Source organism: Acinonyx jubatus, chromosome B3, assembly GCF_027475565.1.
Source record: "Acinonyx jubatus isolate Ajub_Pintada_27869175 chromosome B3, VMU_Ajub_asm_v1.0, whole genome shotgun sequence".
In the NCBI taxonomy this organism is placed as follows: Eukaryota; Metazoa; Chordata; class Mammalia; order Carnivora; family Felidae; genus Acinonyx; species Acinonyx jubatus.
Genome location: NC_069386.1, coordinates 117,890,280 through 117,945,715, shown reverse-complemented (window position 1 = coordinate 117,945,715; position 55,436 = coordinate 117,890,280). Strand labels below are relative to the sequence as shown.

The 55,436-nt window shown below is 48.3% G+C and overlaps 1 protein-coding gene and 1 long non-coding RNA gene across 2 annotated transcripts; one reads left to right on the top strand and one right to left on the bottom strand.

Annotated features, from left to right (window-relative positions):
- Positions 1–7,294: 7,294 nt before the first annotated feature.
- Positions 7,295–10,727, bottom strand: FOS (Fos proto-oncogene, AP-1 transcription factor subunit). Its single transcript, XM_027066184.2, has 4 exons — positions 10,416–10,727; positions 9,394–9,648; positions 8,871–8,978; positions 7,295–8,746 (listed from the first exon to the last, which is right to left on the bottom strand). Exons 1-4 carry the CDS (start codon positions 10,554–10,556, stop codon positions 8,105–8,107), a joined length of 1,146 nt encoding a protein of 381 aa, XP_026921985.1. The 5' UTR covers positions 10,557–10,727; the 3' UTR covers positions 7,295–8,104.
- A 409-nt stretch (positions 10,728–11,136) lies between these two features.
- Positions 11,137–36,731, top strand: LOC128316078 (uncharacterized). Its single transcript, XR_008299528.1, has 3 exons — positions 11,137–11,279; positions 13,254–13,423; positions 28,659–36,731. It is a non-coding gene; the product is annotated as an uncharacterized LOC128316078 (long non-coding RNA).
- The last annotated feature ends 18,705 nt before the right edge of the window (positions 36,732–55,436 follow it).

Here is a 55,436-nt window from a genome sequence, read left to right as displayed (position 1 = left end):
CTGGAAAGGGAGCTCCGAGATTTTTGAAATCCGCTCCTGATGGGGTAATCTCAGAGGGGCTAGAGGCTCACCCTAAGTCACATAAGTACATATTATTTTAAGTTTACTTATCTTGAAGTAGAGAGAGAGAGAGCACAAGCAGGAGAGGGGCAGAGGGAGAGGGAGAGAGAGAATCCCACACAGGTTCCGCACAGCCAGCACAGGAGCCCAATGTGGGGCTCGAGCACACAAACTGTGAGATCATGACCTGAGCCTAAATCAAGAGTCAGACGCTTAACCGACTGAGCCACCCAGGAGCCCCATAAGTACCTACTTAGGAGCAGATTTTAACATTCTAGCAAAACAGTTCAGCACGTCAGACTTCATAGTCACAAAGAGCTCATTTCAAATCTCTGATCTGCTACTTCCTAAGAGTGTGACCTTGGGCAATGTGATATTTTTTTAGCTCATTTTCCTCATCTGTAAGATGAAGATCCTAATAATATCTGCATCATCGGGCTGTGGTGCGGACTTAACGAGAGCATCCATTCAACAAAATAATTATTGTATGCCCAGTATGGGCCAGTTACTAGAGGCAAAATGCTTAGCGAAGCAAATACAGTCCCTGATTTAGCATTGCCTGTGAAGTGCATAGCACAGCCTGGCATATAACAAGCACATGTGAAATGTTAGCCATTATCACTATTATATCCTAGGGCTCCAGGTCCAATCCCAACCACGTGCCTCCAGACGAGCTCCATAAGCTCACATCATAGAACATCTATTGTATAAGTGAACTGCCTACATCACCCTCCCCCGCCCCCGCCCCCGGGTATCCCACAGGCTTGGCAAACTCCACACGTCCAACATGGAACTTACTTTCTTATTCCCCAAACCTACTCTTCTTCCTGCGGTCACAGTCACACAGCCTCCATGTATGTCGAGCCCGGTGAACCTGGGAGTGACTGGGATTCCTCTCCCTCCCTCACCTCCCACATCCACTCAGTCACCAGGTCCCAACAGTCCTACCCCCTAATTACCTCTTGTTGCCTCTGCATTCCCACCACCACTGCCCCGGTCCAGCCTACACACAACTGAAGCAAGTAAATACCAGGCTCTTCATGATCTGGCCACAGTTACCTCTTCCTGACCTATCTCCAGCCCCCTCCGCTTTGATGCTGCAATATTAATGTAAACAAAATCAAATGCACTGCGGGGATGCTCTATAATCACATCCCCCTCCTTTCCTTCCTCCCCCCCCCCCACCCATATTTTATAGTCCAGCAAAAGCAAGTGTGTTGTTTCAGGAGTGTGTGCCTTTACGGAGATATCCCTCTGCTTCCTGAAATCCCTCCACCGGCCACTCGCTCATCTGGCAAACTCCATCCATCTTCAAAGCCCAGCTCAGAGATCACTGGCTCGGAGACGCCCCCAGATAGAGTTCATCACTCCCTCTTCTGCATAACTGTTGCATCTGATGTTTTCACCATTACGGTGTATTATGATGCACATGTTTACGTGTCTTTCTCCCTTACTAGACCATGAACTCTTTGAGTACAGGCCTATGCCTTTCTCATATCTGAAACCAGCACCTGATAAATCATAGACATCCAGAAACTTTTTATTGAGTTTAATGAAGCCCATGCTTGCCCGAGAGGGTAAATATTTTCTCCCCTGACCCCCATCTCCCTTAATTATAGAGATGATAAATAATAGCAAACACTTCTATACTGTAACAGGCACCCAATACATACTAACTTTTTTTAAGACTTGCAATAACCCCAAGAGGTAAGGTACAATTATCCCCCTTTTACTTAAACTGAGGTGCAGAAAGGTGAAGTAACTGGCCCAAGGTCAAGGAGCCAGGATTCAAACCTGAGTCGTTGCTCTGAACCACTCTGCTATATTGGATCCAATTCCTCAAATCCAAATTCACTTATATTGTTTTGGTAATTACAGCTGTGATGACAGTCTCGTAGTTGATCAAAAAGCCTGCAAATCAATCATTGCTTCCGTAGATCTGACTGCACACTGTTCCCCCAAAGTAAACATGGCGGCCTTCTGCTCCTCATCCTTTGACAAGACCTCCTTCTGAGGCCCTGCTCCTAATGTAACCATCGATCAAACCCCTCCGGATTCTTATTCTAATCAACTGATTGGACCAAGCAAAGCGCTGCCTTCTCAGTGTGAGCCGAAAGTAAAAAGGGCTTATTAGTCAAGAAGAACCGATGGCCATCAAGCCAGGCAGCCTCCTTGGGACAGTGGCCAAGAACCCTTTCTGCCCTTGGGCAAAGGAAAGGCAACTTAGTGAATGAGTGTGTGGAGTCATTGAAATGAATTGCTTTGAACTAAACCCAGTTTATGCTTCTGTCGCTTTCTCCTGTGTGCAAAGAAAGTAGCCATCTATCCAGCCAGTGTCCTTCAGGGATTTTGAACTCATTCATCAGGATTCAATACACTCTATTACCAACTGCTATTCCTCAGGTCTGGGCATATTCTTGATGATTATGATGATATGATGATAAATGATGATTATGATGATAAGATTGATATCAGTAATGATAGTAATAACAGCTAACCCTTACTCTTCTATTCTTTTTTTTTATTTAATGTTTTTCTTTATTTTTGAGGGAGAGAGAGAGCAAGCAGGGGAGGGGCAGAGAGAGGGGGACAGAGGACCCAAAGCGGGCTCCGCACTGACAGCAGTAAGCCCAACGTGGGGCTTGAACCCACGAACCCCCAGCTCATGACCTGAACCGAAGTCAGAAGTTCAACTGACTGAGCTACCCAGGTGCCCAGTCTTCTATTTTAATGCAAACTAAATTGTAGGTTTTATAATTTAGCATACCAGTTTGTAGGCACTCCAAATGGATTTGTGTGATAGTCTAAAATTTCATGTGGGGGCGCCTGGGTGGCTCAGATGGTTAAGCTTCTGACTCTTGGTATCAGCTCAGGTCATGATCTCACAGCTCCTGGGTTTGAGCCCCACCTTGGGCTCTGTGCTGGCGGTGCAGAGCCTGCTTGGGATTCTCTCTCTCCCTCTCTCTCTCTCTCTTTTTCTCTCTCTGCCTCTCTCCTACTCTCTTTCTCTCTCTGTCTCTCAAAATAAATAAATAAATAAACTTTAAAAAATAAAATAAAATTTCATAAGAATAAGGGTGAAAACCATAATTTTGTTTGTTTCTTTGAAGATGGTTATACCAGGGTGCCTGGGTGGCTCAGTGGGTTGAGCGTCCGACTTTGGCTCCGGTCATGATCTCTAGGTTCGTGAGTTCGAGCCTCACATCAGGGTCTATACTGACAGCTCAGAGCCTGGAGCCTGCTTTGGATTCTGTGTCTCCCTCTGTCTCTGCCCCTTCCTCACTTGTGCTCTGTCTCTCTCTGTCTCTCAAAAATAAATAAAAGCGTTGAAGATGGTTATGCCTATATTTACCATACGTCCATTCTTCATTTGATGTTGAAACATTTCTCAATTTGTAAATTTGTCTCGAAGTGTCACTGACCTGCAGTATGCTTGTATTTTGGGGACCTCTTAAAATTCTTTCCCACTCTAGCTAGTGCCCTACCTTAATACTGTAGAACCCTTGACAGGAATTTTTTTAAACAAAGGAAATGCTTTTCTATCCAGGAAGAAGTCCGTGAGGTACACAGCTTTATCTTCACTTTTAAATTCTACTTATCTCCTTTTAGATTAATTTTGTAAATTTCACCTGCCTTCACTTATTCATCCATCTTCATTCATTTAACAAGCATTCGAATGCCTAATAGATACTGGGGAAACAGAAGTGATCAAGACAGAAGAGATCCCTGCTCACATGGAATTTACAATGCAGTGGTGAAGAAGGGCCAAAACTCATTAAAAAGGAAAAGAAAACATAAATTAGATGTTGCGGACGGTGACATGTGCTATGGAGAAACAAAGCAGGATGATAAGACAGAGTCATGTAGGGGCCCCTGGGTGGCTCAGTCGGTTGAGCGGCCAACTTCGGCTCAGGTCATGATCTCATGGTCCGTGAGTTCGAGCCCCATGTCGGGCTCTGTGCTTATGGCTCAGAGCCTGGAGCCTGTTTCAGATTCTGTGTCTCCCTCTCTCTGACCCTACCCCGTTCATGCTCTGTCTCTCTCTGTCTCAAAAATAAATAAACGTTAAAAAAAAAATTAAAAAAAAAAAGAGTCATGGAGAGGAAATGTGTGCATAAATCACTTCAGATAGAATGATGTGGGAAGGGCTCTTGAAGGAGGTATCCTTTGAGCTGAATCCTGAATGACAGGAAGGAGCGAACCTGGGGAAAGAGGCCCAGACAGAGAGACAGCAAGTGCAAAGGCCCTGCAGCACGATCAAGCCTGCTGTGTGTCTGGAATGGAAGGAAGGCTGGTGAGCAGGGGCTGTAGGGGAAAAGGACAAGATGGGGATGTGGAGGAGAAATGTTCTTCCCCTATAGTCAGCATGGGACTGACAGCTCCTTCATGTGAATAGCAAAACAGCACACCTTAAAGCGATCTGATGTTCAGCATTCAAATGATCCTCAATTCTCATTTGTTTTTTGATTATTTGACTATTCTGTGCTTCGAGGAAGCCTCAGACACAGTTTAAAGGTTGATTTTTTGTTTTGTTTTAGATTTTTTTTTGTTTGAAAAACACTGAAACTTCAGGTGCTCTCCTAAGAGTAATCATCCGAGAATTTTTACTTTGCCTCAGTCTCGCTTCTGTCCTTTAACTAAAGATGGCGTAATTGATTTGCTTTCATTCACACCTAGAAAGTTGCTGTTGATACGAAATTATTGTTCTTAGAACAAATGGCTAAATGCTACCTTTTAATTTTAGTAATTGAGCAAGATGCAGGGATGTGCAAAGATTACAGAATCTATAATCCACCATTATATAGAGATAAATATTTTTTCTTCTATTCTTTTTTTATCTAAAATTAATTTGGAGCTGGAAACCCAATGGCAGGGTGCTCACTTTGAAATTGAATTGGGCAGAGGTCAGAGGAGCCAAGGATAGAAGTGGGGTATGTGTTTGAAGCCAGACATAAAAGATGTGAAATCCCCATTGCTTAATATCATAAAAGGGTCTGGAATAGGAGAATTTAGAGAATATGTGTGGAATGTACTTCTGCTCATGGAAATAGTGCAGAATGTCTGCATTCAGCCACCAGGCCGATATTTATTATCCCTGTACTAAACCCCAGACACTGAGACAGGTCTGGGGATCCATTGATGAGCCAAACCAGACATGTTCCCCCATAAGAAAATGACCCTCCCATCCTCATTCCCATCCCCTTCTATCATATGTGTATCTTTTGTATATTGTGGGATAGTTGTTTTGTTGCGACCAGTGTGAGGTCGTATCTTGTGGGTAAAGATCAGTCTTTCCCAAAAAGAAGTCGACATTCCTAGTATCCATCATCCATGGGAATTGTTGAATCCTGAGTCAGGAAAGGAAGATTTGGAAAGAGCCCTTTGGCTGAAAGAGAGGGAATTCCTTTCTTCTCTTGATCCCATGAGAATAGTCTGCAGGGAGCTGGGTGAGATGTCAACCCTATGGAGGATACTCTGTCCTCCGAGAAGCCTGGTAAGGGATTCCTTGTGTGCAAGTACCTCTCCCTGGACCTGTAATGCGGTCTTGTCGATGAAGCAACCTGTTCTTCGCTGGGTCATGGTGAAATAGAAGAATGGTCTGTGTCTGGGCATAGGATAAGGCTGTCAAAGGGAAAGCAATGTTCTTTCTCTATAGTCAGCGTGGGACTGACAGGGGTCATTAGCCAGGTCCTGGGGGAGCAGTTCAGTGTCCAAAGCTGAGGTCCAGCCACCCTTCTCCACCTGGGAAATCTCCTTCTGTGGGTTGTTATTCCTGTATGCGAAAGCAGGGGAGGGGGGTGGCTAGCTTCTTTACAGGGTATCTCACCTTGTTATTTCAGATCTGGGTGTTAATTACAGTAATTTTGTAATTAGTCTAGGCTGCATTTAAAGGCTACAGAAAATTTACCCTCTGAACAGCAAATAGGGAGTCTAAAGCCTCTTTCATCACTGCAAGACAGGCAAAAGTAATATGCAGTCGTATGCGATCTATCAGTGTTCTTAAGAGCCTAAAGCAAATGGGTTTCGAATGTCAATTATTCTGCAGGCACAGGGAGACCGTAGGTGAGAACATCAACCTCAATGGAACTGTCATTTTCAATTAAAACTTTCAACTTGACTGAGTGTGACACCCCATAACCACTCAGTGATTTTCATTATCACCAAAGCATGGGGAGGCTGGCACCGAAGCTCCCCTTCCACAGAGCAGGTGTGGGGAAACATGGCCTCTGGCTTCCACACATGGTACCGGCCTGGTATCTGAGAACAGGGTGGGGAAGGGCCCTGGCTCTTTTCTTTGTGGTTTGTGCATGTGCGTGTCAGGGCCCCATTACTAGAGGTGTCCCAGACAAAGGTCATGTTCTTCTTAAAGATTCTAAGTTAAAGCTTATTCAGAGTCATGTTGACTTCTCCTTAATGAGCTGTTATGTAACTTTTTATTTACCGACTGATCAACCATTATTTGAACTGTTCAAGATCTCTTGCAAATTCTCAGGGCCAGTTTTCTCTTCCCCCAGTGTAAACAGAATGGCAGGCTTATGATGTTAAAGAAATGTCAGCAATTACAATGCATTTATTACCGAGGGATAGGACAGTAGCCCTCCTTTCCTTGTGAGAATAAAAATAGCCCAACTAAATGTATGCTCGAGTTAAGGCCTGAGTTTTGTTTCTTTTTTTTAGACCAAACATTAAGAGGCAGCTCAGCCTTAGGGATAGGATAAGGTATGAGGAAGTTAAGATTCGATCTCACTGGTGGAACACTGAGAAAGGCATGCATTCTAAACTTTCTTCAATTTGCTCACCTTGAAGGTGAAAGTAACCCCTCACCTAATTTTGAGGGAATAAAAAGTTAAAGTGATTTGTGCAAAGCTCAATTCTGTTTGCTTAAAAGGATTCCTTTAAGATCAAGACCTTTCGGTTTAATATTGGCACAATTAGATTTAAATATTTCCCCCTTGGACTTCCAAAACAGAGAAAGAGGCAGGAAGACGCGTTCCCTCAAAAGCTATATAGTACAGTCGGTTGCTACCCCAGAATCTGCTAGGGAATCTTAGCCGCCCCAGATGAACCCATATTTGTAAAATATTCCCAACATCAGCTTTAGAGTTTCCCTTTCCTTTTCAATAAGGGATCAAACGAAGGGGCGTGTCCCCCTCCAGGAGCTACCCTTCTTGACAAACTGGTCTCTGATACCTTTCAGGATCTTAAACAAAACTTCCAGAATAAAGAGCACAAGTTTGGTCGCATTCAACTTAAATGCTTTTATTGACAATGTCTTTGAACAATAAGCAAACAATGCTTAAATTTTTCATTCAAATTCACTTTCCACATGTCAAAAGACCTCAAGGTAGAAAAAAATAAAATAAAAATATAAATATCTGAGGATCCATCTTAATAAATAAATTAAAAACACAATAAAACGTTTTCATGGAAAACTGTTAATGTCAGAACATTCAGACCACCTCAACAATGCATGATCAGTAACGTTACGATGAACATTGATGTTGAAGAAAAAACTACAGTACATGGATATAGCTATTTATTTCTATCTACCAGAAAATAAAGTCATATCTTTTCTTAGTTTAATATTGGTCATTGCTAATCAGAACACACTATTGCCGGAACACAGTACTTATTGTTAAAATCAGCTGCACTAGATACAATTCGAAAATATCCAGCACCAGGTTAATTCCAATAATGAACCCAATAGATTAGTTAATGCTATGAGAAGACTAAAGAGAAAGAGATAAGAGACACAGACCCAGGCCTGGCTCAACATGCTACTAACTACCAGCTCTCAGATGTGTCACTGGGAACAATACACACTCCATGCGTTTTGCTACATCTCCGGAAGAGGTAAGGACTTGAGTCCACACGTGGATGCTTTCAAGTCCTTGAGGCCCACAGCCTGGTGTGTTTCACGCACAGATAAGGTCCTCCCTAGGTCTACGGGAACCCTCGAGGGAAGACGTGTTTCTCCTCTCTGTAATGCACCGACTCGGGCAGCGGCTCTCGTGGGTGCCTGCTGCCTCCCCTCCCCGCCTGCTCACAGGGCCAGCAGCGTGGGTGAGCTGAGCGAGTCAGAGGAGGGTTCGTTGCTGCTACTGCCCTTGCGGTGAGCAGCCCCACAGCTGGGGAAGGAGTCAGCCTCAGGGTAGGTGAAGACGAAGGAAGACGTGTAAGTAGTGCAGCTAGGAGTACAGGTGACCACCGGGGTGCACAGAGGCTCCAGCTCTGTGGCCATGGGCCCCATCCCCAGGGAGCCACCATGCAGGGGCTCCCAGTCTGCTGCATAGAAGGAACCAGACAGGTCCATGTCTGGCACAGAGCGGGCGGTCTCGGAGCCGCTGGGCCTGGACGATGCTGGGAACAGGAAGTCATCAAAGGGCTCGGCCTTCAGCTCCATGCTGCTGATGCTCTTGACCGGCTCCACGGAGGGCTTGGGCTCAGGATCATTGAGGAGGGGCAAGGTGAAAGCCTCCTCCGACTCGGGGGTGGCAGCTTCCGGCAGGCCCCCGCTCAGATCTAGGGAAGCCACAGACATCTCTTCCGGGAAGCCCAGGTCATCGGGGATCTTGCAGGCGGGTCGGTGAGCTGCCAGGATGAACTCTAGTTTTTCCTTCTCCTTCAGCAGGTTGGCAATCTCAGTCTGCAAAGCAGACTTCTCATCTTCTAGTTGGTCTGTCTCCTGCACACAGAGGGATAAAGCAAAGCATAAGACACAGGCTTACTCAAGCTCCCCTATACCCAGTCGCCAACTTGCTCCCAAAGTTTGAAAAAAGGAGTGACCCGCCCCCCCAGGATCTACCCACCGCTTGCAGCGTATCCGTGAGCTCCCGCCTCCGGTTCCGGCACTTGGCTGCAGCCATCTTATTCCTTTCCCTTCGGATTCTCCTTTTCTCTTCTTCTTCTGGGGACAACTAGAAAAATAATTTTCAGAAAGGCCAACAGTCAGTGACAAGGTCTGCCATCAGCTCTGTTCGGCCACCCCAGGGAAACTGGCCCTTGGGGCTTCTCAGCTTCCTGGCACCTCGGCTGGGAAGCCATTTCCAACCTGCCGTTGTGGGCTAGGTGTGACTGGCATTTAAAATCAGGACAAAGAGCCCGGTTCAAAAGCAGGAGGTAGGAACCTATTAGGGAAGAAACTATTGCAGTACTTCTTGGGGCAGGGCTACCAGAGTCTGGCTTGGGGTGGAGATGGCTTGGAGCCAGGGGTCCCCGTTCAGGATGAGCGGTGAATTGCATCGGTGGCTTCGCCCTATCTACTGTGCTCCCAGTCTCCACCCACGCCAACCCATGCCCCCTGCTGAGAGAAGGCGCAGAAGAACTCCTCACCTGTTCCACTTTGCCCCTCCTGCCAATGCTCTGAGCTCGGCCTCCTGCGGTCACGGTCTTCACGACTCCAGCCCTGGAGTAAGCCCCGGCTGAGGGGGCGGGGACTCCATAGGGGTGGGGGGCTCTGGTCTGAGAAGGAGCCACGGAGGAGACCAGGGTGGGCTGCACCAGCCACTGCAGGTCCGGGCTGGTGGAGATGGCAGTCACCGTTGGGATAAAGTTGGCGCTGGAGACGGCCAGATCCGTGCAGAAGTCCTAGAACGAAGACAGGAGGGGGAGCTGACGTGAGTGAGCAGGTTCCGGACACCGGTGGCGACAGCCGAGTTTCCAGTGCCGCATGCAGCAGGGAGAGAGAGGGAGAAGCGTGCCCTGGACTGCTCTCGTCTTTTTATATGCCCCTCATCTTGGATGGAAGGTCTCCCCGTTTCCTCCCAAGAAATCCGCAACGCAGTGCCCTTCTCCTCCACCCTGCTGCTGCGTCCCCGTTATCCCTTCGGCATCACCCGCTTGAAAGGGGGTTTGTTATAAATATCCCTGACGTCTGCGCTGACGCAGGCGCCGCTCCGGAGTCTCCTGAATGAACTCGCTTTTTATCAATGAAACTGCCTTACACACCCGCCTGCTTCGCCCTCCTCCCCCGCCCCTCCTCCCTGCTCCAGGCAGCTAGGGGAGGGGGAATCGCCGCTTTTTGCCGCCTCCCGGAGGAGCCAGGATCGAGTTCGCGAATCTTTGCTTGGGACCTGTTTGCCCCAGCTCATGTCAGAGACCAGTCAGAGAGCGCGGTCCCAGGGCAACTCAGGATGAGCCTGCCGCGGGAGAGGAGGACCGATTCTTACTATGACAAGCGTGCGTGCACTCGGAACAAGTCCGGGGCTCTCCGAGATAGGGCTGCTCCGGCCGGGGCAGCCTCCCTCCCCGGCCCAAGGGGTCCCCGACTCGTCTCCCCGAGCGTCCCGCCCCCCGTGTCTCCTCCCCGGTGACCCCGAGCCCCGGGCCCCGCGGCGGCGCGAAGCCAGCCTCACCTGCGCATTGACAGGAGAGCCCATGCTGGAGAAGGAGTCGGCCGGTGAGTGGTAGTAGGAGAGATTGTCCCCGGCCGGGGAGGCGCTGCTGCAGCGGGAGGAGGACGCCTCGTAGTCGGCGTTGAAGCCAGAGAACATCATGGTCGCGGTGAGTCTAGGCCCGGGCGAGGGGCTGAGGGGCAGAGGCAGGTAGGAGCTGTGGGCAGAGCTGGGTAGGAGCGCGGTCACTGCTCGTTCGCTGCGCCGCCGCCGCCGCCGGCTCTGTCTCGACTTCTGGGCTGCTCGCTGCAGATGCGGTTGGAGTACGAGGCGCCGCAGCCACTGCCTTTATAACAGCATTCTATGAATGAGCAGCCACACGTCATGGACGCGACCATCGCGGCGCTGGGGGGGTGGCGAGCGGACCTGGACACCTCTGCTGCCTCCTTGCCGCCTCCGCCGCCCTCGCAGCCTCCCGTCTCCCGTCTTGGTGCGTTTCCTTATCTCCTCAATGCTTAGCAATCTAGGACTTAGGGGTCTCACGGACCCCCTAAGATGAGGGACTCCGGGAATAGCTCCCCCCACGACCGCAGGGAACGGCCGTGGAAACCTGCTGACGCAGATGTCCTAATATGGACATCCTGTGTAAGGGGAGGGGGGATGGATTGACGGGAACTGCTCGCGGGCTGCAGCCAACACCAAGGGTGCAGCGCGGGGGGAGGCGGGGGCCGCGGTCGGGGGAGGGGAGGCGGGAAAGGCGAGGAACGCGAGCGAACATTCGCACCTGGTTCAATGCGGACCCTTGTTCCCGGAGCGGAGTTGGGGGATGGGGTGGAAGCGACTTTTTACCAGTATACGGAACCCCGGAAACGTGCTGGGGCTAAGGTAAAGGAGAAACAGGTACAGAGCCCGAGGGCTTAAGCCTCGGCCCCCGAAGGAATGCGCCACCCCCCCCCCACCCCCAGCACCACGACATTCCAAATTCTAGCCCTAATTCAGTGCAAACTGTGGAAGCAGACCCTTAAGCCCCCACTCTCGAGCAATACTAGGACTGTTACTGCATTTGGAAGCAGAAAGTCCGGAGATCCAAAATAAGGGACTACGATAACCTACTTTACCTACGATGCTGGGCATTTTGATTTTAATTTTTTGTTTGTTTTTAAGGAAAAAAACCATTTTTTTTTTTCTCGGCCATACTTAAGGATGTTAGTGTTACTGTCAAATCTCTGAGACACTAGCCAGTAAACATTGTGCAGAACCTCCACGCAAGGATGTCTGATGGGTTCGTTTGCCTCCTTCTGAGCTGGGGCCCGAGGAATGGGGTGGGGGTGGGGGGATGTTATGTGGGCAAGGTGGTCAGTTGGGAGTACCGGGTGGAGAGAGCTCTTGGGGGAGCGCAAGTCCAAGCTGGGGAGTCAGATGTGGTTCGGTTCCCCCAGGAAGCTGTGCTTACTGGGAGCCCACAAGCGGGTGATTTTCCAGCGAGGACTTGGAGGGGGGAGCATCGGGCACGCTGGAAGGACCGTGGCCAGCAGCGCCCAGGCCGGGGACCTCGGCCACTGGGACCTAAGACGCGGCCCCGTGGCCTGGAAAACGGGGTTGGGGCGCCTAGATGCTCCGGAGTGCGTTGCGCCCCCTGACGCCCCCAGCCTCCTGCTCCGCTGCAAAGGACAGCTGGGGTCACATTGCCCCTGGTTGGGTCCCAGCGCGCCGGCCACCTCCGGGACGCGAAGCCGCATCCCAGCAGAGCCTCTGTGTCCCTTCCCCCACTCTTCGGGCCAGGGGCTCGCGGAAAGGGGCGAGGCGGGATCAGGGCAGCGGGCGGATCCCTCGGGGAGCGCGGGGAGCCGGACCGCCGACCTGCCTCCAGCCGCCGCACCCCGGAGCCAGGCGATCCTGCTATAGATAGTAACAGGGAAGCGGCTGTTTACAGCAACACTGCGCCGCCAGGGCTGTCTCCAGGCGACGCCGCGCGGCCGGGCGCGCCGTCGGCCGGGCCAGGCCGCCCTCCCTACTCGCTCCCCCGGGGCCTCGGCCTCCCCGGCCCGGCTGCGGCCACTCCCGCCGCCTGACATCATCCTCCGGGTCCTGGGACTGCGGGCGGCTCGCGCGCCGCGGTGCGCTAACCTCCATTCTTAGAGATGAGAACCCCGCGGGAGCTGGGAGGGCAGGGAGGCGGGGATTCGTGGAACTGGGCCACTTGCTATTTTTTGCATTCCCTGTCACAGGCAGAGGTGAAAACAGAATTTCATCATTGTATGGCACTGGTTTATGTTGGTGGGAATTTCGGCGCCCCCCAACCTCCGCACTTAAAAAAGGAGAGCGAGAAGGAAAAACATAATACATAAACACAGACTTCTCGGAGCTGCCTTGAATCGTAAAACAATTATCCGGCCTTCAGTTCTCCTAATTCTATCATCTGTCAGGCTACTTCACTGTTCTTGATTATTTACAAAAAAAAAAGTCATGAAGGCCAATCCATTTCTCTCATTAGCTTGGACAAAGGAGGTCAAGCTTTAAATTCCTGGGTCTGGTCTTGCCTTCCCTTCATAACTGGATCTCAGGCCCCTTAAGAGAAAACCTAGAATGACTTCATTTATTTCCCCTTCAGAGTTTGAATTAGCTCAACTCAGCACCTAAAGGATGTGTCAAGATTTTATATCCCAGGATTTATCTCCTATATCACTTTATCCCGTCTTTGCCAATAAAAGGAAAGGGGTCTCTGAATGAACCTAGCCCCTCCAGATAGCTTAACTCTTTCCTTCCCGGCACCCTTACGACCTGAGAGTTGGAGATTTAAACCCATCCTCTGAAAAGGACAGAACCATGAATTCATAATTCTTTTATTTATTCATCCAGGAACTACTGACAGCCTCCTATGGCCATGCACTCCTATGAGTTCTGGGGGCTGGCACTTACTGTACAGAACAGAATGGACCTGTCCCTACCTTCAGAGACCTTCCAGCTTTGGGGAGAAGATCAGGAAATCAGGAGAGAATTACAAAGCAGCAGCAAACGCTTTGACAGAGGTAAGAACATAGAGGAGGGCTCAGAGACCAGTATCAGAAGTGACTACGGTACAGAGATGGGACCTGGACCCACTGTCCTCTGGGAAGTGACATGATAAAGATTGAAATGCCAGAGCATCTGAATCTCTGATCACCCTAACGTACTCTCACATCTGAATCTGCTCATGGTATCCGCTTCAGGACTACAAAATCACATTTTCAATGTGGAGCTCACATGATGTAGCCTTAAAATAGAGGGAAATCAGAACTGATGCACGAAATTATCTTTGCCATTAGCCAAGGTCAGGGTGACTTTGAGACAGATGTGTGTGTGCCTCTGTGAACATAGTGCTGCCTTCTAGCAGGGCAGGGGTTCTGTGTTTGGGACAAGTCTGAGCGTATAAAACCAAAACTTACGCAGTTTGTGATTATCTATGTGCGGAGTTCCTCCTATGTGGGGATCCAGAAGTGAAGAGGAGGGTAGAATCCCGTGTCTGATTTTAACCCAAACTGACAACAAATATATCTTTCCTCAACAGTTGCTCCTTATCAGATAGAGACTTTTCCTATTTTGTACTTCTCTGGCATTTGAATTAAGAGACCTGACCCACATCAAGCATTTGTTCAGCAACTCTGGAAGCCAGTGCACATTGTTTAGCCCGGTGTTATTGCAACATTAAGTGAAAGGCTGCTGTCTGCACTGCCTACGTAAATGCTGCCGCACACAATCCGTCCCCAGCATGCAGAAGTAGTTATTTATTTGGGGAAGTGTGGTCTAGCGGTGAAGGGTTGTGGTCAGAGCACGGGACCAGAAGTCAGGAAGATGTGTATAGCAAAATCAACCCCTTCAGGGACTTGGGGAAGTCGCTTCTTAGATTTATTCAACATCCCCATGCTTTGGCCCTTGTCTTTTTCATGTACTGATATTCACTTAGTACCTAGCCCAGTGCCTCGCCTGTAGCAGGTGTTCGATGAATATCTCCTGAATGGACGGATGAATGAATGAATGAATACCCTCATGCAAGCAAGGCAAATATTGTCCTTTATGGGTACTTAGAAATCAATAGATAAGGTTCTTTAAATCTTTGGAAAGGCTGAACAGGCTGTGTCTTTTATTCTTGGGTATGAATAGGCAAAAATTGGGAAAGAGAAAATAACAAGATGCTAGGGCTATTTTCAGCTGTTGCAGGCTCTAGGCCTAAAGAACACCCCAGTGGTTCATGATGAAAGATCAAACTTGCCCTTGTTATTGAGCCCCATGATAAAGACAGCCAGTGCCCATACATAAATGCCACATTGTCTGCAATGACAATGACCATGTTACCACCACCCTCTAATTTATTCATTCTAAATGTCTGGACCCAAGGAGGGGCAGGACTCACACACACATGACACCCAGTGGAGGGCTTTAGGGGTCAAGGTTACTCACCCTATGGCTCAGACAGTGAGCAAAAAGACTGCTCCTATTTTAAAACAGCGGAGGCACAGGATTACCACCACCATCGCTGCACACACTCACGTACAAACACACTGCCCTCCCCCCTTCCCCCCCATCCCCGCCGTGGCCATGAGGACTAATCAGTACTAGGGATTTAGCCTCTTTGGGAAAAGCTGCATTCCTTCGGAACAACCCTTGGCTTTTTGACAGGAGATGATGATTCAATGGGATCCCCGTCCTTCTGCTAATGCGAGCATTTAAACAAAGCTCAGTGTGGTCCCTGGGATACGCTCCCTCAGGAGCTGAGGACATTGGGGAATAGTTATAGTGCCTGAGAAGGAGACATTTCAGCCCAAGCTTGCAGCCTGTCTCACCACAGCCTGCATCATTGGACCCTCATTGTCAGTCGTGCTGACACTTCCTGTAGAAAGCAGAGCTCACCGCGGGCAGACCAGCAAGTCTTCTCCAGGTCATTGGCTCCTCAGCTGTCCTGAGCTGAACTTCTGCAGCTCTGGTGGACTTAGCTGCTGGACTTTCAGAAGAAGCCCATCTGGGTCACTAAACCTATAGGAAAACAACACACCCTGACTAAACACTGCAGCTGCAGGACTCCCATCCAACGGGGAAAATCCCAGAGTCAGCACGGGTAGGGCTAGGCATGGCCAGAATGGGCTAGCACGTGGCGCACTCCAAGGTGTTAAGACATCTCAAGCATAGTTGATACCATTTTATCTACAGCCTTGCTCAGCAAGAAAGATCCTTAAAAGAGACGGTAATAATTGTGACAAAAAAAAAAAAAAAAAAAAAAACCCCAATCTAAACCAGGAAGGGGCGCGTGGGCGGCTCAGTGGATTTAGGCGTCTGACTTCATTCAGCTCAGGTCATGATCTCTCTGTCGGTGAGTTCGAGCCCCGTGTGGAGCTCTCTGCTGGTGCTCGGAGCCTGGAGCCTGCTTCCGATTCTGTGTCTCCCTCTCTCTCTGCCCTTCCCCCACTCAGGCACGCAGGTGCTCGCTCACTCGCGCGCTCTCTCTCACTCTCTCAAAAATAAGTAAACATTAAACCAGGAAAATCCTGGCCAGTATGTAGGCATTCAGAGTTATGCTGCCTTCTGATCTATAGATTCGAGTTTCATCCTCAGATACGAACACTTTTGGTCTTAGCTCAGTATCTGCTTGTGTCCTACCAGAAAACTCCCAGCTGAGGTCTGATTTTCTCCACTGTTATTTCACATGGAGTGTCAGTGAGTTAGAGATCATTGGCTAACATCCCCAAAATGACTTTACTGAAGAATTCCACCTTCAGACTCTGGCCCGCCGGAGATTGAGAGGTAATCAATGAAGACAGGGACAGATCGCACGCTGAAAGTCTACTCTCCCACTTAGTGGGGCTGGGAATTAAATCATAACACTAAACCCTAAACCATCAATCCCTTCAAACCGGTTTAGTGGCCAATTTACAGAATCACACTGTAGAAAAAAATTTTACATTCCTTACTGAGGTCTACCAAGTGTAGGACCCAGCCCCTGCCTAACCCTCCAACCTCATCTTGAAACACTTTCTCTCATCTCCTCCACTCCAGCCACGCTGGCCTTCTTCCTGTTCCTCAAACCTGCCAAGCTGGGTCTGTAGCTGAGACTTTCTATCCATTGCTCGCTCTTCCCCCCACGTCTTAACATGTTGACTCTTCCGCATGATCAATGCCTGCTCAGATATCAAATTCTCCACGAAGCCTGTCCCGTCCCCCGCCCAATGTGGCATCCCTCAGTCACTTTCTGTTACATTACCTGCTGTCATTTTCTGTCTAGGACTTAGCACCATGGTACCCTATTGGTTTTATTTACGTCGCTTTTCATTGTCTTCCTCTACTAGGCCATGATTTCTACAAAAGCAGGGGGCTTATCTGTCTCATTCGGTAGGAAACTACCCTTGGTGCCTAGCTTCGTGACACTAGAAAGCATTCAATAAATGTGTGAGGAAAGAATGAACATTAAACAGAAAGCTCAGAGAAGGCAGCGTGGATTCTCTCTTTGGATAAAGGGGCTCGATGGGTGACTTCTTACCTGTACTCTCCGGAGGTGAGGGGAACCAAAATCCTGAGCAGCACCTACTTTATCAGGCATAATAATATAAATGCTTCCAAAGCCCATGGGTACACCCATTCTTAGAACTGCATACACCCATCATATTTGCTGTCTAAATGCTTCCACTACCTGTGGTTTTAAATCCACAACCACCCCCTTCAGAAACAGTGATCAGCACAATGAGACAATCTGTCTGGGATAGGTTCTCCATTCTTTCTTTCTTTCTTTCTTTTTTTCTTTTTGAATGTTTATTTATTTATTTATGAGAGAGAGAGAGAGAGAGAGAGAGAGAGAGAGAAAGTGGGTGGGGGAGGGGCAGAGGGAGGGAGACAGAATCCCAAGCAGGCTCCTCGCCTTCATTGCAGAGCCCGGTGTGGGGCTCAAACTCAAGACCCATGAGATCATCACCTGAGCCGAAACCAAGAGTTGGATGCTTAATTGACGGAGTCACCCACGTGCGGCGCGGCCCCCTCCCGCAAATCCTTTCTTTTTCACAAATTCAAGTTAATACTACAAGTGACTTTTTTAGAAAATATTTGGGCATAAGGTTTAAAAACCTAACTTTTTGTTTGTATGTTTAACAGCACGGGGAATAGGCCGTAATAAAATTTTTATGGCCCCGATACTAAAATGACGATGGTACTCTCCCAAGAGGTTCAAAATAAAAACAACATTAAACTGCAAAATAAAATTTTATTTCAAAAGCTAAAACTCACAAGTATGCTGAAATAAGGCCAGGATGTAAGTTCATGCGGGAGGGAAAAATTGCGGGTTCCCCAGTGCCAGAAACAGTGCCTTGCACAACAGCAAGGTACTCAATAAACAGAATGATGGCTACAGTTTTCCCAGTTCTTTCTTGAATGCCCCTTACCCCCATCCCTGGCCCTGCCCTGGCCCCAGCATGTTCTTACTTGGCTTCTTGGGCAATCTAGCCATGACTGGGCATGTGGCTAGGGCTCGGTCAGTATTTGTTGATTGTAAGACTTGCACTGGACAGGACTGGAGTATCGCAGACCACACGATCACCTGAGGCCTGGCTGCAGGGCCTACATGAGCCCTATCTGGGCTGGAGCTGAACTTCAAGGTTACAACAGAGGACCACGCACTCCTGCCCCATTCAGATTGCTTAGCTCCGTGGATGGGATCAGCCGACAGGATTCTTCATTTGCACAGTTTGGCTGAACCATTCTATTCCTTCTTCCACATTGATCAGGTGGTTTGGAACCAACTGTGGGTAACCTTCCCAGAGGGTGTCTGCGGGTGAAGAATCTTCATTTTCCCCTGGCCTCTGTTTGTCGTGAATGGGACAGTTCACAGGAGGCGGGACTTCGGGGGTTCATTGGCTACTATGACTTTGCCATCCAAGTCTAGTGTTCATCCAGCTGGTGTCTGTCTGAGCTTGGAACTTGGAAAAGAGTGAAGCAAGACGTTGTGAAATAGGCTGGGGAAATGGAGAAAACCTGGCGTTTTCAAGTAGCACTCCACTCATTGGCCTGCCAGATCAGCAGGCTTACCAAACAGCAGCTCCGAGCCACAGTGAATATTTCAACACGTCTTACCCGTTTCTGGCCCACGTGGTAAGATGACCAGAGAAGTACACAAAACCCCTAGCAATGGAGAATACCGAAGAGTTTCAAATGAGGTGATTCTAGATTGTATGTTTAGACAAAGCAGCCCCACGGTGTTCGAGATTAATTTAGTCGTGGTGTTCTGTTTTTAGTGTTTGTTTATTCATTTTTGAGAGAGAGAGAGAGCACGAGCGGGAGAGGAACAGAGAGAATCCCAACCAGGATCCGTGCTGTCAGCACAGAGCCCATCACAGTGCCTGGTCCCACAAACCAAACTGTGAGATCATGACCTGAGCTAAAATCAAGAGTTTGAGACATGTAAGTGCCCCAATTTAGTTGTGGTCTTATCAGAAATCTCTATCCTACCTTCTACTTTTCCATTGCTTTCAGAATCCCTGCCAGGGATGAAAGGGGCTTCATTTACCTCAAATTATTATTATCTTGCATAAGAACCAGAAAATCACCTGCAGATACTAGGTAAGACCTCTACAAAGTTAATTTTTTCATGACTCAAATTGTACAGGGACAAGTATCCTATTCCTTATTCTTCATTCAGTATCTTTCTTGAGTATCTACTATGTGCTAGTCGCTGGAATCCATAGTAAACGGACAAGCTTCCTATTAAAGCAAAGCTCGTAGTCCAGTAATAAACAAGAAAACAAACCAAAATATCAGATAAAAGCGAGCAGGTAATTAAAATGGAGAGATATGTTGTGAGTGTTTGGATTAGGTGGAAGGAGGTGACTTTTGTGATGAGAAATAAATGACAGGAAGGAACCAGCCACGGGAAGACAAGAAGCAGAGCATTCTGGGCAGAGGAAATGCTTCCCAGTGTAAAGTTAAGTACTGGGGACCATAACCGTTGATTTTTCCTCACCTCTGAACCCAGCAACCCTCTGTCCTTAAAATGCGCACCACAAGCTCTAGTGTCTGAGTTGCCCCCAACCATCTCTCCCTCCCCCGGATGATAAACACCAAATTTTGGATCAATGGTACCAAATTTAGAAATGTCCCAGCTCTTCCCGGTTTACTTTCCTCCCTAGCCATCACTGTACTTCAAACCAGGCATGGACAGTTCTATTTCGTTTTTATGCAGTAACAACCTATATAGATCCTTCTGATAAGTGGCTCTACGCTAACGATGTTTGGTAAGATCTCTCTCAACAGCTTAGAGTCTTCATTCAAAGCCCCGAAAAACAGTGACGCAAATTGCCCTAGACCAGGATCTGAGGTCTTCCAGGACCCTTTTTCACAGGAATTTGAAAACAGGCACATTCCATTTTGCCCTTTGTTAGAGAGCTATTGACAATAAACAGAATTCGGCTCAGAATTTGTGCTGTAAAACAGCAGAACGCTGAACAAACCACTCTTTCTCACCCAGGGCAACACTCCCCTGGATTCTGCTGATACTTACACAGGGTTTAAGTAAGAACATTTGGGAAGTTTATGGGAGACTCAAAGTCTCAACGCATTAGTTTCTTAAATTCTTTGTTATTTTGACTGCACCGAAGGCTATTCCACAAGCCATTATCAGAATCCGCCCATCTTCAGTTCCCGTAAATATTATGTCTACCCAGAACTATGTGAACTATTTCATAGCTGGAATATGAGCCAGGCTGTGGAACTTGCTAGTAGGAATAAGAGGAGCGTTGAAACCTGAAGGTGAGAAAATTCAGGAGGCAAAGGGCACAGTGAGCTAAAGGATTATGCATGTTTTGGGGAAAGAAGACAGCTCAGCCCTCAGAGACTGATTATTATTCAGCCCATACTTGATTATTTAAACCCAGCAGCGAATGTTTGCTAACACATTCCTGGGGGCACGAGGGTGGCTTTCATTACAACAAGTAAAAGAAGCTGCGTTCGGGCCTCAGCAGTCATCCTTGTTGTAGCTGATACTAACTATTCCAGGCAATGGAGAGCAAGGAAAACTGAGGCAGCAACTGTCAAACGTTGGTGATCTCCTGGAAAGGAGCAAAGTAGGCAGCTGCTGCCATGCATCCTGGAGCTGGGGACTAAATTCACTCCGGTGGCAAACCTCTGATGCAGGACGTTTGTGAAAAGGCATCGTACCACGGAAAGCACGAATTAAATGTGAGTTACTAGTGTTAAACCTGTGTTCTCTGCCCCCATCTCCCGCTCTCCTCCTCAGCTAAACCTACTCTTATCCAGGTTTCAAACTTGGAATGTTGTATCCTGAGCACCCAGCTTGAATTAGGAACCCTCTAGAAGTCTTTCGCTCACCCCAGGCTTTGCATGTATAGCACTTAACGCTGTTTCTAATAATGAATACTTATTTAGAAAACAATGGGGCTGGTATCTAAGAGATCCGTTCTACAAGGGTTGGGATCTTTGGGATCTGATGAACCCCCAAACGCCCACAGAAGGCCTCGTATGAGTAGGCCTTAATTGTTGATTGAGTTTGTTTGGTGTCTGTCTCTCCACTCCGGAAGGAGAGAAATCCTGCTTGTTTCACCCATGATGGACTCGCAAGCCCATAATACGGTTTCTGGCCCTGTATCGGCTGCTCAAAAAATACTTCTAGAATAAATGGAAATAACAGTAGCTAATATTTATTGAATGCCGCTCAGGGATTGTGCTGAATGTTTTACAGATATCGTTACATTATTTAATATTCACCAAAGTGCCATGATACATTATTATGCCATTTTGGCTGAGTAGTTTCAATACATCTCTTTAAATAATGACCTTATAATTCACTACTCCACAATAGATAGTTGTGCTGTTTTCTCCCCAGTATAGTAGGTAGGTAGTGCCCTGGTGATCTGAATAAGTGAATTTATTTCCCTAGGTATCTAGCAGGGAGTTACTGATGAGAGAGAAAGTTTCATGGGCTTTAATTATTCTTAAATTGCTTAGAATTAAATGATAGCCTCAGCTTCTGTTTACACTGGGTTTTGGAAGGAAAGCATATATAATATATAATAATATATATAGTGATATCTCTATCAGCAATATATACAGTGCTATAATGCTGGTTGCATTCGGTTCATATACAGCCGCAGAACACGTAGAGTGTTGCCACTTCTAACTAACTGAGCTGACCTGCCAAGAAGAGCGTTTCCACTTCTGCTAGAGGAAACTGCAAGCAGGAAAAAAGTATGGCCAAACCTTGCCCGAGATGCTGGTTAAACTGGCTCTGCCAGTGTCTCCTGCACCTGCCTGGGACACCAGTTGGAAGGCAGGCTTGTTCCCTCCTCCTGGGAACATGCCGATCTTCACCACTCAGCCCCATCTGATCTTGTTGAACAGGCATAGAGCAGTCAAAATCCCACCTCCTCATGTAAACCTGGAAGTGTTTGGGTGGGTGGGGCCTGGTCCAAGCAAGGATCAGTCCAACTGGAAACAAACTGACCCACCCAGACTGGGTGTAATTCCAAAGGAACTACGCAAAGTATTATATTCCCACCATTGTATTGCACTCTTACCCATCCTGGTGAGATTGTGTCACACCCCTTTGCCACAGAAACTGGTGATCCAAAGGCACGTGGCTTAAGAAGTGGTCCGTTTGATTAGGAAAATGAATCCACCCTTGAATTCGATTTTTACTTCTCCTTGATGCTTCTGTCTGCTCTCTACCACTGTCAACGATACACCATGGAGACTAAAGAAGGAATAGAACTGTCAGAGGAAGATAGGGAAAAAAATGACAAAGCAAGGAGTTTTCACAGAGCTATATGCATTTAATTTAGAAGAGCTGTCCCTAAGTCTTAGATTATATCTTTCTGACTTTTGTTAATGTTAAAATGTCCTCTTATTTATAAAATGATGGTGATAACAAATGGTGATTGTTTGGTAAAATTGAGAGCTGACAACCTATGTCAGTTCACCAACTTTTTAAAAACTTTGCCAGCCCCTAAAATCCAGCAGTGTGGGAACCCCGGGATTGCTGTAGTGGCCTCAGAGGCTTTGGGTAAGGACAGGGAGAAGAGTCTCTCCTTTTCATGTATGAGTAGCGCTCCAGATCTGCTGGGTGGGCTCCAAGTATCCTCTGTCACCAAATGGCACAACTTGGAGGGGCAACTTTGATTAAAATGAATAATGTTCCCTAGGCTCCCAGGATCCTGTTTTTCAGACCCACCTAAGAGCCCAGTGTTCTCATGTGGTGCTGTCTCACCTGTCAGGGTGGAACATGTCTGATAACCTAATTTATGTTAAACTTTAGGAGTTTACTGCTCACTCATCAAAGAATTTGTATTTTCAACCTAAGACTTGAAGAGAGTGGTAGATGCTGACTCCAAAGGCATATTCCACTGATAATGGAATTTTAGGGAGAGTGAGGGAGCATGCCCTGACATGGGATGTATCAGATCGCACAGGTAGGCATTCATCCAGCCTGCCTATGAATGACACCCAAGCCCACCTTGACACTGTTCCACTTATAGGTCACCTTGTCTAGTAAAACATTTTTAAGCTTGAATGCCTTCTGCTTTATGGTTTTTGAAGCCCTTTCTTGAACATTCCCTAGTGTGACCCTCATAACAGTGCTGAGAGGTAAGCAGGGAAGGTAGCAGCATCTTTGTTTTGTTTTATAATTTTTTTAATGTTTATTTATTTATTTAGAGAGAGAGAGAGTGAGAGAGCATGAACAAGAGTGGGGCAGAGAGAGAGGGAGAGAGAAAATCCCAAGCAGCTTCCACGCTCAGCACAGAGCCTGACGTGAGGCTCGATCCCATGACCATGAGATCATGACCAGAGCTGATATCAAGAGTCGGACGCTCAACCAACTGAGCCACCTAGGTGCCCCACAATATCTTCACTTCTACAACTGAAGACAGGAGGAGTGTGAGTTGAAGAGCTCAATTTCAGTCACAGCTGGGATGTGCAAGAGGTATGATGTGCACTTGGGTCTTGGAAGGCCAGGTGGGTCGCTGCTCCTCCGGGCCTGAGACAAGCCTGTCTGCTGTGGAAACCTGGCAGGTGCAGGCTCCACTCAACACCAAGATGGGAAGGTGTTGGGGGGAAATAATGCCCATTAATGATAATCAAGCATTTATATGCCATTTGGTATTCCCACAGTACCAACTAATAACCCCTCCATCATTATAATTCTCTTAGGGCTGAGCAAACATGTAGGGTCATTAAGTTCTCCAGATCCCATGTTACAGGCGAGGAAATATGCTGGAGGAATTTAGTCCTCTTGCTGTTTGAGGAACTCAGCAGCAGAGCAGGACATCGCGGTCTTTAGGTTGAATTTGGTCAGCTAAGCGGAGCAGCTCAGACAAACCCCGGGGGCAGGAGGGTCTGTGCATGTGTGTGTGCATGTAGACACATAGGAAACCAACTGTTGCTTTGAGTACCATCGAAACTATCATCTATTTGGTATTTCCAGGATTAAAAACTCCCCTGCCACACGCTATGGCCCACAACCATGTTTGGGTCATGGTCAAAAGAACGAAAAGAAAGAACTAAGTCAAGGGGTGCCTGGGTGGCTCAGTCGGTTAAGCGTCAGACTTCGGCTCGGGTCATGATATCACAGTTTGTGGGTTCGAGCCCCACATCGGGCTCTGTGCTGATGGCTCAGAGCCTGGAGCCTGCTTCGGATTCTGTGTCTCCCTCTCTCCCTGCTCCTCCCCCACTCATGCTCTCTCTCTCTCTCCTTCATAAATAAATAAATAAATAAATAAATAAATAAATAAATAAATAAATGGAAGAAAGTTCCAGAACTAAGTCTGGGGGATGGAGAAGGACATGGAAGCTTTGAGGTTGTAACTGGTGCTTTTCAACAGAATCATAAAATCCAGCTCATGTGCTAGAGTCAAATCTAGGTACTTAGAAATTCTGTCATTTTCCATCATACTCCCGTCTTCCTTGTCCACACTGAGAAATGCCCTCAGTCACCCCTCCTAGCTTTTCAGGTCCATCTTCAAGGTACAGTGTAAATATTGTCTCATTATTACTCTTTCTTTGCAACCCAGATAGATAGGCTCTCGGAGACCAAGATGCTCTGTATTCCTAGAAATGTAAAGACAGATGATAGAATTCAAAAGGGATGTTTGATGGTCTAAAAATGATCTTATATCAGACTTTCAGATATGCCTTGGCAGCATCAGGACAGGAGGGAGACTTGCCTGGCAATTTAATATATTTACTGGGTAAATAGTAAGCACTTGCAGTCTCTGTGACTTAATCAGAATGAAGTTCATTACAATAAGTAGCTGTGCCCTTTGGTCCTATTTGTACTGAGCAGGCTTCCAATTTCATTCACATCTCCAAAGGAAATTGTAGGCTAGAAGCTGGCCAAGGAGTGCCAGGGAGGACACTTAGCAAGGATATTCCCCAAAGCAGATAAAGGGGACAGGAGGTGGTGGGCTGATTAGAGCAGAGAGAACAAGATGCCCTTCTTATCAATTCCAATCTGTGAAAGTAATTTTACTTTCTTATTTTTAACTTGAGGCTTGCATCAGTGTCTCTCCCTTTCTGGGTTTTGAAAACATATTATCGGGTCATCTAAACCTTTTATGCAACATTTCAGACTTGTATGTGCATGAGCTGGTGAAGATTTATTATATTTGACACCATAACTAAAGATTTTAAGGCATTCTTTTAAGCACAACTTGACTGAAACCCCTGAGGCTAGATCCCTATCTCTTGCCAGATATTAACTTGGCTTCACTGGTGAGAGCTCAGGGTAAGGTTAAAACTGTTTCTGGAGACATTATTTGTGCCTCCGAACGTTTAACGCCATCAGTGTATTACTTTCATATATGAAGAAATCTGAGATTTTCAGATCAGAATTCTCCCCCACTCCATCCACCCCCATCTCTGTCCTCAATTTATTTCTATTTCTTTTGGAGAAGTCAAGTGCCCCCCTCCTCGTTTAGAATTAAAATAGGCAAAGAGAAAAGCGTGAGATTCGATGAGGCCATGAATACAAGTACCAACCCCTATCCTTTGGGATCCTTTGGTATTTGCTCAAGGTACAAGCAATCTGGGCATCTCTGGGTAGGAATACGGATAAATGATGTCATTCAACAGAATTAGGACCAGACGGGAAACCGTAGCCAAATCCTGCAGGGGGTAGCACTGAATCCTGGCATTAGGTACGGAAGGCCCTGACTGCTCTGGGAGGGTGAACAAGTGTAACTGTGAAGGCAACACAGTCTCCGGGATGAGGCTGAGAGGGGAATAGCATTTTTGAGCTGTGAAGTGGGGGAGGGTCGGGGATGTAACTCCAAATATTGGGCCGTGACAGCCGCCAGGCCTGAGGGCCGTGACTCTCACAATGGACTTGGTCACAAAGGGCCTATGTCATCTTGAGGCTGTATAATCGGTAAATGCAAGCTGCACGTTGAGCACGTTTTCTCCTGGATCTCATCCTTGGCGACGGATCCAGACCTCAGCCTCCAGGATCTGTTTGAGAAATAAACAAATGGGAGACAAACAACCAAAACAGCAACACGGTAGAGCTGGCGCGGGCGACGAAGCTCCGCCTTTGGAAGACTCGGCCAATCAGAAGCCTGTTGCTGGGGCCTGGTGTTTGGCCGCCTGACGTTCCCATGGAGACGGAGGAACGTTACACACTAAACACTGGGCGACGTTGACGTCTATGCATTATATCCATGGAGACGACTGAGTAAACGTCATCCCCGCACTTCCCCGCCCTCCCGCCGCGCCAGGGGCGGAGGGAGCGACGCAGACGTTGCGGTCACGTGCTGCAGGCTCGGAACGAGGTCTGGTGGGCGGGGCCTGTTGCCATGGCTGCAGCTGGGCGGCTGTTGTTGTTTGGCGCTGGAATTAGAAAGTGCTGAGACTGCAGTGGAGCCAGAACCGATTCTGGAACAGCGTCTCCCGCCCCCGGGCCAGAGAGGGTTCCCCAGCCCCTGGAAAGCCAGGACACCCCCAAGGCTGTCCCAGCACGCCTCAGCCCCGGGTCCTGAGCCAAGATCTCTGTGCTGCCTGTGACTCCAGACTGAGGGCCAAACCTAGACCACTCCCTCCACGCTCAGTTGGCGGTAATTGTCAGGGTGACCTCCCAGACCGCAGTCTCCTCCAGCCCACAGAACAACCACTGGCCAAACTGCCTGACCCAGGAGACAGGAGCAAAACCCAGCATAGAAAACTTTCCCACTGCTTGCAGTCGACTCCAGAATCAAGGGAATCAGAAGTTTGGTTGTCGTTTGTACTTTAATTTTTTTTTTTTTAACGTTTATTTATTTTTGAGACCGAGACAGAGCATGAACGGGGGAGGGGCAGAGAGAGAGAGGGAGGCACAGAGGATGTCGTTTGTACTTTAAAAGCAGCACATTATCGTGCCTTGGCGCTTTATTGAAGATTTGAGGGAGGCGATCTAATAACCCCGTTCAAGGAACAATCCTCCCAAAGGGAGGGAAAATTTAGAAATCCAGGAGGACTGGATACTGAAAAGTGGGAAGGCCTGAAGAACCCAGGCCAATAGGAAGTGAAGCTTTGATTTCTGTACTGCTTAGTTTTGTGTTGGGTATACAAGCTAGCGGAGTGTGACAAATCTCAGGGTGCCAGCCTCCTTTCTCCTCACACGAGTCTCTCGAAAGTTATAGGAAGTGCTGAACAACTGTAAACAAAAGGAGATTCAGTATCAGGAGTGAGGGGTTAAGATGACTGTATGAAGGCAACTGCTCTATAACATTGGAATGATAAGGCACAGCTGAAGGGTCTGAGACTTTGAATTTTATCTAGCCTAGCTGCATTTACGTTGTGTCTCATTTTTTGAGGGAAAGCAGAGGGGCTATTATGTTCTTGAATTAAAAATAAGCCATGGCAGGGGCGCCTGGGTGGCTCAGTAGGTTAAGCGCCCAACTCGATTTCGGCTGAGGTCATGATCAGGTCATGAGATGGGAGTCCTGTGTCCGGCTCTGCTCTGATCTGAGCAAGAGCCTGCTTGGGATTCTCCCGCTCCCTGCCCCTCCCCTGCTCTCTCTCTCTTAAACAAACATTAAAAAAGATAAGCCATTGAGTGCCTCCAACGGCTGGCTCATTCGGAAGACCATGCAACTCTTGATCTCAGGGTCGTGAGTTTGAGCCCCACATTGAGTACAGAGATTACTAAAAAATATACTAAAACAGTAAGGCACATAGCAAAGTCACAAACATAAAGTGCAGGGCTTTAAAAAAAATAATAAGTCATTGGGATGAGCACATGGTGTGTGTTTCCAATGGCAGGAGCATAAAGAAGGATTTCATTAAAATGAATGGCATCTGGGCTTGATCTGGGATCCCTCCAATCCTCCACCGGAGCATACCCAATCCCATTTTCCTCTGACAAATCAGCACCTCCAAGTTCCCTCCCTATTACTCCTTGCTAGCCCTGCCTGGGCTCCCATTCAGATATTTTACCACCTGCCCACAGAGCATATCCGTTCTCTTTCAATATTCCTTTTCTCCATCCTCTGACCTACCTATTACTCACTTCCCTGACACCCTTCTCTAAACAGTTATCCCTTAATTCCCTTCCCACTCTGTTGCCACTCCCCAAGTGTCTACCCAGTTGATCAGCACTCCCCAAACCCTCGTCCCATCCACCCGTCTCCACCATAATGTTTTTCCTGTCTAGTCCTTACTAAGCAGAGGATGGCAGCCTTTTGTAAATGTAGGCCAAACGCAGGAAGAAGGGCACAGTGAGCAGAATAAAGTCATCATCGGCACTTCAAAAAAAAAGTCCCCAGACCGTAGTTGAGATTCGTGCCACGTATCAAGCATTAGGCAGATGTTGCTTTTTACGGGACCATGGGCTAGGGAGCGACCTACTAGTTCTGACATTTTCAGGGGAGTCATGATAATTTCAACTTTTTTCTGACAACTGATAGTCAAGCTAAAGCCCCTGGGAGTTTCAGTTGCCCTTTCCCCACCCCTAGGACTGCACCTAAAGCATAAGGCAAATGGAAAAGAGGGAAACCTCAAGTTCAAGTAAATGGGAAGTCCTGGCTTGAGGGTAGATTAGATTGAATCAGTTTGGGCCTGGTAATGAAGTGGCTTGTGTTTTGTTTCAGATGGGAAAGGAAAGCATTGCTATGATTTACCCCGAGGCACATAAATGACCGATCTTACCACCTAGAAAAAAAGTGGTTGCTAATGTCCCTACTGGAAACTCAGAGTTAAGTTAGAATGAGACCGTCTTGTTTACTGCGAGATCCTCTCTCTCTGTCTCTTTCTCTGTCTCTCTCCCTCTAGGTCTTTCTTCTAATTCTTCTGGCCAATCAAGGTCCCAGCAAGCCACTGACAGAGAGGGTGAGAGACGGGAAAAAGGCAAGATTTATCTAGGCCTTTGATGTACCAGGAGCGTCTAGAGTGTCCTCATCTATGGTATCTCATTTTATCCTCTCTACCTCCCTGTGAACTAGAGCTTTTTATACCCATTTTGACACCTGAAGAAACCAAGGCTCCAGCAATTAAGTAACTTGCCCGAGGATGGAGTACAGAGCCAGGCTTCCAATCCAGGGGTCAGTTTTCAGAGCTTTTGCTCTTCCTGCATCCTGGGACGAAGTGGAATACACAGAAAACCTCTACTGGGATCACATGGCAAGTTTACTTCTCTCCGGGGAGACTCTAGCCCTTTTTCCCCAACCTACGAAAAAGAAAAGGCCGAGGGGAGACTGAAGATCTTTTGTGAGATCTGCTAGAACTTCATGAAAAGGTGCTGACACCACAAAGCAAGAACTTGGATCCCATCCCTGCCTCCTGGGATTAACCTATATTTCCTCATTGGCCTGAGATCCAAGAGACAAAGAGAGACATGCCCCAGAGCACAGGCAGCAGAAAAGTTCGGGCGAGTTCTGGGAGACTCTGACCTGCCCCAGGCTAGGGAGGGCACTACCTGGAGAGTTCTGCCAGATTCTTCAGAAGCTGTCACTTGGGCCTGGCCCCTCCTCCTTCCCCTCTCTCCTCCCCCACGTCTGACCCTGCAGAGAGGCACGTCCAGCACGAATTCCTCCGAACCTTAGATGCCTTTAGGATTTTAATGTGTCTGAAGAGTTCCCTTCCTTGACAAGCGGCAGCATTAGTCAAGTTGAGTGGGTGGGAAGGGCATTTCCCGTCAATCCAGGGCCCCGGAGGAAGGGGAGACCCTCCTCCCTCCCAGCCTTGGCAAGCAGCTCCTGCAGAGATCCACGTGGGTGGCAATTGAGTCCAGAGGAGCCAAAGGGTTGCTTGCTGGGCAGGAATGCCCACAGGCCGCACCTTCCTCAGCCCTCCTAGCACCTCATCCTGTCTGGACCCGTGGAGGGGGTGGCGGTGCCAGGGAGTGGGTTCTCCTGTGTCTGACTCCAACAACCGGTTTATTGTGATGATTCTATTTGTGTTCCCTGTGTTCTGTTTGACTTGGCAGCCCAGAGGGGAAAGGGCAGCAGGTTCACTCCGGTTTGTACTGGGTGGTTCCTGCAGACACACCCAGGTATTAAAGCAAGCGGCTTGCACTGGGGATGCCTTTACCTGGGGGCCCTCAGTGTGCAAAAGCAAGGTGTGGGAAGTATTTCCTCTTTATGGGCCAGCCAGGTGTGGCTGGCATGTTACCTATTCCTGTATTACTAACGTCATTCAGATTCAGGTCAAAGGGCAGGCTTACCAGACTCCCATCATCCTGGGATCCAGGACCAGGGGTGGTTGATTATGTCCATTTGGGCTGGATAACCCTGGATATCTAGTACCCATGGGCACCATAACTCCTGGGTCTAAAACAAAAATCCAAAGCCTGACAATTGGGTTCTACTTTGAAATCTAGACTCTCCTAAACATCCAAACTAAGGACTCTTCTCAGACAAGGTGATAACATTCAAGGAGACCAGACTTCAAGGTCAAATACTTAGTCTGGAACTCTGGATTTGCCCACTTATTTACCTGAGCCTTTATCTAGTACTGAAATCTCTAGCACGTGGGAAATAGCAGCTAACACTTAGGCTACAAGGCGCCAGGCGTTGTTCTCAGCGTTTTTATGAAAACTCGTTTAGGCTTCAAAACAACCTAAAGAGGTGAGTAGGTGAGTACTGTTATCATCATCTTCTTTTACAGACGAGGCACAGAGGCACAGAGAGGGCAAGGACATTGCCAGAGGTCACCGGCTAATAGGCAACAGTGCCTTGATTCCACAGCAGGTAGTCCGGCTCTGGAACCCATGTGCTTAACCACTATGTGGTAGAGACGTTCCCAGAGGGCCCACACTGTGTCAGGGGTTAGAGATGTCATGGAGAGCAGACACAGACACAGCCCCCAGTCCCTATCCCTGTCAGCTTGACACTTAGGAGGCTCCCGAGTCAACTTGAAAGGGCCTTTCTATCAAGCCTAGAAACTACCCTCGCCCTTCATCCTTTACGCGAGGAAAGACAGGCATTTCCTAGGTGAAGGTGACAGTCATGGTCATCCAGCCAGGTCAGTAAAAGGAAGTGCGCCTTCAGAAGTGCACTGGCTTCCACGGGATCCTTACCTGCCCCGGGCACAAGAGCAAAACCTTGCACAACTACACTCAGGTTCTGTCAGGAAAGAGCGTTCAACTAGGTAGGCAGGCGTGTGCCTCTCTCCGCTCCTTTGCACACTGAGGGGTGGCAGAGCCAGGTGAGGGGGCTGAGTCACGTCCAGCAGGCAAGGCCACAGAGCCCTTCCCTGAAGAAAGTGGCCCTGACCTAGACAGCCAGGTGATGAAACCATTTCCTCTACCAGAGAGGCCCGACCACATGGCTGCAGGGCCTGGCAAGGCCACAGGCTTTGTTCTCCAAGGCCGCTCCCTACCGGATGTGATAATGTGCACTGTGGACTTGAGACACTTAACAATTATTTCTTCAATGGAGACGAGGTGTAGATAATTACCGTTGCCCACAGTTATTGAGCTCTTAGCGTGCTTTATGTGGCTGATATGGATTCATTTATTTAATCCTTAAAACAACTCTATGAAGTAGGTTCTGTTATTATCTCCACTTGCTGGATGAAAAATGGAGGCTCAGAGAAGTTAGCTTCTCCAAGTCTCGACGGGCGATAACTGAGATTCATACCCAGGAATGGCTGACTTCCAAGAGTGTGCTCTCTTAACTATCTAAAGCAAAGTGAGGACCCGTCCTCTGAATCAGTGGGGACATGGGGACAGGAAGAAGTCTTGAGACATTTCCATATTGGACTGGGGGGTTCAAGGCCCCCAAATCCAGTTTACTGGGGATCCTTGGGTCCTCCAGAAGTGTGATCTGATGTTGGCCCCCAGATTCTGTCTGGCCACTGTAGAGCAACATGGGCCAGAGGTGGTTCCAATAATTCCCTCAGGCTAACTAGATCCCATATAAAAGCCTAAAACTGGGCTGGAACCTTGCTGACCCTCCAAGCATAGAGCAGGATGGAGGCAGAGACTACCTAAGTACAAAACTGTGAGTGTCATATTTCTGGGTATTTGCGCAGACAGGGCTTGGGTTCTGTGCTATGACTGGAAGTGAGACTTGTCCATCTGGGCTTGGGATCTGTGCTGTGACTAGGATGGCATCATACAAGGCCAAAGCCAAAACCCTCCAGGCACCTTTCTATTCCTGGCCCTTTTATAGCACCTCATTTCCCTCCACCTCCTCCCAATAACACGTAAACACACCTTGGTATTATTTAATAACACCGGCCCTGGAGCCAGACTCCTTGCGTTTTAATCCTAGCTCTGCCACTTACTTGCAAAGTATTTATCTTCCAAATTGTCTTAGCTTCCTGTACCTCAGTTTCCTTGTCTGAAAACGGGGATGACAATAGTCCCTTCCTTAACAGCGCTGTTAAGAGGTCAAAAAGATAATGCACGGGATGGGTATGGTAAATGCTCAATACATGTTAGGCATTGTTATTGTTGCAGTAGTTTCTTCCCTCTTTGCGTCCTTTTTTCTCTGGATATGAGAAAATCTTGTTGACAACTGGCTGTAAGCTATCTCCAACTGGGTTACTGTTTACATTCCTCCTCTCATATCCTCTGACTGTCAATCCTTATGTAGTCCTTCCTGAAGAGATTCAGGAGCGGGTGCTCCTAGAATGGGGAAGAAATCCCATTAGATTAGGTCAGGGATCTTTGGGTAATTCCTTAAAGCCAATTTTCTTGACGATTTTAATGGGTCCACTTGGGAAGGCGGCCAAAGCTATTAATTTGTAACAGCTGCTGAGAAATCACTGTCAACACCTCGGTATAGATCCTCTCTGTGGGGCACAGGAGTTAGGTCGAAAGTCATGAAAGCTAAAATAATTAATGAGCAACAGCAATGTAGAGGATCGCTAAATCCTATTTGTGAGCTAAAATGCTAACGATTTAATTAATTTAATTCAATCGTAAATTAAAGGGCAAAACAAATAGCCCTTTAATAAAAACACCCCCCCCTCCTTGGCTGAGTCCCCCCGGAGACTCTCACCTCCTCTTCTTAGACTATCATCTCAGTCTGATGACAAACCATGTCTTAATAGATTTAACTTCTGTTTGACTTCTAACCTAAGAGCAGTACAAACCCACGTGCCTGCTAAATATAAGCTGATGATGACACGGGCCTAGGATAGAAAGTGAGCGACCCAGTGGGTGAGTTAATGCCACAAAGGAGAGTCAGGGTGAGGGGGTACCTTAGCTCACATCTGAACAAAGGAGTGTATTTCCTGTGAAGTCTGATGAGAAAATGAAAAAAAAAAAAAAAAAAAAGGTGTGGTTTGACTCCATCACACAAAGTTACAGCAGGTCTTGCCCTGGCGTAGAACTTTAAAGACCTGAGCAGCACATTTGTGGTTTGGTGGCTTTATCCGATTCTGGGGCTGATGCCTGCTGCTTCTAGTTCATGGCTGTAGAGTTTCCAGTCCCCTTTGGGGCTCTTACGTTATGGTTTCAGGTTGGCCACATATCTGTCTCCACTATTCAGATGGAACAGCCCCAAGGTCCCCCCCGCCCCACAAAGAGACCAAGTTTACAACAGGGGCCTCCCATGTGCCAGAGCCTGCTTTATCTGCCTCATTTCACTCATGATGCCCCCTTCCCAGGTTAGGAAACTGAGGCTTCATACAAGTTAAATAATCGATCCAGGATCATACAAGTAGAAAGGTGTCAAGCCTGGATTCACACCTGAGACCATAGGATGTGACTGCCCAGATTGCATGCTTACCCACCAAATTATACGGCATCACCGTATCCTTTCCCCATCTACACCATGGCTTGTGCTGTGCGTTGCCCTTTCTTCTGCACACCTAGGGAGGGTGTCCTGGCCATTCGGCAATTTTTCATCCCTCAAAGACCTTCTTTAATGTTCTGCTGTCCCACCCCTTCCAGCCCAAGGAAGTCTCTCCACCCTCTGAACTTTTTTCTGAACTCCACCCTCTGAACTTCTGGCTCTGAAACACACATGATCCTGTGTGATTCTTCAAGTGTCGTATTGCACAGGCTCTGTCTCCCAACTAAATTACAAGCCTCCAAAAGTCGGGATCACTGCAGTCCCCCCAGCACTCAGCCTAAGATCTGTGGACACAGTAGACACTCACTAGGTGTCTAAACAAAATGAAAGAAAACTCAAGATAAATATTCCAAATGGTGCCTCTGCACAGAGATCATTTTCGGCAAGCGAGAGTCATTTGGAGCCCAGCTGCTTTCATCTATCAATCTTCTCGGAGTGCCTGGCCAATACATAGGTGACGAATAAATATTGGAGAATAAAACAAGGAATGAAACTCCAGCTCCCTCACCTGTGGCGTGACTTGGGCAAATTATCGAAAATCCTCCAAATCTCCGTTTCCTTCTGGAAAATATGGGGGACATTCTTGGAGCGTTTATGTGAGATCAGAGCCATGTGAGGCATGCCCACTCACTCACAGCCCTTGGCACACTACAGCTCCTGTGATCACATTACCACCATTACTGTTTTCTAAACCTTCCACGGGAAATGGCTCCAGCCACTCAAAGGTAAAGGACTTGGGTCACTAGTCTACCAAGGGTGCCGTGGAAAGTTGCTGCAGGCGATGATCAAAACAATCCCAAGCAACCACACGATCCACAGTCTTCTGGCATATTGCTATTTACCAGGTCTCGGGGGTTACGTTTTGTTTTTGCTTGTGGCCCAATCGGAACCCCCATGGTGTCTTCCTATGGAACTCGGCGTACCTTTACTGCGACGGGGGAGGGGGGTGCTTTTCCTTTCTTTATTGAGAAAAGGAAACAGGAAATCGAATGTAAAACCCTCCGACGGTTAGTGTCACACCGAAAGTTGTGAATTTAACCACACCCCCGCCAGGAAATGAAAGTACAGTTCTCACAGTGATGTTCCCTCTCCTTTCGAGGCCCACACGGTGTTTTTCAGATTTTAGTTAGATAGTGTAGATCAAAGGGCTGAACTTGGGCACGGGTTGTCACTGGGTATTTGTTGATTTGCGCATAGATTAGCACACCGATTTGAAATTGCACAAGTGGAGAAGGGACTTTCACTGGCTCTGTGACAATATGGCTCCTAGCAGACGTCACAACCTGACAGGTCCACAGACTAGATTCTGACCCACAGACATATTTTTCTGTTCCAGCCCACAGTCTGGATTTACAGCCTCCCTAGGAGGAAGACGGTGATAGGGGGTGACAGCCGCCCCCTTTAGGTCTAGGGCACTCGTTTCTGGTTTGGTGAATCAGCCACTGCACTGATCTGCCTTCCCTGCCCTGCCTGCCCTGGGGGGCGTTTGAAATTCCAGGCTTCTGTCCAATGTCTAAAAGACAGTCACAAAGCTGCCACTCCCACGGAGACAGGTGTAGGTTTCTGACACCTGAACTTCTCCAGTATATGCAAGCCTTTCCTTCTCACCTGCTCCTCCCTGCACAGGCCTCCTGATCACTAGTCCCTGCTACTCCCAATATAGACAGTTGTTCATAATCTGCCCTAGCCTGGGCAAGTTTGCCATTTCTTCGCTTTACACAAGGGTAAGTGTGGATGGGAGGGATGCCTACTAGGAAATTCTGGAGGAGCAAGTGAGTTGAGGAGCTATGGCCCCATCAGATCTTCCTCTGAACTGCACAGTTTCCTTAGTTGATGGCATAGACCTCTTGTTTTGCCACCCAACACTCATTCTTGCTTCTACCCGCCACCCCAGGGATCACCCCTCCCCGCTCTCAATCCCCGTGTTCTCTGTGGAGTTGACCCTCTCCCTCGAGAGCTGGGTCCTAGAGCTCCTAGATGAAGCCTTGCCTGACAGAGGATCGCCCCTCAGACTTTCCGGTTCCATGAGTGGCTCGCTAGCAACTAGCCCCTAAACCTTTCCATGTATGTATTCTTTGTATTCAAACCACCGTAGGTTCACGCTACACATTCTTTTCACAATTGTCTGTCTTTACCACCGTCACTACATGTCACTCCCCTGATAAGAACTTCAAGCCCTCAGAACTGCTGGGAAAACACTTCTGGACGCGGGTGACTTTTAGAGGTGTCGGCCCATTGAGGTGTTCGGTTGCCCCCAAGGTCTCCGGCAAACAGGAATTACCCCCACATCTGAGGGGGTAGCGAATAGACAACAGGTGACCGTTAGCCTTTAGGATACTGTCGTGCTTTTAACCTGTTGGCCACTGACTGACAGACGTCCAGGCGTTACATGCTCCTTGAGGGCGAAGGACTATGCCTTAGTCTCAGTTTTATTTCCAGAGCCTAGTCGGTGTGCCTGGTATAGAATAAGTGCTCAATAATCATATATTGAGTAAATAAAGGGATCACTTGCTGAAAACTCTGGGTCAGGGCATCAAGAAATAAGACTGACTCTGAGTCTTCTGTGGAGTTGCTGCTAAGCCCTGAGAAACATGACTGACCCGGATCCATAAGCATTTATTAATGATGAGGGCATGCTGACGTTCGTACAGGATTTCCACATAGTTTCATTCTTATGCATTGAGGTAAAACGCACACCTCGTATGCCATCATCAGACAGTTTGAAGAGGGCACACGCTGGTACAGAAGAGTGGTTACAAGTCTGGGAGCCGGAGTCAGGCTGCCTAGGTCTAAATCTTGTCTCTTCCATTTACTAGCAGTGTGGTCTTGGGCACGTACCTAATCTCTCTGTGGCCTCATTTCCCCATCTGTAAAATTTGGGTAGTAAGGATACCCATCATGGGGGCTCCCGGGTGGCTCAGTCGGTTAAGCGGCCGACTGCAGCTCAGGTCATGATCTCACAGGTCATGAGTTCAAGCCCCACGTCGGGCTCTTTGCTGACAGCACAGAGCCTGGAGCCTGCTTCAGATTCTGTGTCTCCCTCTCTCTCTCTGCATCTTTCCCACTCATGCTGTCTCCCTCACCTCTCTCTCAAGAATAAACAAACATTTTTAAAAAAGATTTTATTTTTAAGTAATCTCTACACCCAACATGGGGCTCAAACTTACAACCCTGAGATTGAGAATCGTATGCTCAATGGACTGAGCCAGCCAGGTGCCCCACTCCCGTTATGTGACTTTTCATATTTTTTTCAGTTGTTTAAAAATGTTTAAGCAACCTCTACATCCAACGTGGGGCTCGAACTCACAACCCTGAGATCCAGAGTCTCATGCGCTCCCAACTAAGCCAGCCAGGCACCCCTCATGTGACTTTTAAAAAGAAACCAAAATAAATTCCAAGTATGAGATCTTCTACAATTTCTCACTCATCATGCCCCATAAACCTGAATGCACTGCTGATTTTGAAATATATACTGAGCACAGAATATCGTGTTGTAACTTGTTCTGATCCCTGGAAGGTGTTCTAATTCATTATCAGTTTCTTTGCAGGGAAAACACATGCCTTTCCCAGTGATGGTAATAGTACCTACTACAGATAATCTCCTTACTACCCACCCACAGTGTAAACTGAGTCCCCTCTCCTCCTCATCATCAACTGCAAAATCTTCTCCCCCTTCCCCTCCGTGGCCCAGTGTCATCTCATTTAGAGGGAGCGCCTTTAACCCCTGCAGCTGTCCTAAAATTGTGGAACTGCCAACAGATGGCCTTTCCTTTCTGTTCCCCCAGGCTCCCATTGAGGCAGGCTCTCTGCCGCCCCTCTCTGTCACAGCAGGGTGAGTGTCTGTCAGGATTGAGGGGCCTAAAAAAGGCACTGTTTAAAATTCTGCTTTCCCAGAAAATGCCAGTTATGTTGTCACCTCCCCCACAGCCAGTTTATTCCTGGGTTAATAGCATTATCATTCTAATATCACGGGACAATTCTGAGAACAGGGACAAAGGACTCAGGACAACGCATGTGCGCGCACACACACACGCACACACACAGAGTCGTCTTTGGAAGATCAGTAGGTAGCTTCCAACACGGAATTAAATGAAAATATTTGGGGCAGCGATGATGCCTTGAGAGCACAGAAAAAGTAGGCTCTAATAAAGCCCAATAAATGAAAATGTGAGTATTAAGACGGATGAATTAAGCGGCGATGAACAGTATTTCCTGTATGAAAGGTGTTTCAGGGATTTAATGAAAGAGCCGCCCTCACTGCATTTGAAATCTGATTTATAGTATGAGGCCCCTTCTACTGCTGTCTCCGTTTCTTCGGAAATATCTAAGTGCCCGCTACCAGCAGAACTGCTGAGCGAAATGCCCTGACCCGAGCTGGCCTGGCCTAATTCGGCCAAGAGTGAGGCGCTCAGCATGCTGGCTTCTGTCCTGTGCCCGAGGCCAGACTCTCCAGAGCGCGGCCTGGTAGAAGGAGCAGCTGGCCCGGTGGGCTGCAGCTGTAGATCCTGAGGGTCGTGCCAGAATCACCGCTGCCTCGGCAGTTCGTGGTGTGACCACAGGGCGCGCGTGGGTGGAGGCGGGACACTGAGGTCCAAATGCAAGTTGCGCCCCTCTCCCACCACAGATGCGCGGTGGGGCGGTGGGGCGGAGCGCAGAAAAGGCAGACAGGAGCAGACTGTGGGGAGGGTGCTGAGAAACGCTAGCGCAGACAGCATGCGAACTGCTCCACCCCGAGCCACAGGCCTATTTGCAAGACGCAGCACTGAGGCCAGACGGGCCCTCTGCCTTCGGCTTCAGAGCCAGACGCCTACAGGCCCACTGGTGCCGTCCGTGGTCGGATTTCCCAGGACCAGATTTCCCAGATTTCCCTCTCCTCTTCAACATCGTTGACATGTCCTACCAACCCTGTCCCTATCCCTACACCTCATGACGTTTGGGGAACTCGTAGTTCGGAAATGTGGCTTCTGCTCGGATTCAGTCATTCATTCAGCAGACACTTGTTGCAGGCTGAGCAGTGGGCCGGGTCAGGAGCTGTCCAGTCCTCGTCTTCTAGAAGCCCATGGTCCGGGCAGGACAGACTGCAAGGCACTTAAGCACTCTGGCCGAGGGAAGCAAAGATGCCAGAGGAGAGCCTGGTGTCTGCTCCAGGCGTGGAGGGGTTAACACAACTTCCTGGAGAAGGTGATGCTTGATTTGAGGCCTGAAAGAAGCTCAGGGGGCGGAGAAAAGGACTGGAAATGCATTCCAGGTAGATGGAACAGTCCATGCAAACCCATGGAAGACAAGAGAGTTTAGCACATGTAGGGGATTGCAAGCAGCCGAAGAAGGTTTAAGGTGTCAGGGGGTGGGATGAAGGGGGTGAGAGGAGACCCCCTTCAGGGAAGGTTGGAAGGGTTGTTCTCTGACCTAAGCCAGAGAGATACACAGGCCCCAGCTCATGGAAAGCGTATGTGGTTTCTCTGGAGAGAAAAATGAAGAGCCTTTGAAGAGATTTACACAGTGAGGTGAGCAGATTTGGGTTTTAGAAAGGCCACTTTGACCGTGGGGGGTTGGGGCAGGTAGGAGAGGTTGGGGAGCAGTGAGGACACCATCAAGGAGCCAGAGGAGTGAGTTTCTGCCCCCAGCCGGGAGCAGAGAGGAGGGGCTTAAGTCAATTATTGACACACAGTGATTACTTTACACCTTCCCCTTTCCTAGCTTCATTTCCCCATCAGGCCTCCACCAGCCCCACTCTGATTCTGGTCCGGTTCCCTTTCCTGCTCCCTAAGCCACTCCCTTCACTGGAAAGCTCTAAGGTGCAGGTCCCATGTAGCAGGCTGGTCTACGTGAAAAGTTCCCGAGCTGCTTCTCCTCAAAACCCCTTAGAAGTGCTTTGGCCAGTGCAAGAGAAGGGTCTTCAACACCTTTCAAAAGCAGCTGAGAAACAGTGCCATGGTCAAGTTACTAGCAACGGGAGCCCCACCTGCTATGGTAACTGCCGGTGACGGGAAAGCCCAAATGAGAACCATGGTCTCACATTCTATCAGGCTCCAAGAGCCAAGCTGCCAAATAAATCTTCACGCCCTTGGGTAATGCCTTACGAGCTCCATCATGTCAGCCAGAATATACCCTGGAGATTATATATGGGAAACACGTAGCTCACCGAGAACAGAACATCTCCTTTCCCTGGCTTGTATCGGGGGACGGGATAAACACCTGTGTGATAAGGTCATCGAGCTCTGTTAGGCTTATCCTGGGTGAATAATTTATATCTTGGGAAACTTGGCTCTTTCAAATTCGTAGACTAATAAGCTATATTATTTTACGATTTTGTTGTCTATTCCTTATCAAAATTGACATATCTAAAAATGTTTTTTAAGTTTACTTATCCATTCTGAGAGGGGGTGGGGCAGAGAGAGAGAGAGAGAGAGAGAGAGAGAGAGAATCTCAAGCAGGCTCCACACTGTCAGTGAGGAGCCCAACACGGGGCTCCATCCCACAGCCGAGAGATCATGACTTAAGCCAAAATCGAGAGCCAGACACTTAACCGACGGAGCCACCCAGATGGCCCTAAAAATATTTATTAAGGTTCAATACTGGGAAGTACAAGGATAAATTAGATGTCACACGTCGCTAACATTTGCAAGCACCTGTCTTTACACAGTGGCCGCAATACTAGCACAAGAAGGGTTTTTGGATCTATACGGACATTTTTCCAGGTAAAATCTGCCCCCAAAGATGTGGGAAATACCATATCCTGCCATCAACCCATCCGCAAATGCATGCTTTCACATTTGTGCGTCCTGCTGCCACCGCTAATTCCTGCCATTCAGAGGCAGAGCTGTTTGTGTATAATTTATGAAACTCTTGGGCTCCTTCCAAATGAAAAAGAGTTACTGAAATAGAAGTTCGTCTTATCACCATGCCAACCGCGGGCCCATAACATCATCTCACAAACGTGCTCCGTCCTAAAGCCCAAAGCGCACGCACTCACGTTCCTCCATCAGAAAGAGCTTTCCATTTCCTTCAGAAACAAACCTCCTCGTACACAGTCCCCCAGCTCCTGGTTGTATCTGCAGGCCTCCTCCCCGCAGTGAGCTGGCAGGAGAGTGCACACACATACACACACACACACACACACACACACACGCACTCTGCCAGCACACACCTCCCTCCTCATTCCCCAAGAGCCCCGGGGGTGTGTGTGTGAATGTCTGAACTGATGACATATTGTGACAGAAGGAGCAAGAGTGAGGCACAGCCACAAAGCAATGCAGGTCACAGCAATAGGCTTTATATAACCCAGAGCCAGGGAGAGACCCAAAATAGCAGCCTCCCTGCTGCTCGGTTAGTCTCCTCCATCAACCGGAGACAAAATTAGAGCGGGCACTGACGCGCACCTGCGTCTGCAGTGGGACTCCAGGGAGACAGTGAGAAGCCAGCTCGACTCTCTGCCATCGGCCACGCACACTGCCAGATCCTTCAGGCCCCATCTGTCACCAGACAGAGGGGGGTGTGTGCGTGTGTGCGCGCGTGTGTGTGTGGTGTGTGTACTCAGGCCGTACGTGCGCGCCACGTGGAGCCCTGCTCTGAGAACATTTCAGAGGAATGGCCAGGAGCTGGTGCAAGGAGCTTGGCTGTATGGGGCTTTGAGAAGGATGTTCCAGGCCTCTGTGGGGCGGGGGGGCGGGGGTTGGTGGGGGGAGTCAGTTTCCACACCCTCTTGTCCTTCGCAGTTCCTCTCCACTTCCTTCCACACCACCTCTCTCTGGCCTATGTGGGGTCAAGGTTGGCTGAGGTCAAGGATAGCCACCCTCCCCCGCCCTTTAGCACCCCATTCTGCAAAACAAACAAACAACAACAAAAACGAAACCCCACGGTGTCTATTGAAGTTCAACCAAATATGGAGGTCAAAAGTTGGGCCAAGAAGTCAAGACAAGGGGACGAGGCTGGATGAATTTGGCTGACTATTCTGAAGGCCTCCTCAAGGCCTTGGCCTCATGTGGAAGCCATAATCCCTGCTCACAGGTGTGACGGGCAGAAATGCTGGCCAGCTGAGGCAGCTGGCTGATTTGGTTTCTCTTTCTGCTTGAGGAAAGGCAGGGCGAAAGATTTTGTCGTCCCCCTCCCCCCCCAGAATGTATACTTATAGGTTTGTCATTTTGATCGCTGAGGACCACATATAAATTCCAAAGGAGGAAATGCAGACGACGCTCGGAACCAGAGACCGGAGAAATTACAAGAATAGTACGGAAGAATAATACAGAATCAAACTGGGTTGTCTTTTTTTTTTTTTTTCAACGTTTATTTATTTTTGGGACAGAGAGAGACAGAGCATGAACGGGGGAGGGGCAGAGAGAGAGAGGGAGACACAGAATCGGAAACAGACTCCAGGCGCTGAGCCATCAGCCCAGAGCCCGACGCGGGGCTCGAACTCCCGGACCACGAGATCGTGACCTGGTTGAAGTCGGACGCTTAACCGACTGCGCCACCCAGGCGCCCCTCTTTCTTTCTTTCTTTCTTTTTTTTTTTTTTGAAGAAAGTCATCATCTTACCCTATTACCTCTGAAATTCTGCTAAGCATATGCACATCCACTCCTGGGGAGTAGGGGTGTTTCTGACCTTTGAGCTGTCTTTTAAGTAAATACTTCGGAGAGAGGTAACATATTAAACCACTTCACACTGAGGTATCAGAGATGTATCAGATTCTTTTCCTTTTAAGGTAACCTGAATATATCCTGGAGCTCTCAGGTGGCCCAGGATCTGCACAGTATCATCTCCCAAAACAAAACCACTTGTACGCGGGAGAAATAATCTAAACTGCTTTAAAACCAGCTTTAGGGGACCCTGGGTGGCTCAGTTGGTTAAGTGGCCAACTTGGGCTCAGGTCATGATCTCACGGTTTCGTGGGTTGGAGCCCCGCATCAGGCTCTGCGCAGACAGTGCCGCCTGCTTGGGATTCTTGTTCTCTGCCCCGCCCCCCCCCCCCACTTTTTCTCTCTCTCAAAGTAAATCGATAAACGTAAAAAAACAACTGGTTTTAAAAATGAATTCCCATTTTTATTTAAATATTGAGAAGAGAAAAAAAAGATCTGATCAGTAAACCTAGCCGCGTTTCTTTATTTTTTTTATTTATTTTTTTATTTTTTTAACGTTTTATTTTTATTTTTGAGACAGAGAGAGATAGAGCATGAATGGGGGAGGGGCAGAGAGAGAGGGAGACACAGAATCGGAAGCAGGCTCCAGGCTCTGAGCCATCAGCTCAGAGCCCAACGCGGGGCTCGAACTCACAGACCGCGAGACCGTGACCTGGGCTGAAGTCGCACGCTTAACCGACTGAGCCACCCAGGCGCCCCTCTTGATTTTTTTTTTAAAGTTTTTTCTAATGTTTATTTTTGAGAGAGAGAGAGGGAGAAAGCGAGCATGAGTGGGGGAGGGGCAGAGAGAGCCGGAGACACAGAGTCAGAAGCAGGCTCCAGGCTCCAGGTTCCGAGCCCGATGCGGGGCTCAAACTCACAAGCCTTGAGATCATGACCTGAGCTGAAGCCAGCCGCTTAACTGAGCCACCCAGGAGCCCCAAACCTAGCCACACTTCTGAACCTTCCCACTCTTCTCTCTAGACCTTGTAGCTGCTCTGAGTCCCCTAAAACTTCCAGACACCCAGCCCTCATGGATTTTTCTCTCCCTCTTCCAACTTCTTCTCAGTTAGCTCTTCATTTTTGTGTAGGCTGCCTAGCATCTCTGGCTTCCTCTAGTTCTCTCCAATATGCTCACTGGTTGTCTTCTCCACACGCACACACACACAAAGGAGCATCCAGAAGCTGACTCAGTAAGCAAGACTCTGATTCCCCTTAGAAGCCTGGGCATAAGGGTTCAGGAAGAGTGTGGATATGCATCTTGTTAGAACAACAGGACTATGAGGCACTGATGGGTGAGGTCAGGGATCCCTGGAGAGAGACCTCCAGGGAAAGGACTTGCTTTTCTGACATTTTTTTTGTCTCTAGCCCACCTTGTCTGGTTTCAGGAATTGAGGCCAAGAACCCATTGAAAGAACATGGTGTTCATGACTTAATATTCTATTTTTTCTCCACGTTGGCCCCCACACCCCTGCAGTCTATGGCCCCACTAGACAATTCGATTGCCACCGAGCAGATTTCTTCATGCCCTTGTAACTTTATGTATGGTCTTCTGTCTCCATAATGTTCTTGCCACTCTTCTCTCTCCCCTCCCCAACAGCCTCCCTCCCTTGGAGCCCTGGGGTGCTAGAAGCACTTAAATTCATTCTTCAGTACTCAGCATAAAGGTTGTGTGCCCTGGCACTTTCCTGTTCCTTCCTCCTCCCCCACTCTTGGTATGCAGAATTCTAAGATAGCCCCCAAGTTTCCTGCCCTCTGGTGTACATGCCTTGGATACCCTTGAGTGTAGTTTGGGTAGGGTCTGTGAATATGATGTGATATCACCCCCTTGATTTTGGCAGAAGGGATTTTGCAGATGTAAGTAAGGTCCCTAATCAGTTGATTTGGGGGTAATCAAAAGGGGGGTTATCTTGGGTGGGTCTGACCTAATCAGGTGAGCCCTTCAAAAGAGGGGGTTGGGACCCTCCCTGAAATCAGAGAGATTCTCCTGCTGGCCTTGAAGAAGTAAGCTGCCATATTGTGAGAGGGCCTATGGAACGGGTCACGTGACAAAGACTTGAGGCAGCCTGTGGTTGCTGAGGGTATCCCCACTGACAGCTAGAAAGAAAAGAGGGGCTTTAATCACACAGGCACAAGGAACGAAATTCTTCCCACAACCACGTGAGCTTGGAAGAGGACCCAAGCTCCAGAAAGTCAGGCAGCCCAAGAAACACCTTGACTACAGTCTGATGAGAGGATCCAGCTAAATAGTGCTTGGACTCTTAACACACAGAAACTGTGAGGTAATACATGTTTGCTGGGTTTTTTTGTTTTTTTCTTTGTTTGTTTTTTAATTTTTTATTTATTTTTGACAGAGAGAGAGAGAGAGAGAGACAGAGCATGAGCGGGGGAGGAGCAGAGAGAGAGGGAGACACAGAATCCGAAACAGGCTCCAGGCTCTGACCTGTTAGCACAGAGCCCGACGCGGGGCTCGAACTCACGAACTGTGAGATCATGACCTGAGCCGAAGTCGGATGCTCAGCCGACTGAGCCACCCAGGCGCCCCCACATGTCTGCTGTTTAAGCCACTAAGTTTGTGGTAATGTGTTATGTGACAAATGAGGAGAAAGCTAGTACCAGACCCCTCCTGAGAATGAATTAATCACCCTCTGGGCTCCACTCTTGTTTTTTTTGTTGTTTTTTTTTTTTAATGTTTATTTATGTTTGAGGGAGAGAGAGAGCACGCATGAGTGGAGGAGGAGCCGAGAGAGAGAGAGAGAGAGGGAGACACAGAATCCGAAGCAGGCTCCAGGCTCTCAGCCGTCAGCACAGAGCCCAACGCGGGGCTTGAACTCGAGTACCACGAGATCATGACCTGAGCCGAAGTCGGCTCAGCCAACTTAACCGACCAAGCCACCCAGGCACCCCTGGACTCCACTCTTGCCACTGTTATAAGCCACCCTCGTCACATGGCATCATAATTAGCCCTGCACAACTGTCACCCCTGTCACCTCTGCAGACCGCGTCTCAGTCCTCTTTGGGCCTGACACCCGGGATCTGGAGGCTGGTAGGGAGCAGTGATAGGAAACAATACATGCTTGTTAAATTCGCGTCATGCAAAGCCAATCACTTTGATCTCCACTCACCGGATATTTTAAGCAGAGGCAATCTTTTTGACCTCCTGTGTAAGCCTGGCTCAATTCTCCATGACATTTTGTGAGTATATAAAGATTCAATTATTAATGTGATGCATCTCATAATAGCCCCTAAACCAAGCTATTGTTTCAGATCTTCCTACTCGCGTTAGGCTATCATGTTTCTCTTGGATGTTCTGGGAATATCAGATCCCCTGTAACCGCATCTTTAAAATCACATATCATAATGCTAATCCTTAGTGGGCTGTGAGCAGCTGGCAAGCTTACACTTAAATACTCCGGTCTCAACTCTTAGCCAAATTTTGTCTCTCCCAGGGGCCTCTAGGACATCCCCCAAAGCACACCAGAGCACCTCTGCTGAACTGTTGGCCAACAGCCTCTGTATCTCCTGTGAATGGTATCCGTTTCATTGTTGCAAAGACACTTATACGAGCCGGTCCATGTGTCCTGACTTTGGTTTAGAAAATGCAGTCGCGGAAGCCACGTATGTATGGCCATAGAGGCAGGCGACAGGTCTTTGAGGTTGATTTGCCTAATTCCTACCCTGCCCTCATGTACGCATGTGAACACATACACGGACACAGACGTACATGCATACCCCGCCCCTTCGTACAGGCATACGAAATACCTGTAACAGGGGACACAGTTTCATATTTCTCTCTATGTAAAAAGATCCGTGGAATGAAAGCTCCTGACTGGGACTCTGGATACCCCCAAGGCACACGTTTCCTTTGCCACCATTTTGCAACCCTGGCCAGAATTTCCTTTGGCCTTAGAAAAAAAGAAGGAGGAGTTTCTCACGGACCAGGGAATCCAAACCGAGGACCCTGGGGCAACGGCAGGAGAGAGAGTGAGGGTGGCAAGGCAGGCCTCTCTCTATGCCTTTGCTTCAGACATTCCTGATGTTTACTGGGTATAGACAACCTTACTCTGAGTGGTTCCCTTGCGTGCAAAGGGGGCATGATAATCACTTAGCTCACGGGATTGTTTTAAGGATTACATGAAACAGAAACAATGCATGTAAGATGCACAGCCCAAAGCCCGGTTTACAGAAAGCCATCCAGTGCCCTTTAGCTATTATCATCATTTGGCCCGTAATTAGGCTCCAAGGGGGTCTTTCAGGGTCTCAGACATGGGGTGGCAATTGACCTGCCTCCAGAGTTGCTGGCTGTTCCTCAGATCTTAGGGTCTCTGGAAGGTAAGCAGGTCTTGACAGACACCTCATTACAGCCTGTTCCCCCATCACCTCACCCCCATCTGGGAGTGGCAAGGAAGGCATTTGGCAAGAAACCCAGGAGCGAGACAATACGCAGCATGATGAAACAGGAAGTCTGGTTTCATCAGAAGCCACTCATGGAGAACATCTAACTCAGGCTGCTGATTGGGCGCTGAGCCATCACTCAGCTCAAGCTTCAACAAGAAGCTTTGTCTCAGTGCCCAAAAATTTAAGAACGTGGCCCTTCAGGTTACCAAGAAAATAGATCTGGTTGGAGACTAAGGGCTCATCTGAGAGAGCACAGGCTTTGACCTGGGTTCAATTTTTTTTTATTAGCATTTATTTATTTTTGGAGAGACAGAGAGAGACAGAGCATGAGCAGGGGAGGTGCGGAGAGAGGGAGACACAGAATCGGAAGCAGGCTCCATGCTCTGAGCTGTCAGCACAGAGCCCGACGCGGGGCTCGAACCCACGAGCCGTGAGATCATGACCCGAGCCGAAGTCAGTCGCTTAACCGACTGAGCCACACAGGCGCCCCTGGGTTCAAATCTTAAGTCACCCCTTTATTATATGACCTTGGGCACATTATACAACCTCTCTGAGCCTCAGCTTCCTTATCTTTGAAAGGGGAAGGTTAATTGAGATAACATGCAAAGAGCCTAGCAGGAGGCCTGGCCCACTCCATAAATGTGCTCACCCTCCCACTTCCCCTCCCAGGTGTCTGGGACACCCCTCCACCCCTTCCTTGCTCCTGGCTGAAAACAGTTGACCACTTCTTGCTACCTGGGATGGTGTCGGTTCTTTATTATTTGCTATGGCTACACATCTGGCCTTATCACCAGCTATTGACTTCAAGACCCGGCTGCTCTCTGCTCCACCTGGCTCCTTCCTGCCAGGTGGCTTCTCCTGACGCAGTTGGACGATGATGAAGGGTTGGGCCAGGTCGCATGGTGACACCAGGACTGAGGTGAACAAGTTTCTGCTTGATATTCCAAACTTAGGGGAAGGAATGATTTTAAAAATGTACATGTATGCTTGTGCGTGTAATGCACACCCCCTTGGTAAGCACAAGGTGCCCAGACACCATCCTCCTTCTAAATGCCCTGCCTGGTCCTCCCTCTGCCATTTTCGTGCTTTCCATGATTCTCTTCAGGATTCTCCGTGGCTTCCTCTTCCCCGGGCACTCCTAAGTGTTGCAGTTCCCGGGGCTCCACCCCCGGCCATCTTCTCCTCGTCCTCCATATGCTCCCAGGGGGCTCGTGCCCAGGGCCATCACCCCCAACAATTTGTACTTGATCGCCTAATCCATCGTCCCATTCCCACTCCTTTTCTGACCACAGATTTGGACGTGCGGCTGCCTCTGGAACATCTCCACCCGTGGTTCCACCGCCCTTCAGGCTCAATCCCCTCAACACTCACCTAATTCTCCTAGATTTTGCGCCCCAGTAAATGGCACTCCATGCAAAGCCAGAAGCCTAAGCAAACCTCCAATTACAGTCCCCAACCTCTGTCATTTCAATGTCCCTACTCACTCTTGACTGGATCGTCTCCTTTCCACCTCCATCCTGCAGGCTGTTGTCCTTGGTCTCCCCGCTTCCCCTCCAATACTCTAACCACTGCCTGAACAGGCTCTGCCTCCCCGCTTCATTCTCTATAATCGTTCTTAGAGAGACCTTTCTAAAATGCAGATCTCCTCTTGAAATCCCTCAAGCTCTCTTTGTCAGTCAGGGCCCTGCCAGGGAACTGAAATCACACCAGCTATTTTTTTTAATGTTTATTTATTTTTCACACACACACACACACACACACACACACAGAAAGAGAGGCAGAGCCAGAGGGAGACAGGGAATCCCAAGCAAGCTCCGCGCTGGCAGCTCGGAGCCCGTCGCAGGACTCGAACCTGACCTGATCTGAAATCAAGAGTCAGACATTTAACTGACTGAGCCACCCAGCTGCCCCCACAGGGACGATTCTAACAGAGCTCAGTTAAGATTTCAGATTAATTTTTCAGATCAATTGTTGATGAAGTCTAAAGTTATCAAGGAGGACACTGAAAACACAGAAAAATCTGAAGTATCACGGGAACGACCACCACCACCCCCAGGGCTGACAGAACAAAGGGGAGAGGTTGGGATAACTTATGCTATTACTGTTAATGCTATTAATGCTATTAATGTTGAGAAACAAATGGGTTTGACATGCAAACCCTCCCTGTGTCTCCCACTTATCTCCCTGGCCTCCCCTCGGGACACAGCACTGCCTTCCCTATCTTCTGGTCAAGTCTACAGTCATTCTGCTCTCAGACTTCCAGACTTTTCTACCTGTGCTGTGACCACCTGACATGGAATGCTACTCTCCAATCTTTTCTGGTAATTCATCCCTCAAGAGAGGCTCAAGGAGGCTTTGTATCTCTTTGAGAGCCTTTCCTGACCACGTCCCCTGCTTCAGGGAGGTCCAGCGGCCCCCTTTCTTCTTTTTTTTTTTTTTAATTTTTTTTAATCTTTATTTATTTTGAGAGAGAGACAGAGTGTGAGCAGGGGAGGAACTGAGGGGAGGGAGACACAGAATCAGAAACAGGCTCCAGGCCCTGAGCTGTCAGCAGAGAGCCCGACGCAGGGCTCGAACCCACGAACCGTGAGTTCGTGACCTGAGCCGAAGTCGGAGGCTTAACCGACTGAGCCACCCAGGCGCCCCCAGCGGCCCCCTTTCTTAAGAATTTTCATAACATCCTGGTCATGTCACAGTCGTATCACACTGGGTTCTCATTGTCATGTTGGCCATCTAAGAGCTCTGTAGGGCAGGACAGGGGCAGTCCCTTTGTCCTCTTTGTATCCTCAGCTTTCAATGCAATGCCTGGCACATAGTATGTACTTAATACATTGCTGAGCGTTAAAATCAGACCCCCTTCGCCTCTCACATATATAATAATGTCCTGCCTGCTTTCCCCATCATATCCATCCTTGCTTAGGGCAGCTCTGATCGTATCTGTCCAAGGATCAAAAAGATCTTCAGTGGCTCCCCATTGTCTGAGGAATAAAGTCCAAACTCCTTAGCCTGCTGTCTGGTGCTTGTCTCTGACCTTCCTATCTAGCCTTATTGCCTGCTATACCTCTGCACAATACCATGTGCCCCTCCCATGCCAGGCCACCCACTATTTCCTCAATACCTTGAACTCTTCTCCCTCTGGATCAGAGTTCACCATGCTCCCTTCACTAGGAACGCCTTGGGGGGCTACCCTTGCTACCCAGTTGCAATGCTCCCCAACTCCAAAGCCTAGTTCATTGGTCACCCACTTCCAGAAACCTCCCTCCGCACTCCTTCAGTGGCGGGGGATGGAGTCCCAAATGTATAATAGGACCTTCATGTCATTGTGGGGTCTGGGCCCTGCTCACTGGTCTAGCCTTCTCTCTTTCCACTTTCCTCCTTGCTCTGTCTGCCCTGGAATGCTAGTCTTCTCTGGGTCCTGGGATGCAGGAACTGAGCCACTGAGCCATTGTACAAGGTGTTCCCTCTGCCTGGGTGGCCGTCCCTGTCTGCCCTTCACCCCCCTCTCTTTCCTGAACTCCAGAGCAATTGAGTGCTCTTTCTTACACACTCTCTCAGCACCCTGTGTTTGTCCTTCTTCCTCAGCTACCGTCCCTGTGTCTATAGGCTAGATCATACGTTGCACGAAAGCAGGCCCTGTGTGTGCCATTATACCCGTGGCACTTCGCACAGTCCCTGACACACACTAGATGCTCAATCAGTGTGATAAATGCTGATTCGTTAACAGTCCCTCTCATTTATAGCGTTCCTCACTAGCCTGCAGCAAAGCAGTTGTGGGTGTATCTTGATTACCAGTTGGCATACCTCCCCCCATCCTGGTGATAAGCTTTTTTTTTTTCTTTTAATGTTTATTTTTGAGAGAAAGAAAGAGAGAGACAGAGCATGAGCAGGGAAGAGGCAGAGAGAGAGAGGGAGAATCTGAAGCAGGAGCCAGGCTCTGAGCCGTCAGCACAGAGCCCAACGCCGGTCTCGAACCCACAAATTGTGAGACCATGACCTGAGCCGAAGTCGGATGCTTGACCGACTGAGCCATGTAGGCGCCCCGGGAGATTTTTTTTTTTAAGAAACTTTTTATTTTGGACATTTCCCAAGATACACAAAAATCAAGCGAAGAGCATAATAAAGCCCCCTTTCCCCATCATGCTACCTCTACAGTCATCGACATTTGATCAGCCTTGTTTTATATACTCTCCCTTCTTTTTTCTCTAGATTATTTTAAAGCACATCTCAGACATCATAAGTCCAACACTTCTTGAGGGTTGATGCGTCTTGTTCATTTTCACTTTTCACATAGCCCACAGCTCAGCAGCTGGTCCTTAACAGATGATAAGTGCACATTAAATTCATGAACTAGGAAAAAAACGTCATTCATTCATTCATTCATTTGCTAACTTATTCAACAAAGACTTCTTGAGCAACCACTATATGCCAGGCACTGTTGCCATTGGGGACAGATCCTAGTGGGAGGATTCAGGGAGTGAATGAATGAATGAATGAATGATGGCATTTTTAAAGTGACTCATAGTGCTAAGTACTATGCAGATCATTAAGACAGGACGCCAAGAGCCCCCCCCCCCCCAAAAAAAAGACAGGATGATGTGGTCGCAAGTGATTGAGTGGCTACTTGGAACAGGTGGTTAGGGAGAACCTCTCTGGGGAGGTGTCTTTCAACAGAGTCCTGAATGGCAAGAAGGAAGCAACGTGAGGATTGAGGGGAGAAATTACACCAGAAGTAAACAGCAGGACCTGCAGGGTCTCGGGGCAGAGCGGTCTCACAGTTGGGGGAACAGAGACAAGTGTGGCTGGAGCAAGGAGGTCGGGAGAAGTGGCCAGAACGGAGGTCTAAGGAGCAAGCCACCCACATCCTGTAGGGATTTATAAGCCAAGGCAAGACGCTTGGGGTCTGTTGCAGGTTCCCTGGGAATCCATTAGAAGCTTTTGAGCAGGGGAGTGTTGTGATCTGTTTAGAAGGTCATTCTGGTAAGAGCAGCAGGCCATAGTTTAGGAGAGAGTAAAGGTGTTTGAGACCAGAGTGGGAGCCGTGGGGACGGGGAGGCGCGGAAGACGCAGGAGAGGCTTGGAGCCAGAATGGGTATGTCTTGTGGAGGGACCGAACGTGGAGGTGAGGGAAAGAGTCAAGGACGTTTCCTCGATTCCTCGGAGGAGAAAGGTCATCACTCTTACAGAATGAGGCCACAGTAGTGTGGCCATAGGTGGGGCCAGCTAGGATCACACAGTTTAATTGTAGGTTTCTGCACCCACCTCAGTTTCCTCTTTTGTTAACTGGGCATGAGGATACCACCTTGAGGGTTTGTTTGTTTTGTTTTGTTTTTTGAAAGTTAAATGAGAAGGTGCGTAAAGGGCTAGCGGTGTCCTGCACTGAGTCAACACACAAGGAAGGTGAGTTCTTATCCACTGCCCCACCCCAAAAACACCCTTCAGCCCGTCAGCCACAGTCTGTCTGAGGATCCATTCTGGGGAGTGGGTGGACTTCCCTCTCTCCTCTGGGAGTGTCAAAATTCCCAGGGAGAACCCATTCACCCACTCACTTGTTGGGTAATTCTTGTACTTTTGGCGGGTCCAAAAGGAAGAGGCTGGGACGGCAGGGAAATTGTTGCCTGAGGGCTAAGGTTTTCTAGGATGAGTGAGACCCAGAACTCCTGAGGTAACTGGGCTTCCCCGTGGAGGGGCAAGAACGCGAGGGAGTGATAAACGAGGGAGACACTATTTCTCTGTCCCACGTGGGACACAAGGATGCAGGAACCCAGGGACCCTCAGCTCTTAGCAAAGTGTTCCTCCCCCACCTAAATGACTCCTGGAGCACAAAGAGCCCCAGGAATTTGATGCCCTTAACCAAGAGCCCAGGAGCAGGGGCCAGGGCATCCAAGAATTGCTCCTCCCATTATCCCCCTCCCCCAATTTAAAAAAAAATTTTATTTATTTTTGAGAGAGAGACAGAGCACAAGTGGGAGAGGGGGCAGAGACAGAGAGGGAGACACAGAATCCAAAACAAGCTCCAGGCTCTGAGCTGTCAACACAGAACCCGACGCGGGGCTCGAACCCACAGGCTGTGAGATCATGACCTGAGCCGAAGTTGGATGCCCAAATGACTGAGCCACCCAGGCGCCAACCCCCCCAATTTTTAAAGTTGTGTGTGTGGTGTGCATACATGTATACATGCACATATACATGTATATATCATATCTTATAAGTTCATATATGCGTAGAAACACTAGAAAGATATACACTAAAATGTTAATGGTGAATTTTCTCCACGTGACCGAAGGAGGCGTGATCTTCATTTTACTCTTCGTGCCTTTTTGTATTTTCCACAAGGCAATGCTTTCCAACGAGGACAAAATATTATAAAGAACCTCTAAAATATCTGTCTCTCAAAGTGTTCCGAATCTTCCCGAATTCGAATCTGTTTCTGAAACTGTCTCCGTAGGGAGCATTCAGGTGACAGAGTAGCGCGCGTGCGCTCACACATTCATTCATTTCATTCGTTCTTGGGTTCGACGGCTATTGGCTATTTGAGTACATTATGGGTGATGGTGCTGAACCCTGTGGTAACACAAGACACATAAGGTGCGGTCCCTGTCCCCAGGAGCTTTTCAAATTCAGATTTTAAAAGCTTAAAGCCGAATACTGCAAGGAAATGAATGACAGGAATGCAGAGAATAAAAATGTCCTGAGGACCAGCTGACTTCCAGCTGGAGGCTTCAGAGGTAGTTACAGGCAAGAAGCGGGATTGGAAATGGGCCTTAAGCGGTAAGTAGAGCTTGGATAAGTGAGGCGGGTGGAAGGGCATTCCAGGCAAGGTGAATGGCATAAGCAAAGGCACAGAGGCAGGAAAGTATTCGGGGTGTTTGGAAAACAGCAAATAAAGTCTGCTATGTTTCTTGGCTGCCACAGAACAAGTACAGGTTTATTTAATTAATTTATTTATTCATTCATTTATTTTAGTTAATTAATTAATTAATTAATTAATATAAATATATATACATAATTGAAATAAATAACTTATTAGGAAAAAACCTGCTAGGGGCGCCTGGGTGGCTCAGTCGGTTAAGCGTCCGACTTTAGCTCAGGTCACGATCTCGCGGTCCGTGGGTTCGAGCCCCGCGTCAGGCTCTAGGCCGATGGCTCACAGCCTGGAGCCTGCTTCCGATTCTGTGTCTCCCTCTCTCTCTGCCCCTCCCCCGTTCATGCTCTGTCTCTCTCTGTCTCAAAAATAAATAAAAACTTAAAAAAAAGAAAGAAAGAAAGAAAGAAAGAAAGAAAGAAAGAAAGAAAGAAAACCTGCCAGAGGTAGAGGGTTTCTCATCAAGAGAGAAAACCAAATCACTCAGAATCTGGGGCAGCACTCCGTTACTCTCAAACAGGTGACCAAACAAATCAGCCCCCTGTGCGTACAAGGCTGCACGTCGTTGCTTGGGCACAGAGAAAGGCGTACAAATATATGTACTAGGTGTCAACATTCATTTGGGTGGAGGAGGGCGCAGGCAAGAGAGAAGAGAGGTGGAAAAAGGAAGAAAGAAAATGAATGAAAAGTTTTAGAGAACATAATTGGGAAAAGCATAAGAAAGAATTTCTGCACAAATATGTTTGTGGCAGGCATCCTTTTTTTTTTTTTAATTTCTTACAATGTTTATTCATTGTTTTGAGAGAGACACAGAGTGCAAGTCGGGGAGGGGCAGAGAGAGAGAGGGAGACACAGAATCCGAAGCAGGCTGCAGGCTCTGAGCTGTCAGCACAGAACCCAACCCGGGACTTGAACTCATGACCCAAACTGTGAGATCATGACCTGAGCCGAAGTCAGATGCTTAACCCACCGAGCCACCCAGGCGACTCCCAGGCATCCTTTATAATGGCAAAAATGTGAACAACTAAAATATTTGGGTATAGATTTTAGTTGAAATAATTATGGCATATTTGTACCACAGAAAAAGGTTTTAGGGGCGCCTGGGTGGCTCAGTTGGTTAAGCATCAACTCTTGGTTTTAGCTTTAGCTCATGGTTCTTGAGATGGCAAGGGTTCGAGCCCTGCGTCGGGCTCTGTCCTAAGCATGGTGCCTGCTTGAGCTTCTCTCTCTCTCTCTCTCTCTCTCTCTCTCTCTCTTTCTCTGCCTCTCTGCTCGTGCCCTCTGTCTCTCTCTCAAAATACATAAATAAATAAGCTGAAAGGAAAAAAAAAAAAGAAAAATTTTTTAGTCCTTAACAGCGATAGAGCACACGACTCGATCTCAGGGGTCGTAAGTTCGAGCCCTACATTGGGCATAGAGATTGCTTTTTAAAAAGTGATAGAGCATATATAATTGTTAAAATGAAACCGTGTTTAGGAGACATATTTTAAGTGGAAAAGTTATGTAATAGTAGGTATATGAGCCCAGCTGTTTTGCACATGGAAGGTATTTCAATAAATGGCCGTCGTTGGCTATGGGATTATGTATTTTCTAACAATTGCTTTTTTAAGATTTGGAAAGTTAGCAAGAACTCTAAACTGCTTTTAAGTTACATTTTCTTATTTACTGGATTTGATCCCAGGCATTATCTTCCTGTTCGTAATTCATCTACTGGCCCCCCTGGAGCCCTCTGGCAAGGGCCCCACGCGCAGAAGACTTGTCCCGCTGCCCGTCCTGGGGCTTATTCACAACAGATCTGCAGCCCCAAAATAAACAGCCAGGGTGTTTCCTCTTCCTAAAGGGGAAGCAGAAACCCCTGATGAGCAGAGGGAAGGGTGAGCCCTGTCTAGACCATCATCCAGGGGGAATTCTGTCCACCCAGTTCCCCCTG

Excerpts from the sequence above, each read along its gene's own strand:
- FOS (XM_027066184.2), bottom strand. The coding sequence starts at position 10,556 with ATGATGTTCTCTGGCTTCAACGCCGACTACGAGGCGTCCTCCTCCCGC. Across the intron at positions 9,649-10,415 it reads GCTCTCCTGTCAATGCGCAG|GACTTCTGCACGGATCTGGC; the intron begins GTGAGGCTGGCT and ends TCTTCGTTCTAG. Across the intron at positions 8,979-9,393 it reads GGAGGGGCAAAGTGGAACAG|TTGTCCCCAGAAGAAGAAGA; the intron begins GTGAGGAGTTCT and ends TTATTTTTCTAG.